This window comes from Ochotona princeps, chromosome 4, assembly GCF_030435755.1.
Source record: "Ochotona princeps isolate mOchPri1 chromosome 4, mOchPri1.hap1, whole genome shotgun sequence".
NCBI lineage: Eukaryota > Metazoa > Chordata > Mammalia > Lagomorpha > Ochotonidae > Ochotona > Ochotona princeps.
The window spans coordinates 108,741,075-108,812,812 of NC_080835.1; the positions used below are offsets into that span (position 1 = coordinate 108,741,075).

The window sequence follows — 71,738 nt, forward strand, 5'->3', positions numbered from 1 at the left end:
CAAACCCAAATGGCAAATAAACATATGAAAAAATGCTCAAATTCCCTGGCAATAAGGGAAATCCAAATTAAAACATCAATGAGGTACCACCTAACACCAGTAAGACTGGCCCACATGAATAAAAGCACCAACAACACTTGTTGGCGAGGTTGCGGGGAAAAGGGATCCCTACTCCACTGCTGGTGGGGCTGCAGGCTGGTACAGCCTCTATGGAAATCAGTATGGAGAATATTCAAACAACTCAAATTCAACATACCGTATGATCCAGCAATAGCACTCCTAGGAATATATCCAGAACACTTGTTTTATGAGAAACCAACATGCACTCCTATGCTCATAGCAGCACAATCAGTAATTGCAAAAACATGGAAGCAACCAAAATGCCCATCAACAGAGGATTGGATAAGAAAGCTATGATTCATCTACTCCATGGAATACTACGCAGCTATTAAAAAAAACAAAATGCAGTTCTTTGTGGCCAAATGGGCCAAACTGGAAACCATAATGCTAAGGGAAATGAGCCAATCACAAAAGGTTAAATACCACATGTTTGCCTTAATTTAAGATGATATGATGTTATGTATAACATGTTATGTTTTGAATGTTTTATGTTGTGTATAAACTAAAACTGAAGTATAGGTGAGGTGGTCACAGAAGGTGGCTGGGAACTCGCATTTACTTTTAACATATTGGTTACTCATTACTATGTCAATTAATTTCATAATGATGTAAATTTTTGCTGATGGTATGTTGGAGCTTTCAATTGACTGGGATGATACTCTGCTAGCTCTGTCTTCAAGCCAGAGAGGGTATACCTAAGAAGCCGTTGAACTTGACTGGACAATAAGATGCTTGACTCTATGTTTGGTATACGCTTGCAATGGGGGAATCTCAACTGAACTTGAGCTGTGGTTATGCAACAAGGTGGAGGAATCCACCATGGTGGGAGGGTATGGGGAGGGGTGGGGAGAACCCAGGTATCTATGTAACTGTGTCACATAATACAATGTAATTAATGAAATTAAATAATAAATAATTAAAAAAAACACTGCTCTAAAGGAAAGAGAGGGAGAACAAATTCCTGGAGATAATTGTAAGTCACATTATTCTATTAATTCACATAGAGTGTGAACCCTAGGGCTGAAAGAATTCTGTCTTTCATTTTTTTTCCATCAGAAAATCACCTGAAGTTATAAAAAAAATCTGATGGAGTAGAGTAAGCATCAGACACAACAGCTGAAAGGGATTGTGAGCTATTAAAAGAGTGATAGCTCTTCGGGTGGAACCAAGGGTACACATGGACACTTAGCAGGAAACTATAACTGTCTTCTCAGATCTGTAATTTCACAGTATCTTTCTGTCACAGTATCATTTACTGATGGGATACTGCAGGAAAGCCAGGTGTTTGTATCTAGCAGAGTAGATATGTAAGTGTGGCAGAGGACCATGCCAGCTTACGATGCCAAAGGAACAATGGTTAACAGATTGGCACAAACATAATAAGCACTTAGCAATGTATGATGGTATGATTGAATCTTAAAGACATAGAGCTCTTATTCCATATAATATTGTAAGTCTTAACTATAGCAGCAATCTAAGAGAAAACAAGAAGCAAATTATTATTGTAAATGATGTGATTTTATAAACAGAAAAACCTGAAGACCCCACTAAAAAAAAAAAAAGCAAAAAAGACAGAATTTACCAACAATCTCAATATGGTACAGGATGTAAAATCAACACTAAAATATATAGTACCTTTTTGATACAGCAATAATGAAATAGCTGAAAAACAAATCAAAAAAGCAATTCCATTCACAATAGCTCCAAAAAATAAATAAAAATATAACCTATGAATAAATTTAACTAAGGAAACAAATGCTTTCTAAAATGGAAATTGTAAAACATTGATGAAAAACTTGAAGAGAACACAAAAAAATGAGAGCACACTCTGTGTAAATGGATTGGGAGAATTAATATTGTTAAAATACCCAAAAGCAATCTACTGACTCCGTGTAATCTCTGCCAAAATACTGCGACATCCTTCAAACAAAGTTTATTTACCAACAGACAGAAACCAACAGATGTCTTCTTCAAACAAACTGTAAAAGTAACACAAACGGGACCATGAAAGACCCAAAGTACTTACAGCATCCCTGAGCCAAGAAAAAAAAATTGTGGTGGTATCACCTTACCTACCATATAAACTAAAACAGAATGGGACAAAATAGACATAGATACAGATGATCAGATGACCAGAATAGAGAACCAGAAACAAATCTATATATTGACAGCTAATTGATTTGCAACAAAGGCACTCAGAAGATAGCTTGGGGGCGGGGAAAGCTTTCTTCAGTAAAAGGTGCTGAGAAAATTGGCTAGTCATACAGAAAGGAAAGAAACTAGTCCCATATCATCATATTAAAAAATCACTTCAAACGGATCGAAGCTTTAAATGTATTTTCTGAAACCCTGAAACAATTGCAGAAAGTTCGGGGCTGGAAAACAAGCCTGGCTGGGCTAGTCCACCTAACACTCCCCCCTCCACACACACAAGAGTCAGGGTAGAGAGAGGGCCACAGCACTCCCCAGAATACAAGAAATGAATCTAGGTGCAGATTCTGTAGATGCTTGTGCTTGCTTCTGTGGGACTGCAATACCCACCAGTTTGCATAGAGAGCTAGGGATGGTGACAGGCTGAGCCAGGCTGGACCACACAGCTCACCTGCGGGAACCTACCTGACACTCGTGGGAGAAGACACAGAGAGGAGACCAGGTCGGGCCTGTTCATTCGCCACTTGCCAAAATGTTAGATTCGTCACTTACCAGGGAAAGAATAACTCAACCGAATATATGAAAAGAATTTAGATGGCCTTTATTTCAGGGATCCAGGGTCACGGGCTTTCCTTTCTGGGTGTATCAGAAAGACAGACGTGAAGGGAAAGGCTGCAGGAAAGAAGAGCTCGGAAGAGACAGGGAAGGACCTTTTTGAAGGAGGAGGTTTAGGGGGAGGGGAAAACAGCCTCAGGACGGCGGAACCTGTGAATAATTCTGCCCAACAGTTCCCCAGTTTGGTTGGAAGCAAACTCCACCCTGCCCTCTCTAGCAGCCATCAGGGCCAAGCTGTAGCACTCACTGGTACGTACAAGGGCCAGGCTTAAGGGCAGATCATGCCAAGCAGTGTTGCTGCCTCTACTGGCAGATCTGGAGCTGGGAGCAGACATAGTAGGGGAAATTGAGGAACTACCCTGATAGACACTAATAAGCACTGATAGAACTGCTGGTAAGCACAAGAGCTCAGGCTGGGTGCAGGCTACACTAGTTTGGGCTGCAGCACCCATTAGCATACATGTGAATAGGGTCTGGCATCAGTTCACACCACACACTTGCATAAGTGAGAGCCAGGACAGAGTGCAGGCCAGGCCCAACTGGACCACAATACTGCCAGTTTACATGAAGGCCTGGGGTCCAGGCTAGGCTAAGCTGCTGCAGTTGCTAGCAAGAGCTGAGACTGTGCGTAGGCCATGCTGAGCCAAGCTGAAGCAGCTGCCGGCAAATGCCGAGTCTGGGAAGGCCATCTCAGACTGGGTCACAACACCTGCTGGCACACAAGACCCGGGGCTGAGAACAGGACTGGTAGAGGAACTTTGGGAACTCAGTTCTTTGGTTGCTGCTTCCACTGGTAAGTGTAAGAGCTGGGACTGAGGGAGGGCCAGTCCAGGAGCAGGCCAGGCTGGGCGAGGTTGCTTTACCCACTGGTGTGCATGAGAGCCAGAATGGGTATGGGCCAGCCAAGCGGGGGTGCAGCATCACCTGGCAAGTGCCAAGACTGAGTGTGAATCATGTCAGACTACACCACAGTACTCCTGGCAAACACGAGATCCAGGGCTGGGAAAATGCCTGGCAGGACAATTGTGGGCACTTCCCTTTCTAGGCTCTACCAATTGCTGGTGAGCAACAAGAACCAAGGCTGCAGGTGGGCCAGGCTGGACAAAGCAAAAGCACCTGTTTTGCATAGGTAAAGGCCAGTTCTGGAGGCAGGGCGGGGTGAGCTCAGCCACAGTGCCTATGAATATTCATGATGGGATAGGCTGGGCTGGGCTAGGCAGATGAATGGGTAAAGAAAATGCATATATACATGATCAAATACTGTTCAACCAGAAAAAAAAAAAATTGAAAAACATTTTTAAAAAAACCTTGTAAATCGGATGAAAATTCTAAAACTGATGGGAGAAGCTCTAGTTACCTGCAGTCCGTGTTCAGCTCAGGGTTTTTCCAGTTCGTGCATCTGAGGAAGCACGTGTGGTATTTTCCAGTGTCTGGTTTGTTTCAATTCACGTGATGTCCTTCAGTTCCATTGACTTTAAACATTTCTTCAACTACAAATCCAAGAAACAGGCACATTGGGTTAGAAACACATGGCTTCCTGTAAGCTAGTTATCAGAAATTCCTGCAAATAGAACACAGATGTGCTGAGAGCGGACACATGGACAGGCACATACTGTGCTGACGTTCGTCACAATAAATATGAGCACACATTGTCCAAACAGCCAATTTGAGGACAATCAAAACCTTGGGGGATAACGGTGAGACACAATGTAGCACTTCTCAATTCATTCCACGAGGCCAGCATGAGTCCAACACCCAAACCAAAAGCAGTGCCAGAAAAATTAAAATACGATGTGCATGTCCTATGAACTTCCTGCTGACTGCCCACGTGCGTGTGCATGCGTTCGTATCTGTGTATTCCTCACGGACACTGACACAAAAAGAATTTTTAACTAAACTTTATTCCGTTAAATTCAATAATATAACAAAGGAGTATTGACCAAATAAGAATTTCCCAAAAAATCTACATCAATCAATGTAATTCTCCGTATTAATGGATAGTTTTATTATCTCAATAGATGTGGAAAATGTATTTGATGCTGTAGTGACTAATTTTAAGCACCAATTTGTCTGGGTTATAGCACTCAATTATCTAATCAAACCCTTGTTTATGTTTTACTGAGAACAAGTTTAGTGGGTGCAAGTGCCTCTATACTCAACTGACTAAATAAAGGAGCCTGGCTGAACGACACCAAAGAGTTCAATGACCTGAAGACACATGAGGGGCTTCTAGGATTTCACAGGGTCAAAAAAAAAATGCTGCCTCACAATAGCAGCATCAGTGTGTCTGAAGCCAGGATTACAGATGGTAAACTTGCAGCCCCTACAGTAGCAGGAGATAATTTCTTAAAGAATGCCTCTATGCATAAAATAGTATTCATAAATAAACTGTGATTTAATGTCATATATTTAGGAACATAGACTTTAGATAAAACAGTTTCTATTTTATATGTTATATATTATATTATAGATTCAGAAAAGTCCTCTTCATGGCCTTTGGCCACCCCAGCTCTCTCCTCTTGCCTACTTTATAATTCTCAAGAATATCTGAAGAATGTGTTGTTCGTGCAGTATCAGAGGATAATAAAGGACTCATCAGAAGAGCCCACATTCTATTCCTGTGCCTCCTTGAATAGAATGTCCTGCAATGCTCTAATTCAGCCACTCATGCGTAAACCACCCCTCTTCCACGTATAAATCCCAAGATAAAAAGCTTTCCAGGGTCCCTCAGCTCTGGTGCAAAGTTAGGCATGCATAGGCAAGACTTCATCTACCCTGCGTAGTTTTCCTACAGTTTCTACCACTCTTTGTGCTTTTCTCTGAATAATACATGGTTTTTGCTCAACTAAGTTTGTGAACGTTCTACCTCACCGAGTTTGTGCAAATAGTACAAGTTGTGTCCCAGGATGAATCAGAGTGAAATAACCACTGAATATACACTGAACGTGCCTCACCTATAAGACTGTCTCTCTACAGAATGCTGTCTGATGTAGCTGTCAGTATCAAGCGGCTCTGCAGGAACAAAATCTAATAGGTGAGCCTTCTGAATTGTTTAAGTTCCTGAAATTGGCTGTTTGATATGACTATATACACCAATAATTCTATTCCTCATAATATTAAAAGCACTGATAGCCCAAGGGTGTTGTGGATATGCAAAATATCACTGCTAAATACCTTAAATCTGAGTGATTTATGTGTGATCATTCAGACATTTTAATTAAACTAACCAGTATATGGAAATGAGATGGTTGTTCCTAAATGGAGCAAGTGTTGGAGAAGTTAGGAAAGAACAATCTTGATCTCACAGATTCAAACTCCCAGCTCCAGAAAGAAAAAAAAAAAAAAGCTCAGCTTTGTCTTACAGGAAGATAATATATACTGCCTGTAAGACAAAGCTGAGCTTACCGAGAGCCAAACTCTGAATTTCATCTACCAAGTGGATTAGTCACAATGCTTCCCAAATGTCTCAATTAACGTTGGGAAGGAATAGACTCCTGAACATGGGACTAGGGCCTTTCAAGCAGAGCCCGGTGTAGCTGGGAATACTGGACCCGTAAGTTCTGCTGGGCCTTCTTTGCCAAGAGAAGCATCCCTCCTAGCTCTGTATAAAAGTTCACCCTGCTTTCCACAAGGAAGCTGTAAGGGCCCTGCTGAGGTAGGTGCAAAGTGTAACCCATACGGGAATGTGCTACCTTCCAAATAAACTACATAATTTTAAATTTTTTTAATAATTTTTTAAAAAATTATATAAAGGGCACAAATTGCAAAGATTTCGCCGTGCAGATGGAGGAGCACAGTGATACTCCACACCTTTTCCTCCCTCCTGCCCTCATTCCCCCTCCTTCATTTTTCTTTTACTTATGCTAGTTTTTATAATAGCATACTTTCATTTCATTTCACAATCACAGGTTTAACAATTCATTAGGTAAAAGCAGCAAGTGGAAAATAATTATAACAACAACAACAAAAAAAACCCTACTACTCCTCAGGACTATAGACAAAGGCTGTACACAATAGTCAGATCCTACAATGCCACTCTCACGGTTGTCACAGATTAGGGAAAGCATGAGATATTTGTTTTTTGGGGACTGGCTCATTTCACTAAGCATAATGATTTCCAGTTGCATCTATTTAGTTGCAAAAGACAAGATTTCATTCTTTTTGATGGCTGAGTAGTATTATATGTATAAATACAGTCTTCCACTGATGGGCATCTAGGTTGATTCCATATCTAAGCCAGTGTGAACTAAGCTGTGTACAAGAAGGGCACAAATGTATTTTTTAAAGATAAGTTTTATTTATTGAAAAGGCAGGATTACAGAGAGGAGAGACAGCATCAGCTGATGTATTCCCCACGTGACCACAACAACCTAGGCTGGACCAGGCTGAAGCCAGGAGCTAAAGCGTCCAGGGTGTCCTACATGCATGCAGAGGCCCAGGCACTTGGGTCCTCTTTTGCTGCTTTCCCAGACACATTAGCAGGGAGCTGAATCAGAAGTGTAGCAGTCAGTTCATAAACCCATCAGGGATGTTAGTACTGGCAGCAGAAGCTTAGTTGCTAACTCCTGACTGGTCAAAGGTTTATCGACAGAAATCTGGGAACTGTGTGTAGGAAAGGATTTCAAGTTTGCAAGAAAAGGATGGAACAGATGCCAAGTTGCCTTGGACAACCTCTCTAAGCAGATTCTGACTTTAAAGAAGGGGTATATGGTGGAACTTAATCACCAAAGATGAGGTGGACGTGGCCACCCTAATGGACAGCAGAGTTAAGACAGCAATGAGAACAGTCAGCAAAATGGAGACCTGAGGCACTGAGAAATAATAAATCACAGTTCCTGACAAAGAAATACATGTGAAAAAAGCAGAAGATCCTATCCCCTTTGTCAGTTTTCAGACTCAAGCCAGTTTTTTCAGGGTGTCAGACTTCAAGGGAATTGTTGAACATTTGCTCAGAACTGTCAATATTTCCCAGAGACCCACAATGCCACTGTGTGGCCCAGCAGTCAGGATAAGGGCATATGTATGGAGACTGAGTACTCAATGAAGGATTTTTTTTTTGGCTCAGGTACATCTCAGAATGGGTCCAGACAGAGGCTCCCCTAACTCTGCAATGCAGATTTGTAATAGACATCCTGAACAACTGATTAAGTCTCCACAATTTCCCTCCCCAATGGAAGGAGGGTCATTAATTACCACTGGAAAGTGGGAATTTAGCATAGATAAAGCGGAAAGCACTTACAACCACCTATACCTAGGAAAATGCAAACATAAAACGATCTCATATTCCTGGAGACATTTCAGAGATGGGTAATAATTCAAGGGCCTGCAGGTTGGAGAGGTACTGATGCCAACCCGTATTCCCATTCAACCCTTTTATTTGGAAAGTTTAAACAGATGAATGTTGGAGAGTGCAGTATATTATTGCAAACTCCACCAGGTGGTGACTCCAATTATACCTGCTAGTCCAGATGTGATTTCATTGCTTGAACAAATTGACGTGTCCCCTGGCACCTGGTATGCAGTTACTGTGCTGGCAATTGCGTTCTCTTCCATATCTGTTACTAAAGACCACTAGAAATAATTTACTTTGAGCTGGCAATACACCTTCCATGTCTTATTTTAGCAGCGCATCACCTGACCAGCTCCAAGCTATAATTCTGTCCTCGGTGACGTGACCACCTCCCTCTTCCACAAGACATTCCTTGGACCTTTATACTAATGACAGTGTATTGATTAAAAACTGAGCATTAAGAGATAACTAACTACACTCAACGTATTGATAAGACATTTGCCTGTCAGAGGGTGGAAAGTGATTATGCCAATAATTCAGGTAGCTTCCAAATTCTTTAAATGTTCAGAGGTACAGTGGTGTGGCAATTTCAAGGTGTAATCCCTGACAATCCGGGACACAATGTCTAAGGCTCCTATGTGTTCGGAAGACAACATATTTTTTGTTCATTCCATCCTAACTGCCAAGACACCCAAACACCCAAAACTGTGAGCAGGGCCTAGAACAAGGATTTGTGAATGGTTGGTAGGCAAGCTGCTCTGATACTTGGCCTCAATGAGTTACCCTATCCAGTGGTGCTTGAAGAGCCTTTGGCAGTCACAGATATCGTTGAGAGCCTCTGATTAGCACTTCCAGGTGAGTCACAATACAGGCATAGGATTCTGGAGCAATTCCTCACTATCTTGTACAGACAACTATTCTTTTCAGAAACCACTTGGGTAGCTTTTGGGTCTCAGAGTCAGCCTGAATAATTAACCATGGTCCACCTGCCACCTCCACTGTCAATCATGAATGAGGTGATCAGGCCTGAACAGACCCTAATGACACATGGAGTGGCCCAAATCCCTATACTCACCTCCACCCTCCCAACCTGTACCTATGGGCTCATGGGGAGTTACCTACAAAGAATTGGTGAAGGAAAACATAGGCTTGGCTCCCAGTTCATCCTACACAATGTGCAGGCACCACCCAAAAATCAGTGGCCGTAGTTCTGTAGTCCCTTCCTGGTACACAGCTGAAGGAGGACGATGATAGAAAATCTTCCCGTAGGGTAGAAGTTAGACCCTTTCATCTTGCTTGAAAGGAGAATGGGCAGCCTGTGCTTAGACGTCGACGCACAGGCTGTAGGCAGACTTATCTGGATCACAGGTGACTTCAGCACATGTCGGGAAAGTTGAATTGCACTCCCTCAACATTAAAAAAAAAACTTTTGTCTTTCAAAAGGTACTGTGAAGTAACCTCTGGATGGGAGATATCTTCGACTATACGTTTATATCTGAAATGGAAAAAGAACTTGAAAGCCAACATTGTGGCAGAATGAGTGAAGCTGCTGCCTCTGATGCTAGCATCCCGTATACAGCACCAGCTGAAGCCCTAGCTGCTTTGCTTCCCATCCAGCTCTCCTCTGATTCACCTGGGAAAGCAGCAGAAGATGCCTTCAATATTTGTAGACAGGATGGCTGTCTGGGATTCTGCCTTCACCCTGGCCCAGTCTTAGTTGTTGTGGCCATTTGAGGTGTAAACAGTGGATAGAACTCTCTCTTTTCTCCGTGCTCCTTCATCCCTTCTCTCTTTGTCACTCAGCTTTTCACCATAAATAACCCTTTGGAAAAGACATTTAAGGGTCCGGCGCAGTGACTAGCGGCTAAGGTCCTCGCCTTGGATGCGCTGGGGTCCCATATGGGTGCTGGTTCTAATCCTAGCAGTCCTGCTTCCCATCCAGCTCTCTGCTTGTGGCCTGGGAGGGCAGTCAAGGTCGGCCCAAGGCCTTGGATACTACAACTGTGTGGAAAACCTGGAGGAGGTTCCTGGCTCCTGGCTTCAGATCGGCACAGCACCAGCCATTGCGGTCATTTTGGGAGTGAATTATTGGATGGAGGGTCTTCCTCTCTGTGTATCTGACTTTCTAATAAAAATAAAATAACTCTTTTTAAAAAGGACATTTAAAATCTAATAATAAAAAAATAAAATATTCAACAAGATAGGAAATGATTTTTAACATATTTTATGTAAAAAGATACATGGTAGCATTGCATAGAAAACAAGCACATTGTAAAAATATTCATTTTTCATTAGGAAAATGTATATGAACATTGCGATTTGATAATACTGCATACCAATTGTAATACCAAGCATGGGGGCACAGAGTAACGATCCAGTAGCTAAATCCTCACCTTGCATGCTCCGGGATCCTATATGGGATATGTCCCAGCTGATCCACTTCCCTTCCAGCTCCCTGCCTACTGCCTGAGGAAGCAGTAGAGGCTAGCCCAAAGCCTTGGGACCCTGCACCCATGTGGAAGACTCAGAAAAAGCTCCTGGCTCCTGGATGCAGATTGGCTCAGGTCCAGCCATGGCTGACACTTGGAGAGTGAACCAGTGGACAGAAAAAAAAAGAATATATATATATATATGATATATATATCATATATATAATATATATATTGAGTATGGAGAGAGAAGAACCATATCGAGCTTTAGTAAGGATAGGGAGAAGCCAGAATATTCACACACTCCTAGTGGGAGCATGAAGTGGTATAAACACTTCAAGAATGTCTCTTACCTGTTGCAACACGGGAAGTTATACCACTCCCTACAATGCAAATACCTCTGGGCACTGATTCAAGACCTGGCTGTGCCACTGTGACCAAGCTTCCGGCTAAAGCGCCTGGGAATGCGGGAGATGGCCCAGGTTCTTAGGCCCCTGACACCCACGTGAGAGACGCAGACGGAGCTCCTGGGTTCTGGGTTCGACCTAGCCAATACCCCACTGCCAGCTGGAGAACGAACTAGCAAATATTTGAGGAGCAAACAATGGATAGGAAAATTCTCTCTCTGTTTCTCAGTTTCTCTATCTGCATTTAAATAAAAAAATCTTTAAAACATTAGCAATTCTACATAAACTTTTTTTCAAAGATTTATTTATTTTTATTGGAAAGTCAAATATACAGAGAGGAGGAGAGACAGAGAGGAAGATCTTCCATCCAATGATTCACTCCCCAAACGACTGTAACGGCTGGAGCTGAGCCAATCCGAAGCCAGGAGCTTCTTCTTCTTCTCCACACGGGTGCAGAGTTCGAAGGCTTTGGGCCGTCCTCCACTGCTTTCCCAGGCCGCAAGCAGGGAGCTGGATGGGAAGCAGGGCTGCCAGGATTAGAACCAGCGCCCATATGGGATCCTGGGCATGCAAAGCGAGGACTTTAGCCACTACACTATCACACCAGACCCCTCTATATAAACTTTTAAAAATGCTATTTAACTTAGTAAATGGGTACATATTTATTCAAGCATCCTGTTTGTTCTTAATATGATTGTGAAATTTGTATTTTCCTGAAGTTTTTTTCCCATTTTATCTTGAAGTTCAAATTTGCTGTGAGAAGATTATATGTCTCTCTTCTCTCCTATACCTACAACCATTTCTCTTTACCAAACTTAATGTTCTTTATGGCATTTTCTCTGTCACTCTAAATTTCACTTGATTTTTTTTCTTTTTTTCAAAACAACCAATGTTTGGCTTTGTTGATCTATTTTATATTGTAAGTGTTGCCTCAATTTGTGATTCATGTTTTCATTCATTTTAGAAAAATGTTCTGCTTGATTCTTCATGTCCCTTATGAACCCTTGGAATCATTATAAAAGAAATGTGTCTTCTCTTTGGTCCCCAGTAGCTGTGCAGAGGAAGTGGGAGCGCCTGCCAGAGCCCTTGGCGCTCCAATCACCAGAGCTGAGCTGATGCTGAGAGCTCTTCAAGTTGAAGTGCTACTTCCACTTTGGTATGTGATGGCAATCAACACCAGGAGGTATCGAAGCTGTCACCCTCCATTTCAGTATCCTCATAATCAAAATATGACCGTGTGCACAACCCACAAATGAAATGGCACTGAATGGACAAAATCCTGTCCCTTCAAAACTCCCATGTTGAAGTCCTGACCCCTAGCACCGTAGAATGTGACTACATACGGAGGTTTGCGGGCACACAGACGCGTTGAAAGGGGTCATTAGGTTAGATATGGTCATGCAGATGAATGTTAATCTGGGGTGATTGTTGACTCTACTTGAAGAGGGAGGCACAGAGAGAAGATGCTGTGAGGACCCCACCACCAGGTCACCAGCTGCAAGCCGTGGAGAGGGGCCTAACACCAGCAGGGCTGCCTTCCTGATTGTGAACTTCCAGCCTCCAGAACCATGAGAAATAAATTTCCATTGTTTAGAGTCCCCAGCCTCCATGCTTCATTACTAATCCTCGCAAAAATAAAGGAGCTCACTCAATAATCCTCTCGTTTTCTTGTCTCCTAAAATGACCTGTTCCTCTTGTCTTCACGGGAATTTTTTAAAAGATATATTTCTATTTATCTATTTAGCATGCAGAGTGGGAGACAGAGGCAAAGAGAAAGATGTCTTCGATCCAATGGTTTACTCGCCAGAGGGCATCAAAGGCTAGTCCGGCTCATCTTCCCCTGCTTTTCCAGGCACAGTAGCAGGGAGCTGGAGTGAAAGTCGAGCAACTGGAACCTGAACCTGCACTCACACGGAATGAAAATTTCAAACCCAGTGGCATAGCCCTCCATGCCACCACTTCATGAGAAATTTAACCTATCCTTGAAGACCAGCACAAATGCCAACTCTAATGCACAGCCATTCCTAAGTCTTTGCATTCCTGTTATTTTGACATTATTATGAGTTTTCATATTGTGGCAATGCTTGTGTTGGCACCAGACTGTGAATTGCAGACAGTCCATCTTAGACTCACAGAACCTAGTTTAGTCCTTGCAAGGTGAATAACAAAAACGAGGGATGAATCAACCAAAGGAGATGCAATCACCAAGATCTTGTACTCTCTGCTGTCCTCTGGTGGCGACTTTTTCTCATCACTACTTCTAAGACGCCATGGGAAGCCCATGGCAAAACCCGATCTCTTCACCATCTCTTGCAGGTGACAAATTCTCCAATATATGCAAAGTTACCCTTCTGGTTTTGGCATTGATATACTTCAGCATTCACCCATCAACCTCCAGCATCATTGTCCTCTTCTGTATCCTAATGTTGGTGATTTTCTAGCCCAAGGACTTCATTCTGAAAACACAGACTCAAATTTTTATCTTTAACCCTAATAGATTACCCATATCCTAATTCAGGAACTCTCTGTTTGACAGTGTGTAGACTTCATCAACATCCCCAGAACACTTTATATCCCCAGACTGTTGGTCTTTGTCACCAAAACAATGCTCTCCACCAGCGAAGGTGGGGCGAGCCTTCTCCCCAGAACCTGCACACATGCTACCTTCACTGGCAAAAGAGCTTTCCCAGATATGATTAAAAGCATCTCAAGACGGGATGATTAACCTGGATTATCATAGAGGGTCAGTGGATTCACTGGGGTCTTTATAAAGACAGACACAAAGGAATGAGCAGAAGAAAGCAGTGAGAAAACAGAAGCTAGGGCAGAGTTACAGCCATGGGCTAGGGGGACGTGGGCTTGACCCCAGAAGCTTGAAATGGCAGAGACAGGGCTTCCAGAAGAAACAGACTGGCCAATCCGTTTCCGACTTCTGGCTTCCAGGGGCTAAAGAATACATTTGTAGGTTGTTAAGTTAGTGGCAACAGTAGGAAACTACTAAGGGTTTCTGGATCATTCCCTCTCTTCCCAGCACAACAGATCCCGTTCTCACAGCAGGTCATCTCTTTGTCTCGGATTTCTTGCCTTTATCAGGAAACCGGGCTCCGAGGTGTTGGGCTTTAGCAGTTTTCTTCCCATGATTTAAAGGTTTTAATCATATCTTCCTTATACTCCCAATGTGGCAACAGATCGCCACCTGTTTGCTTCTCTTTTCTATTGAGTGAAGCCTTCAGTAACCCCTTATTCTTCCAGCAACCTTCGTTCAGGTCTCACAGCAATGATTCCATGATGGTGTAGGCCAGTCAGCCAGGATGTCGTCCATGCAGTGAAAAGTGCCCAGCACTGAAACAAACCCTTTCGGTGAGCCTCAGGCATGGCCAGGGAAATACCAACCACGGGCATGGAAACACCCACTGCACCTGGTGAAGGAGTGAGCTTTGCATCTTAGCGCACTGTGCGACAGAGAATGGATGGTCCATCCTTTCCTTCTCCCTGCCTTGAGACCACACCCTGTATGAAAATGAGAGGGTGAAGGAAATACACATTCTTAATCAACAATCAAGTCTCCTAGCTATTACCAGGGTATTTTAAATGTGATTGATAAATTACACATACATCTGTAGTGTTCAAACCTGATTCAGTGCCTGTCCTCATGCTATAAGAAAAGTATAAAACCTGGAACCAAAGGCAACCGACTGGCTGCTTCCAGTTTTAAGACCCCAGTGAGGCCAAATAAACATCAGCTTTGAGTTTCCAACAACACTGCCTTCTCGATGACCACCATCACTTCTTCTCTGTCGCATTAACCATCATCTTGTCCTCCACGTTTGTGACACACTGGAGATGCGACATCGGCTGACCCAGGACGGCTTCTGCTTGCCACCTCCCAGCTCTCGTTATCCCTGCCCATTTCTTATACTTATGGGGATGCCTAAAAATCTGTCCCCTTTCCCTCCTGCCCTCCCCATCCTTTCTCTTCCTAAAATACACTGATTGACTTCTGTCTCCAAAAGTTCCAAGAGAAGCTTTTTCTCTAAGTCACTAATCTTCCAAGGTCCCCAATTTACTGCTAATACTTGCAAATAGTGCGACCCATCACATTCAACACATGATAATATTGAATTACTCTTTCTGCATCATTACACATGTACGTTTCTCTCCGTTCACTAGGCTAAGCATCCCTTGAGGTGAACTGCCTTCCTCTTTGTCTAACACATTCTCCCCAGCAATTCAGCCTGCAATGTTTTGAGAAATGGAAAGAAGGAAAGACTTTGAAAGCTGGTGAGTGGTGTGGCCAAAGAGGCACGATGTATCAGCCGTGCCTCGCACCTCCTGCCTGCGATTAATCTGCTTGGAGACCGTGGCCTGTCCCAGACCCCTGCGCAGAAGCTCACATCCATCCAAACGCACACTGCACTGGCATGCTCCTCAAATCCACTTCGGAATCTGGAAGGCACTCTTGGCTCCCTCTGTGCGCCGGACCATCTGGTCAGGTGGCACAGTGCCCACTTACAAGGTCAGTTCCTTTCTGCCCTCCACACTCCAGATCAGGCGGCAGAGTAAACTTTCTCTCCTAAGTGCAAGGGCAAACCTTCAGCAACACAGCAAGCCTCTGCATCATGTATACTTCTAGTTTAGTTCCCTCTGCTTGGCAGAGTCAGATCTCCAGGGCACCCCGTCAGCTTCTAGCCACTCCTGAGGGCAACAGAATGGCCTGGGAGAACAAACAGCAAGAGCATTCACTTCCCACAGTCCTTTCCTATGAAGTGGCAGGTGCCACGGAAACGTAGACTGGCATGCTGGCTTCTCAACAACTTGCTTAGTCGGCTTGCTGAACACTTGGGTCCTAAATCCCAGCATTGCTCTTTGGAATCCTTCATCATTAACCATGATAATGCATCCAAATGACAACTTATTTTGCCTACCACCCCAATTTTTTTTTTTTTGCATCAAGAGTAGGAATGGAGAGAAGAGGCCACCGGGCACTTCCTGTTGGCACAGTTCTGTTTTTATTTTTAATTGGCATTCACCTGAAACTTTCTTGACGCATCTTGGGAATAATGCTGTATGACAAAAGCCTGCTAACAGCATGGAGGCTGCTGAAGATGGGCGCGTACGCACAGCTTTGTACAGACGATGGACATCCTGTGCCGAAGCAGAAATGGACATCCTGTGCACCGCAGACAGAACCCTCGGGACCAAGGCAGGGAAGGAAGCTGGCCTCATACCAAATGGCCACAGACACTATTACAGGCAGTCAAGACTCCGGCCGGACATTCGGTCTTCCTGAGTAATTCCGTTCGTGTAGACAACTGAAGGCAGGCTTGCTAAAGTTGAAAGCAATGTAGACAAATAATAAAGCCAACATATTTGCAGACTGCCAGGAAATGCATCCTCATCTCTGCTTTGCCCCCACCCCCAGTATTTGGGGAGGGAGCTGGAGGGAGCTGGAGGTGGATAAAGGCTCCTCATCTGTGACGACAGTCCCCCCCCCCCCGTTACTGACTGAAACCCACAGCTTCGCTACAAAGCCTGTACCACTTCGCATCTTACTCTATCTCATATTGGCTTGCATTATCAGACAGGCATCCAAGCTTAAACAATCCATTTCCCCAGGGAGATGTCTTCATCAAGAACCACAAGGACCCACTCTGTCCCTTCAGGATGAGGCCTTGGACACAGCAAACACCACACACACTTGGGTTTTGCCCAAATGCCACTACCGGCTAACCCAAAGTCACAAGTCTGGCTTTGTGATGCAGTCCTTGACATTTAAGGAGTGAATTTATCCCTGTGTTGTGTTTTCTGCCCGACAATTCCCGAGAGCAAGTTAGGAGAGATACGTGTTGGAGATGAGGCAGAAGATTCTGGGGGAAGGGAGATGAATTTTTAAACCCATCAGGCCAGTGAAATATGCGCCCCCTGCACTACCCCCAAGAGATTAAAATAAACCGGATTCGTGAGAATTTGGCAAAGCAGTGAATGGCCTTTGCACACAACCTTTGCAAATCAGAAAGGGAACTCACTTTAAAACCTCTGGAACTCTGCGTCTTCCCGGTTCTCTGCCCAAGGCCGCTCTCTCTGGCGCCCTAAAGGAATTTTTTGCATTTTCGCTTGCGCTCCGGCGTGGTGGGGTTCTGAAGGGACGTCGGGGCGCCCCTGAGCACCAGGGGGCGCCGGCCTGCGCAGCTCCCGCGGGCGCGCGCTCTCCCGGCGTGCCTCGCGGACGCCGACGTCCACCCGGAAGGGCGGCCGGCTGGCCGGCAGCCCCGACAGACGCCGGCCGGCGGAGCGGCTGCAGCGGGCGAGGCCTGCAGCGGGCAAGGCCGGCCGAGAGGACCCCCGATGCGGCCGCTGCCGGCCGGGGCTCGGGGTGGGCGCGCAGCCCGCGGCGGCCTGGGAGCCGGGCGTGAGTGTTGCCGGGGCCGTGCCGCGCCATGATGAAAGCCGCGGGGCTCGCCAGGGCTGCGTCTGCGCCACAAGGGGCTGCGTCTGCGCCACAAGGGGCTGCGTCTGCGCCACAAGGGGCTGCGTCTGCGCCACAAGGGGCTGCCGCCGAGGCTCTGGGGACAAGGCGGGCTGCCGCGGGCGCCTTGCAGGGCGTGTAGGACTTGGAGGGCCCGGCACCCTGGCCCGCGTGTGTCCTCCTCAGCCCCTCGGACTTCGTAGTGCCACGCCAGGAGGGCTGTCCCCCCTTGGGAAGCCGTGAGCCATGAAGACAGAGGCCGTTTCCCGGTCCCCGGAGCCCCGCGGCAGCCTCCTGCTGAGCAGCCGGAAGCTGATGGCTTTCGGAGTCTTGCTCGGCTGGCTCCTGGTCATCCACCTTCTGGTCAACGTGTGGCTCCTGTGCCTCCTGTCTGCCTTGCTGGTGGTGCTGGGAGGGTGGCTGGGCGCCAGCGCCGTCGTGGGCGCCTCGGGTCAGCTGCATCTGGAGCGATTCATCCCCTTGGCCACCTGTCCTCCGTGCCCCGAGGCAGAGAAGCAGTTGGAACAGGAGATCAACTGTACCATCCAGATGATTATTAGGGATTTTGTGTTATCCTGGTATCGTTCCGTGAGCCAGGAGCCCGCCTTTGAGGAAGAGATGGAGGCGGCCATGAAGGGATTGGTCAGGGAGCTTCGGAGAAGGATGGGCCTGGTGGACAGCTGTGAGCTTGCTAAGAGAATCCTCATCCTCTCTGGTTGCCACCTGCAGAGCTACATTCAGGCAAAGGAAGCCACTGCAGGGCAGCAGAGCGGGCCGGTGGAGCCTGCCCAGCTCTGGGAAGCTTACTGCAGCGTTACAGCGACACATCCCGCAGCGCACTCCCCCAGTGCTGAGGTCTCCTACACGCGTGGCCTCGTGGACTTGCTGCTGCAAGGGCTGGTGCCCAAGCCACACCTGGAGACTAGGACGGGCCGCCATGTCATAGTGGAGCTCATTACGTGTAACGTTATCTTACCACTGGTCGGCAAGCTGTCAGATCCCGACTGGATCCACCTGGTCCTTGTGGCTGTCTTTTCCAAGGCCAGAAATGATCCAACACTGGAGGCTAGCCCACTCTGCCCAGCCAGCGTGCCGGAACAGACCACGGTGCCCACTTCTCTGCCACTGATTGCTGAAGTGGAGAGTCCTCCGGAAGGGCGAGCCCCATCGCCAATTGTTGTAGCTCCAGTGCTGGTAAACGCCACTGACTCAGGCCCCTCCCCAGAGGTTGAAGAAGGCCACGAAGCTGTGGAGACAGATTTCAACGAAATACTTGAAGAAAGAAAAGTGGGGAACAGCTCTCCTTTCCTACAGCCGGATCTTCGAGGCCCCCTGTTCTTATGTGAAGATTCAGAGCTGGAGTCGCCACTGTCGGAACTGAGCAAAGAAACCATCTTGCTCATGACGCCAGGCAACTTCCTCTCCAACCGGATCCAGGATGCCCTCAGTGCCCTGGAGGAGTCACACGTGCTGGAGCCGAAGGAAAGGGGGGGATCTGAAGGCGTCGAAGGAGCTGAGGCTGAGGAGGGGCCAGACAGGGAAGCAGACGCCGGCCTGCTGGTCCCCGTGCTGGGCACTTGCCCGGAGATCCAGATTGAAGCAGCAGACAAGGAGACGGAGCAGGGAGATGTGGCCTCTCTCACCGCTCTGCTGGAGGAGGAACGGGAGAAGGCGGGTCCCGCGCGACCCTCGTGCCTGGACAAGGAGCTCACCGAGGGAGCCCTGGATCCTGCTGTCTCCTCCTCTCCACCGGCTCCTCTCAGCTCTGCCCCTTTCAGCTTTGAGCCTCTCAGCAGCCCGGACGGCCCGGTTGTCATACAGAACCTTCGGATTAGTGGCACCATTACTGCCCGAGAGCACAGTGGCACTGGGTTCCACCCATATACGCTCTACACCGTGAAGGTAACAGAAGGAGAGCCGGGCACCTGTTCAGGGCGGAAGTGCATTCAGAAAGCAGTTAATGAGGTGGATGTTCTCGGGGGGCAGGGACGGGAGATGACTGCTATAGCGCTGTTTAACTCAACAAATGTACGTTTTCTTTCTTTTTTTTTTTTTTAATTTTTATTGGAAGGTCGGATTTACAGAGTGAAGGATAGACAAAGTGAAAGGCCTTCCATCTGCTGGTTCACTCCCCAAGTAGCCGCAACGGCCAGAGCTGAGCCGATCTGAAGCTGAGAGCCAGGGGCTTCTGCATCTCCCACATGAATGCAGTGTCCCAAGGCTTTGGGCCATCATCTACTGCTTTCCCAGGCCACAAACGGAGCTGGTTGGGAAGTGGAGCAGCTGGGATCCCAGTGTGCAAAGCGAGGACTTTAGCAAATAGGCTACCCTGCCAGGCCCAACAAATGTACATTTTCTAAAAGTTGGCCATTATAGTACTCACGCAAGTAAACGTAGACTCTCACGACTGTTAGAATATTGAAGGTTGTGGTTTTCAGTGATTTTCAAACCTGACTGTACCTTTAATTATTTGGGCTGCTTTTTCATTTTTCTTTGTTTGAAAGCCAAGATGTCAGATTTTAGCCTGCATTTCCCAACAACCAGGACTGGGGCAGGCTTGAGCCGATAGCCAGCGACTCCTTGCTGATCTCTCATGTGGTTTGCAAGGTCCTGCCATTGGAGTCATCACTCACTGCCTCCCCAGGCACCTTGGCAGGAAGCTGGATTGGAATCAGCGGGTGGGGCTCCAGCAGGGACTTCAGTATGGGCTGCTGCCATTGTAAACAGTGGCTTTATTGATTGCACCACAATGCTGGCCCTGACGTGCCTTTTTAATGTACAGATTTGGGCAGGTGCTGCATGAGAATTTACTTGGATGGGTTTTAGAATTCCATATTTCTTGAAATAGAACTCTCTGAGTCATACGGAAGCAACCTGTTGTAAGAGCGCTGTAGGGGAAGTGCTGCTCTGATCTAACCAGCCCTCTTCATATTGTTTATGCCCACTGTCTCCCGAATCTGTGCCAAAGTAACTACAGGAATACAGTACTTACTGTTAGGCAAATAATCTGCACTCCTAAAACAAACTACAAAAGATACTACCATTTATTTTTATTACAAAGTCAGATATAGAGCGTGGTGGAGAGACAGAGAGGAAGATCTTCCATCCGATGATTCACTCCCCAAGTGACCACAACAGCCGGTGCTGCGCTGATCCGAAGCCGGGAACCTCTTTCAGGTCTCTCATGTTAGTGCAGGGTCCCAAAGCTTTGGGCCGTCCTCGACTGCTTTCCTAGGCCACAAGCAGGGAGCTGGATGGGAAGTGGAGCTGCCGGGATTAGAACCGGCGCCCATATGGGATCCTGGCACGTTCAAGGCAAGGACTTTAGCTGCTAGGCCACGCCGCCGGGCCTGATACTATTATTTTTTGAAAGAAAGAAATTAATAGGGAAGAAGTTTGGAAAGTGTGTGTCAGTTGGATTTAATTTGCCTTCCCCTTAAATCAGTCTGATTCAGTCTCGGGCCTCATGCCACAGTCCTCCCTGTGAAGTGCCAGTCCATGTAAGAAGGGAAGGACTCTGTCTAACCTGCTGAAAACTGCTACAAAGTATCCCACAGAAATGGTGCTCGAACTCTGAGAGCCTCAGCCTGAATTCTGCCTCTGTTCTTATTTCATATTTATTCATTTATTTATTTGAAAAGCAGAGTTACAGAGAGAAGGAGGGAGAGAAAAGTCCTCCATCCACTAACTCATTCCCCAGAGAGCCTCCAGCGCTAGAGCTGGGCAAATCCAAAGCTAAGAGCCGGGAGTGTCTCCTGGGTGATTCACCACTGCTTTCTGAGGCGTATTAGCAGGGAGCTGGATCAGAAGTGGTGCAGCTGAGACCAAACAACACCAAGGTGAAACGTCAGCTTCGCAGGCGTTGGCTTTATCTACTATGCCACAGCACTGGACCCTGCCCATCATTCTTGATCTATTTATTTATAAGGCAGGCTTTAAAAAAAAAGTTAATTTTTTTTCCTGGAAAGGCAGATTTTTGTAGAGAGAAGAAGATACAGAGAGAAAGACTTTCCATCCACTGGTTCAGTCCCAAAGTGGTCACAACAGCCACAGCCGAGCTGATCCAAAGCCTTCCATGCGGGTGCAGGGTCCGAAGGCCTTGGGCCGTCTTCCATGGCACTCCCAGGCCACAAGCAGGGAGCTGGATGGGGAGGGAACAGCTGGGAAGTGAATCTACGCCCATGTGGGATCCCAGTGGTTGCAGGGCAAGGATTAAATCACTGGTCCGCACGGCCGGGCCCTATCCTTGACTTTTCATTACTAGCCTGAGGTGCTGCTTTGCTCACGTTTGCTCAGAATGACTGCTTTCCCTTCTGGCTAAGGCAATTTTAAAGCACCACCTGTGAGCCCTGCCAACAAGGAAGTATAGCCAAGCAATGGAAGGCCTTCCATCACTGGTCAAGGAGTATAACACCTAAGAGATGGCATCACTCTTAAGGAGTGTTTGTGCATGTGGGTGTGTGATCCTGTCCCCTGCTAGGCCTCCGGGAACATGAATGTGGCAGGTTTGGATGCCTGGCAGCACCAGTCCTCACTTGGCTTCTCACATTAGGGATGATACACACTTGGGGGAAAATGGGCTTCTGAGAACAATTAGAAACCTTAATATGCCAAAGGCAAACAGAAGCAAAAGTGTGTCCTTTGAAGTCATCTGAAACATGGAATTTTTTTTTTCATCTTGTGGTTGTGGTCAACCCCTCCCGCGTCTACGAACTACTGGTTGATTATAATGGCTACCTGGTTTTTCTCTTACATCAATGTCCAGCCCTGTAATTTTGGGGGTGAAAGAGGCAGTATCATTTGTTACGAACTGGGGGAATTTGAAAGTTTTCCGTAGCCATTTGTTATAAATGAAGAAAGTGTCTAGCAGAGGGAACTTTTGAATGGAAGTAATAGGCAGGAATGGTGGCTCTCATTTCTGACTTCCGGAATTCAGCCGCCCTGGATTTTGAGTTGTTCATTACCACTTAGGTGGCAGTCAGATATGGTATGTCCCGAAACAGACTAACCCTGCTCTTTGCTCCTACTCTGTTCTGTGTGGCCATTAAACATGATCGTTAGAATGGCTAGAAGGTGCTCTACACCTGACTGACTTGGCCAACAAATTTGTCCTTTCCACAGTACGAGACAGCTCTCGGTGGTGACAGCAGCAGTGGCCTGCAGCAGTTGGCGTACCACACCGTGAACCGCCGCTACCGGGAGTTCCTGAATCTGCAGACGCGGCTGGAGGAGAAGCCAGATCTGCGCAAGTTCATCAAAAGTCAGGCTGCCTGCATGCTTTTCACATCTGACTACCCCGATCTTGACAGTGGGGTTGACTGTCAGGTTGTGAGGAGGGGCGGGAGAGGAGAAGGACACATTGGAATCCTCTGCTTCCGGAGTCTGGTTGGGTTTTAGTGTAGGGCATCAGTAGCTCCATGTATTCCTAACGTCGCTGAGTGCTGCTTCCGGAGCCTCATTAGTTGTGGTTTGGAAAAGAAGCAGATACTTCTTTTACCTCCGCCTGTGTGAGAAGTTAAACTAAATCGATCCCAGATTGACACTTCGAAATATAAAATATTATCCAGAAACCCTTGAAACCTTAATTCCTTTAACAGTCGGGCTGTTTAAATACCCTGTTTGATGCATTCAAGGCACAGGGGAAACAAGAAACTGTAGTGATCAACTACTTTCATTTCTTAAAATGTGATTGCCCAAATAAGCATTTTAAAAAGTGAGATGTAAATTACATGTTTTTATTTCTTTATAAGAATAACTAATACTAAGGCAAGCTTGGAAGTATTTACCCAGTTTATATGTTTGGTCCTCATAAAAATCTCTGAGATAGTTGTTGTTACTATCTCTGTTTCTCAGAAAGGAAACAAGTTCCCAGCAAGATCATGCAACTTAACCTGAAGTCATTATTATGGTAGAAACTGGAGGCAGAATTGAACCTTTGGGTGTCAGAAGTCTCAGTCATGCAGAGCACGGCCTCTCGGTGTTAGCTATGAGAGCAGCCTGTGCGTGCCATCTGCAGAGTGTAGTTAAGATGCCTGCTTTTTTTTAATCTCCAGTAGGCTTTTTTTTTTTTAGAATATCCTTGGTATGTTTTGCTTTGGGTAGTTGTGTTAAATAAACTTTGTGCTGTTGTTGTTTGGAAGATGTGAAGGGCCCTAAAAAGCTGTTTCCTGATCTCCCGTTTGGCAATATGGATAGTGACAAAGTAGAAGCCCGGAAGAGCCTCCTGGAATCCTTCCTGAAGGTCAGTGTCCTTCTCTTTTGGCTTTGCTCTCATTCAACCTTGAGACATCCAAGTCAAGGGAGGAAGACTTGGGGACCGTGGTTTCTCTTTGAAATCCTGCTCTGTTCTTTTGCAGCAACTCTGTGCCATCCCTGAGATTGCCAACAGTGAGGAGGTACAGGAGTTCCTTGCTCTGAACACAGACGCTCGAATTGCCTTTGTCAAGAAGCCGTTCATGGTCTCTAGGATAGACAAGGTATCCGCAGAGCCACTGCTGGGCAGACAAGGAAGGCGGGGCTTGGGGGGCAGGCAACACACAGAGTGTTGTGTTACTCTTATAAGGTAGATATGTAACTCCATGGAGAGGCTGAGATTGGATGATCTCTTCTGGAAGGACAGGTCATTTCCAGGAAAGAGCCCTAATAGAGGACACTAGATGGGCTTAGTGATCCTCTGCTAGGGAGCAGGGTGTGGACAGAGTGATCCCTTCTTCAGAGGGCTGTCTCAGCACCTGTGGATGTCTGCATCACACATTGGAGCCTGTCGACTGTCATAGCCAGCTGGTGTCACTGGCACCTGCAGGACTGAAGCCCAGGGCTTCCGTGATTGGTGGGTCCGCTTTTTGGTAGACTCGAGGGAACGCAGTAAAAGGGAGTTTCATGTGGTAGGCTTGAGAGGGTCTGCTGCTATGTGGAACGGTAGCAGAAACTAGAAAAGGGCTCACTAAGCAGAATCCCCCGGTTTGCACAGAGATCTGTCCACTTGTTGGTTTCGTCAGCAGCTGCTCACCAGTTGCCTGTTTGGAGCTGCCAGCCTCATTAGGCTACAGCTCTGAGCCTGGAGAGCAAGTCGCGATTTCGAAGCCACATTATCTCCATTGGTGCCATACTGTGTTTTTCCGGGTTTGTTTTTCTCTAGTTTTCACTGTAGTCTTGTCGTCGACTTTTGCCATATCTGCCAGCTGTGCTGCTTGTACAATTTTACAGGAATGTGTCACAGAAGGCAAGGTTCTGCCCTGACCCAGGAGGATCAGTTTGCAAGAAGCACCAAAGGAAAAAAATGAATGGTTTCTTTCATTTCTTCGATAGGTTTTTAAAGATTTATTTAATTTTATTGGAAAGACAAATTTACAGAGAGAAGGAGAGACAGAAAGAAAGGTCTTCCATCTGCTGATTCGCTCCCAAAGTAGCCACAGTGACTGGAACTGAGCCAGTCTGAAGCCAGGAGCCAGGAGCTCTTCCAGGTCTCCCATGTGGGTGCAGGGTCCCAAGGCTTCAGACCAACCTCTGCTGCTCACCCAGGCCACAAACAGGAAGCTGGATGGGAAATGAAGCAGCCAGGACATAACCCAGCGCACATATAGGATCCCAGGCTTGAAAGGAGAGGATTAGCCTAATGAGCCGCTGCACCTGCTCTAGTTGTTTGATATTTTATTACTGTTTTTGGAACATTTTCATTTTGTAGCAAATATCTGTATATCATTTTTGTCAGTCTGAGAGAGATCAACTTAATTTCCAGTGAAGATGATTTTACTTGATTTTTGTAAGTAGAAAAGTGTATGTGAATTTCGATGCTTGCTTTTGACCTGACTGGTTTTGTTTGGATGTGCTGTGGACCGTATGCCTTTAGGCCATGTCTTCTTTTTGAATGTTTAGTCATCATTTTCTCTCTTCCTTGTCTGCTTGTACTGCTACCTCTTTACTTCTACCAAATGCATGTCTTGATGAGAGAATTATCACTTTAGAAACTGGAAATCACTTTTTTATAACAAGACAAACAAGACAAACCGGCCTGCAGAACCTGCGGGTTGTGCCCGTCCGTTTTGCTGCCTTTCCAGTGGTACTGTCTCCCTCTGTGAGTAGGAGGACCTGTTTCAGTGATACATCCGAAACAGGTTAGCTGTTAGCTGGCAGCTAACTCTGCTGATGAACATGGCTGTTCTAGAGGGATGGATATGGCTTTCATTTCTTGACTCACCGTGTTGTATCAAGCAGTGTGAGGCAGCTGTGTGGTGTTTGGAAGTCTGTCTGAATGGCCATGCTGACCTTGCACCCCTGACCCCTGCAGATGGTGATGAGCGCCATTGTGGACACGTTGAAGACAGCCTTTCCTCGCTCTGAACCCCAGAGCCCCACGGAGGAGCTGAGTGAGGCTGAGACCGACAACAAGCCCCAGGGAGAAGGCAAGAAGGCTAGCAAGTGAGAAGCCCTTCAGCCCCAGGGACCCTTCCTCGCTTCGCAGGTTGATCCCCAGCCCTCAGCCAAAGACCACCCCATTATCTAGCCTAGAAGGGCAAAGGTCAGGTATCCATACCAGGATTTAGACAAAGCCAGACCCAGGCTCCACTCAGGGCTCCACCCAGAGGAGCCTAGGGCTCCAGGAACTCGGCTGAAGGGTTTGTTCTTTGCTTGGAAACCACAGACCTCAACTGACCTGGAATGTTTGACTAGAAGAAAAACCCTAGACTATGAATATTCACCTGAGAAATCGAGATATTTCTTCCCTACTGATAGTGAAAATTGGGGTGCATAGCCTACTTGTTTTTGTGATCGTTTCTGGAAATTTTGCCTTGGAAAATTGCATTCTTTAGCACTAATCTGGGCAGGAGTAGTTGGAAACTTACCGGGTCTATTTTAGTCTCTGGCTGACTGCTTCTGCGCTCTCCTGCTCGGGGGTCCCAGCTGGTTCTTGGCAATTTGTCAAGCCCACATGTAGAAGGCAGGAACACCTACCCTGACTGGAAATTTCATCTTACGAAGGAGGGAGATGGCCTGATTGCCTGCTGTGTCTCTGTGCTCGCGTTTCGTGGGCCAGCAATAACAGACTCAATGACTTGGCCTTGGTCAAGCAGATTCATGGAGCCTGTGTGTATCACTCCTATATTCCTGGAATGTCGAATTATCGCTTGCAATGCTTCCTCTGTTTTTATTTTAAAAGCAAAGGGAATAAATGAATGTCCAGAAAGGGTAACACCAACAACAAAACCCTTGGTCCAAGCCAGTAACCTGTAGCATCTTGTGAATTTGTAATGAATGAGTGGGTCACACCAAACATTCTCTTAGCTTGTGGAGCTAGAATCATAACAAATTGGTCCCTGTTTGAACAAAAGCCCTGTCCCACACAGACGGTGGACATAGTCTGGCTTAGGCATTGGCAGAGTACAGGTTTGGGACATTTCAGGACCAGGACTTAGCTGACAGCTCTGACCCCAAGAACTGCTCAAGAACAAACAGGAGTGCTGTGCTCCTGGTGCGTCACTGTGCTTGCCGGCCCTTTGTCTAGGAATCAAGACCATGAATCGTCACCTGTTTCTACTCTGTTCCTGTGCCAGGTCCAGACTGAGATGCTCATCCAGTAAAATTGCTCCAGCACTGAGTGTAACCGAGGCACACGACAGGATCCTCTACTGTCTACGCAAAGGAAACGTGAGAAGCAAACCCCAGAGAGCGGCAGCAGTCAGGGTCTGGGATGTTGGATTGTCCTCCAGCTACAGCAGAGGAAGCTTTCTGTAAAGTCAAAGAAGGACTTGGTGTTCTGCTAATGGGCTGAAGTAACATCTGTGTCTCAAATTTTTATGCTGGAAGTATTATCTCAAATAGTTTGGAATTCTTAACAGTTATGAGTTGGCAAGTGGATTTCTCTGGGGTAGTGAGTTTATAGATGATCCAAAAATGTGTATAGAAGTGATAAACATTAGAAAAGGCTTGTTCTGCTTGCAGCTTAGTTTAAAAAATACATAAACTTGCCTAAGATGATCACAAAATCACTAGGGTCTGTGTGTATGGTAGTGTTGAAGGGGAGAGGTAGGGTGGCAAGAGTGCCGCATTTGTTTACTGTTTGCTGTCTCTGTGATGTCCCACTGGCTGTTTCTCTAGGAGTCTGAGACCCTGTCCATGTCTAGAATGGAATCCTTTATTGAACAACAGACAAAGTTACTGGAAATGCAGCCACCAGAAGCCCTAGATAAAGGTCCTAGAGGAACCCCCAAAGGCCTTGTGGATAGTGGCTCGTCAGGTGCAGCTGTGCCAGCCCAAGGTCTTAGTGCCAGGAATCCAGGTAGGTGTCAACCTCTCTGCTCCCCTAGAAAAAGAGCCAGGTTTCAGTCCACTTAGGACTACCGGTGGTTGGATTTTGCTGCCTTTGATTGCTGTTGCGCTTGGTAAAAGTGAGCTGCATGTTGAACCTCTGTGTCGAGATGCTTTGCTGAGTGCTGAGTACAAAGATGAATATGGGTGGTGCTCAGGGCCCCGTCACTCAGTGGAGCTGGACACACACATGAGGAGTTCTAACAAAGCAAAAGATATCATACTTATACCACGTATGTCCAGGTTTTGTCTGTGCCGCAATATCACCTTCAAGCAGAGATCCCATCTCCTGATCTCCTGAGTGTGTAACACCACTCTGCCGATTTTCTTTCTGCCTCTGTTGTGTCAACTTCTTGGTCCATCTTGTCGGCTCCCTTTTCAGCCTTCCTGACCCTTAGTTTTGACTCTGTCCTCCAGTTGTGCACACACTCCCTGGGTGATGCCATCTGTACTTGTAGCTTCCACTGTAACACATGTGCCAGTGTTGAATACATACTTCGTTGTGTATGTCCACATTGGAGTAGACCATACGGCAACTAAAATACAATGTGTCCAAAATGAAATTCACATCTTTGTCCTGTTCCTCCTGCCTTGTGTCCTGCCCTGACATGAAGCCACCTAACTGTTACGGTGGAGTCGTGGAGAAAGGTGTGAGAGCTCAGTTCCTCCTGCATAAGCACTTGAGGCAGGTCAGGTTTGCTTCCTGCAGAGAAGTGCAGAGCCCTTGCTGTTAATTAGTACATTTGCTGAACCAAACTATCCATTCCTTCAAAAAAAGACCTCTGAGAATGAAAAGCTCACAACCCCTGGACTCAGAAGGGTGAAGAAAAACCCCGTTTCACCATTTTCTCTTAAGTGAAGATAAGTGTGTCATCTGACCTCTGCGCTGTCTACCTCAGTTTAGCTGTGAAACATGTTTTGCCCCCCCAAACCTTCCCACATTTCTCGCTGCGATAGTAAATGAAGCTGTGTGACAGCAAAGGCGTCAGAGAATTTTAATGAATTGGAAATAAAAAGGGCCAAGTAAATCATTCTAAACAGAATCAAGCCTGTAAATTTAAATAGCGTATCTCCTAAATGATGGTTTGTATCCAAGCCCTGATATCCCTGAGAGACTCACAAAGCTCGCTTGATAGAAACTTGACCATTCTCTTCAGTAGAACTTAGTTTTACTGGTTTTTATTTTCCATTGCAATGACTAATTGTTACCACAGGGTGGCAGTTCTAGGCAAACACTAAACCAGAAACAATAAATAAATAAATAAATTGGAGAAAGATGAACTCTGCTTTGAGCAATGGCTGGAAGTAAAGCAGCACCTCAGATCACATGCTGCCTTACAGCACAGGACAGAAAAACGAAGTGTGCATGAGGCAGGGGTGTGAGGAAACCCTCACCGCAGCTGGCCACATCTCAGGTAAACCGTGTCCTGGACAACCCGCAAAGAAAGAGAACTGGCTGAGAATATGTTTTTGGTTCTAGACTAGCAAAGTTAGCGTTGATGATTGATGATAGTATTAATCACAGCAGTAACACCAGAGAAGTCCTATTCATTCTGAAATAGTTTCCTGGGAAGGCAAATCGGAAGCAACCTGGGACCCCTCAAAGGACATTGAGAGGACAGATGCTTCCCTCCAGAAATGACGTAGATCCAGTAAATGTCCGCTGAATGAGGGTTTAAGCTCATTGGTCCTTCCAGTCTTCGAAACAGGGAAAGACTGTCAGGGCATTTACCAGAGAGGCCTGGCACTCTCCCTAAAGCTACAGGTCCTTCGCGTCAGACTGAAGCCTCTGCACTCCCGAGGTTAGCTCTCTGTCAGAGCAAGATGCTGCAGGGTAATAAGAAAGGCCGATTCCCAGGCCTTTCCCCACGTCAGCCCATGGCCATTTCCATGATTCCCAGGCCTTTCCCCACATCAGCCCATGGCCATTTCCATGATTCCCAGGCCTTTCCCCACGTCAGCCCACGGCCATTTCCATGATTCCCAGGCCTTTCCCCACGTCAGCCCATGGCCATTTCCATGATTCCCAGGCCTTTCCCCACGTCAGCCCATGGCCATTTCCATGATTCCCAGGCCCTTCGCAGCCACTCTGTCTTTCAGCTGCTACTTGGAGCAGAATGAACTCAATATCCTAGAGTAATGTGGAAGCAACAGAGGCTGGGTAGACAAAATAATTGAATCTCAAATCTTTTACAAAGATAAAACCCCCTACTGAATGACAGACTACCAGAAACCTACATAGCAGACTATGAAGAAATACAAAGCCTTTCTGCATACGAAGAATCAACTTTTGATTAGAGTTCAGAATGAATGATTTAAAAGGTACCACCCAAGTGCAGTGAAAGATGCTCCATAAATTTGATTTTCTAACGAGTGACTTTTCCATCTTTTTGTCCGGCAGGAGCAGAGACAGAGTTAGCTGACACAGCCCTGGATCTGGTCCAGTTGCTGTTAATGGAACAGTGGAAATGGCTGTGTACCGAAAATATGCAGAAATGTCTTCGTCTTATCTTTGGGACACTAGTTCAGAGGTAAGATTGCCAGGTTCTCCTTTACAAGAAATCATCAAGCGGAAGAGAAGTTGATGTAAAACTGAATTCTACACAAGAAAGGCTCATTATAGCGTCAGGCAACTGTAGGCGTAAGAAAAGAAGGGATACAGGTTGAAGACTGCGTATCAGCTTCTCTTAGTCACCTTCTCTAATGTTCGAATATTCTGCAGGAATTTTGTCATAACACACTGAGATAAATCATACACTGCCTGTGATACTAACTATTTCAGTTGCACTCTTTCTGCTGTGGATCAATTCTCCATCCAGTTAGGTCCCCAAGCCCTATACCTCCCACCTGGTTAGTACAGACATCCCCTTTAACTGGCCGCAGGTAGTCACTGTGACGATAAACTCTTGGAAAAACAAGGAGAAAACAGAACGGTGTTCTTAAAATACTGCTTTCTCTTAAGAGAGCATATCTAGTCACAGCTATAGAAGGACTTTCTCCTAAGAGAGCATAACTAATCACAGCTGTAGAAGAACTTTCTGGACGGTAAAGAATAGAGGGAGACATGGATTTGCAACTTGGTTTTATAACCCAAGCTTGGTGATTCCAGTATGGCTTGAACTCCTGAAAGATCCATGCACAGATGGAGTTTTAGCCACTGAATTCTTTTTTTTTTTTTTAAGATTTATTCATTTTATTACAGCCAGATATACACAGAGGAGGAGAGACAGAGAGGAAGATCTTCCGTCCAATGATTCACTCCCCAAGTGAGCCGCAACGGGCCGATGCGTGCCGATCTGAAGCCGGGAACCTGGAACCTCTTCCGGGTCTCCCACGCGGGTGCAGGGTCCCAGTGCATTGGGCCGTCCTCAACTGCTTTCCCAGGCCACAAGCAGGGAGCTGGATGGGAAGTGGAGCTGCCGGGATTAGAACCGGCGCTCGTATGGGATCCCGGGGCTTTCAAGGCGAGGACTTTAGCTGCTAGGCCACGCCACCGGGCCCAGCCACTGAATTCTTAATCATGAAACTCAAGCAAGTTTTGTTTAGGCACAGAAGGCCAAAGACATTCATGAGCTAGACAGATGGGCTCTTGGTATGATTTCTCTTTTATAAGGCATTCTGGAAGATTCTCAAGTAAGAAGCAGGATGTGACCCTGTTAGCATGTGGATTATGCCAGCATGTCACGCAAAGACTACCTTCTTTTTAGAAATTCATTATCTGTTCTACAACAAGCAGAAAATCCATGAACAGCAAGCATTTATATCTCCACTCCCATATTCAACATTACGTAGGATCAAGGAAGAAAATAGACTTGAGTCATAAAGAGAATAAGTAGAAAAAGAGGTTGTGCATTTGTATCTGCTGGGTGCTTGTCTGTGCCAGCCAGGGAGGCCTGTCCACATATATTTTCATACAGCAACAAAGTGGAGTAAGGAGCCCATTTTATGCCGTAAGAACACAGAGCTCAGCATGGCCAGGAGCACAGTTAGGGACACACCTGGAGTTCTAAGCTTAATATGCATAGCTCCAAAACAAGTGTGCTTTTTTCCTACATATTGTAGCCTTAAGACTGTTCTCCAAGTGAAACCCAGACACAGAATGCTGACTGTTGACCAGGCAATGTTTCCCCCGTCGCTACTCCATACTCAGCTCTGCAACTAGAGTGCTTTTTCTGAAAAGCATGGCTGAGCATACATTCTGCAGCTAAAATCCTTCAGGTACCCTGACATGCAAAAGTGATTTTCGCAATATGTATCTCAGATTCCAGTAGTTCCAAGAGGTGCTTTACAAGTCAGCTTAGAGAGCCTGAGTGGATCAGATCCAACCAAAGCGATTCCTATTGGGGCAGTTTAGTGCGCCGAGGAGCCAGGCAGTTTTGCTTGCAAAATATAAATTTACTTCTTTATATTAGAATCCTGCCCCTGTTTGTCGTTGGCGTGATCTTTTGCCGACCCATCTCCATCCTCCCCTGTACACTCCCTTTCCTGGCCTGAGTTAGCTGTGACCTTTGACCTCCAGGCCTTTGTCATTTTTTTTCTCAATCTCCAGGTCTCTCCTGTGACAGCCTGTGACTAACCTCTTGTGTGTTAGGCCGGATGGTTTCCCACCCCTGTAAATGTTCTGTGACGCCTTGGCTGGCATCCTCTCCTGCTTTCCTCTGGAATGAAGTTTACCTTGAAAGTCTCGATGTTAGTGCTACCATGGCCTATTGTACAAATCATCTTTCCCTAAACTAGTGGTTCTCCTCTGAAGGGCCCTTTTGTCCCTTACTAGATATTTAGTGGTATCCAGAGGTTATCAGAACTGGAATGGAGTCAGGATGCCTCCTGACGCCGAAAGGCCAAAGGCAGCCTCTCCCTGACACCCCATCCAGTGCTACAGAGGATTATCTTTCCCCAAATAAGAAAGCAGTAATGACTTAAACTAGCAAAAGTGTCAGTAGTATTGTGAGAAATTGTGTGTCGTCTCTCAGTTCTTTTTATTCTTCCTGAGATTGATGTCTTTTGCAAGGCGGAGATGTAGACAAATGGCTACTTAGAGAGTGAACCAGCGGTGCAAGATCTGTGTCTGTCCGTCTGCCTCTCAAACACATGAAGTAATAAATACTTTAAACAGATGAAAACTATTAACATCTCAGATCCTTGATGAGCCTCATCCCCCCGAGATCACTTACCTGAGGCACTAGCTTCAAAATGCAAGACGTTGTTCAGTAGCAATGTATACATGATCCTGGACAGTTCCAAGGAGATTAGACTTGCATATTAAAGATCAGAAGAATTTAGCTGTCTCAGAATATTCCAGGGCGTGGGCCAGCCATGATAAGGAGATCACTGTGCTTTGGAGAGGAAGATCCCTGTGGAAGCAGCGTTTTATTTAGCTAAGGGCCTTGCACGTCTAAAGCAAGAAACTGAAGTCCTTGTAGGAAGGAAGCATGCTCCCAAGCGCAGTGGAGATGATAGGGTTCTTTGTAGGGCTCAGGGGATAGGCTCTGACATGCCATGCCTGGTGACATCACTTCCTGTTAGCTCCCTCGGAGTGTTGCTCAGTTCCCGTGCATCAGTCAGCTGTCTCTTAACTAGTTTGGTGGTGTGATTTTTAGTGAAGCACTGTCAAGGGATAAGGATGGAAAAAAAGGTGGTTTCCTTTCCCTCTTTTCATTTTTTTTTAATGGAGAAGCTTCATTATTTTGAAACATGGGGAAAAATAGAATTATGTGGTGAATTTGAATGACTCTAGTGTGGATGTTGCACAAGTACGAAGTGTTCTACCTAGTTACTTCTGCAAAACCCAGAACTCAGTATGCTTCTTCAGCCCAGACATTTCTGGGTGATGATATTTTTGCCCTTATCCAGTTATATCCCTTCCTGTCAAAAACTTTATCTAACCAAACTTAGTTCTATCTGTTCAGACTTAGCTGCAGTGAACTCAGGACCACACTGTTTGGCAGTTGCCTTGCACTAAGCGTCAACAGATCAGAATTAAGTGACTTACTGTAATCCTTCCCTTTCTAAAGCTTTTGCTCTTTCTCTACAAGTCATTATTCTTTTCTTTTTCATGATATTCTTGGCCCTCTTCTCAAGTATTTTGTCCTAATTTCAGTGCTCTTCAGATCTTTTTAAAATAGGAAGCAGGAAGTTATATATCTGAACAAAGAACCAGTGTCCCTTCCAGACATCACAAGAATCTTGTTGCTTGTGGCCCATGGCCTCGCACCAGCAAGTGCCCGCGAGAACCAAAAGCCAGGACTCACTTCACGATTGAGTGCAGCCATCACTAATCCCACGAGTTTCAGGGTATTCCAGCAGCAAATGCTTGCTAAGTGTTTAGAGCTCTGTTCGGAAGGTGTGGTGACCCACCAGCCCCCTCCCCCCATTCTAAAGATTAGGAAACTAAGGCTTATGCAGATTTTATCTTATTTACATCAAAATCACACAGCTAATAAACACCTCAAGCAGGTTTTGAGCACAGATTTTCCCAGTGTTCCGCTGTAATGAATGACCCTCTCACTTTTAGAACGAGACCCTTGTGCTCTAGCTCGGAAGGCTTGGGAAAAGGATCACTTCACGTTTGGCTCAGAGAAGTATGCACTCCAGAGAGGGAGTGGTGATTCAGTGTGCAGATCCGGACTCTCCTTCTCAGTGTGCTGATGAAGGACATTGCTAATTCCTCAGATCAGCTCATGATACTGTCCTCAGACAACTTGCTGCTTCTATTTTTATTGATTGATTTATTTACTTTTATTGAAAAGGCAGATTAGATTTATGGAGAGAAGAAGAAACGGAAGATTTTCTGTCCACTGGTTCACTCCCCCCAAGTGGCTGCAGTGGCCAGAGCTGAGCCAATCCAGAGCCAGAGGCGTCTTCTGGGTCGCCCATGCCAATGAAGGGTCCCAAAACTTCACTCTTTGTCTTCAGTTGCTCAAGTGAGCAAGTAAGCTAGAAACTTGGCATCTGCCTGGAATCTGAACAACCCACTGACCACCTGCCCCTTCCTCATAAAAGATGTTGTAGGAGACCCCAGTGCTCCCAGGCCCCCCGACTGTTGTCCCAGAGGCCACACGTTTGTTCTGAAACCACAGGTAGCTGAGTTTGTATCCTTTGGCACGGTACTTGGGAACTCCTCTTTTTAGTTGTGAGTTTAAAGTGCAGGATAGTTGGTAATAGTTGGTATTGGTTCCATGGGTGGCAGTTGCCTATCCTCTGTTTGTCTTGATGCATTTGGGTTGGGCATCAGGGATAGCACAGCCATCTGAAGCTAGATGCATTGCCTCCTTTAGTTGTCCTTACTTTCTGAACTCCAAAAGTACTACGTCTAGGCAGATGAGTTTAAGTTTTCTGTTTCCAGTTTTGTGTGCTTTTCCTTGTTTCCTTAAAAGACGTATATACGTAACTGCCTTGGAGTCCAGGGACTTAAGCCAGACTCAAAGCGCACTCTCTCTGGCCTGCAAAAGTGGGGTGGGTGGGGGATGAACACCAGAGTAAATTCAACCTCATGACCCCTCCTTCTAAGCCAACATTGGAAGAGTTCTGATCTGAGCCAGGCTTATAAATCTCTCTTGATGTTGGTGAGGAGAGAGTAGGGGAGGGGAGCTGAAGAAAAGTTAGATTCCCAAAAAAGGCATTGTTAAGTCAAAGAGAAGCTTCGCACGCATGCGCGCCTGCCCTCCTGTGTCAGTTTCTGTGCTGGGAACATCCAATTATGTAACAAGGAGCGCTCCTTATTCGGGAAGGGACACAAGGGGAGCAGTTTAAGCTTGTGTAAACTCTGCTCACTTCTGAAAACAATATCCGTGCGTGCATCGGGACTCGAGTTGAGGGACTCCAACAAGTATTCAGAGCTAAACTGGGTTTGGAGGGAAAAAGGAAAGATGTACTTTGCCCATTGATGGTAGAAGGTTTGGGGCAGGAAGATCCAGCCAAGGTAAGGGGTGAGATTATTTTGGAGTCCTGATGTAAAGTGAAGGAATGGGAAGAAGCTGGCCCGGCTCCCTGCCTGGATGCCCAGAGCATTGCCATGATAAAAATAGGAGCCAAGCCAGCGTAGAGTATGCAGATGCCACGTCCGTGGCTCTGCCCTCCCTGTGGCCCTGAAGATGGCATCAGACTGTGTGTCAAAAGGGCAGCAGACATTCCTGGCATCTGCGTCAGGATTTCTTAGTTAGAGAGCGAGTGACAGCGAGAGTGAACGAGCGAGCCTGAATACACTGGGGGCATGTGGGAACAGAATCAGCTTACCCAGAGGGGTGGGCAAGTAAAGAGAATGTTCTGTGATCTGTAGGCAGGGGAGAGTAAAAAGTAAATATCAAGTCTGGAAGTATACAGAGAGGAAGAAGCAAAAAGAATGGACAGGGTCGCAGAATCCAACAAGCAGTGGATCTGGGAGAAAATTAAATGGCAAGCCTGGAACTTAGGCTAAGCCATGGAGTTTTGTTTTAAGAAAAGATGTCATGCTACAGACTGACTCCAAGGAAATACCAGGAGAAAGCTCTGGCAAAATCTGTTGCCAGTGAAGGGTGTTATGCCATGGGTGGTGGGTGCCCACCTCCACTGAGGATGGTTGAGAACGGCTGGCCATGAACCCCGACAGGGTGTTCTCCAAGTGAAACATCCCTTCAGGGGTCTTTATGTCTAAGTCACGAGGGGACAATGGGTCATTGTGGCATTGCTGATTTCTCAAGGAATCTCTAGCCCTGCCACCTTTTGGAGACAAGTAATTGCAGGAAAGGGACTGATGTTTGTTGCGTACTAACTGCACTAGGTAAGCAGTGACGCACTTGCTGTGCGAATGTGCCGTTCTGTGAGCTAGACGTCATATTTGCACATTTTACAAGCCAGGAAAAATATATTCAGATTACGTAAACTTCCCAGAATCATAGAAGGAGTAAGAGCCACACCAAAGATTATACCTGAGTTACGTAACCTCGAGGCCCGTATGCCCTCTAGCACTCTGCGACACCTCCCCTCTGTGCAAGCTGTCTGCCCGAGCAGGGACCGCTGGAACCGGCCCTGCTGGGAAATCCCTGCGCTTCCTTCCCATCTCTGCTGCCTTGCTCTCCTCCTGGTCTCAGGAAGGCATGCGTCTGAAATGTGCGTGCACATCGTTTTCCAGCTACATACTGTGATTTTATTCTAAGCTGAGGTCTCCTGTAGGGTTCCCTATCCAATATTCTGTCACATTCACAACATTATCAGAGCTAAAATTCAGAATTCACCAAGAAACACAGATTGCAATTTTTCCTTTTCTCTCTGACTTCTCTTTCGGCTCACCTCTCACGTCTTGTTCTGTCATAGATCTGATCTCTTCCTATGAAGTGATTCTATAGAAAAATTCACACTGTCTCAAGAGTCCAAGACAGAAAGTTGGTTGTAAGCCTTCGGATTTCCCTGTGCAGTGATGGACTGGGGAAGGGACTGGCTCGTTTGTGAGCTCGTTTGTGATGTTCACATTCGATCGTGACGCCTTTACTCAGTTGTGTGTCTGTCCTTGGGGAAGAGGGCACTGCTTGCCCCTGCCTCCTCCATTAGACTGCGCCCCGGAACGTGTTTGACTTTTGTGGAGAGAGCCAGGATAGCCCCAGCAGTTTTTCATATCATACGCATGATCTGGCTGTCAGATTTCTTGAGTGTCACCTGTTCTACACCCATCTTACGATGAAGACATCATGCTTTTTCTGTCCGAGACTTGAACATGTCTGGGAGGCGGTTACAGGTACATAGCTAACTGCCCTACGCCTGTGCACTGTGTGCGCGTGTGTGCCTCTATGTAGGATTCATTTTCCTGAATTCCCATATAGAACTGATTATTGTGAAAGCTTAGGAAAACCCAAGGAGTACCATGAGGTATTTTAGCCTCAGAGCTTTCTTCTCGTCAAGCGACCGGTTCCCTTGCCCATCTGTAACTACAAATGGAACCAGAGCTTGGCATTCAGATAACAGCTTTAGACTGCATTTGCGTATGCTGAGTCCAGGGGCGAAGTATGACTCAAGATTGTATCTGAAGTATCTAGTGTGATGCTTAGAAGGAACTTGATGAAGTTGTGGCATATGACCACATGTGTCAGGTCACTTGGCCACCACACTTGAATCTGTCCCTTTGCTTATCTTTGCTTATAACCAGGGAGAATCTTGGATTCCGCCATTAAGCTAGGAGACGAAAAGTATAGGTGACCGCTGAATCTTTGTCTTCGTCCCACAGAGCTTCCGCTGCTCTTTAATTGGAAAATTCCAGGTCTCAGAGCCATGGCTGAACCTATGCAAAGAGATTTTGCATTTGGACCGTTCATCTGTCTTCCCTTGCAAAAGCATCCTTCTGTCTTAAAAAGCCTGCTGTCAGCCTGGCCCCCCTCACTGGCCCTCAGGAGGACCATCTCCTCATAGGCCTGCTAGCCCTCCTCCCTTCCATGTGGGAAGAAATAATAGAGGCTTTAATTCCAATTCTGCTTTGAGGCTTACTCCCTGTGTCACTTAACCTGCCTGTGGCTCAGTTGCTGTCCAAATGGAAAACATGCCTGGCTTATGGCGTGGTTTGGGAAATGAAAGACAATTTTGGCATGAATTTATAGAAGATGTGTGTTTGGAGTTAGATCTTATAAGGCGGCTGTCATTTAGACAGGCTTACGCTAAACTATATTCGAGGCATTGAAACGTTTTTTTAAATGGGAAGTGGTGCAATATTTCCACTTCTAAGTAAAAAATAATCTTTAAACATATTTAGAGTATTTTTTTAGCCTCACTCTTTTTGAAGGGCGTGTGTGTGTGTGTGTGTGTGTGTGTGTTGTTGTTGTTTTAGGTAGATTAGGAAAGGCAAACTGCAGGCTGTTTGCTGCAGTAGGAAATTAGTAAAGGAATTCTAGCCATGGGCACCAGGTGGCGCTACAAGTTAAGCAATCTCTGTTCACTTAGTGCGAACCCTATTTACTTTGCAATTGAAGGTCTTTGCCTTAGTAGTGATGGTTTAGAAGACATTTGTTTGTCTTGCTGCATGATTCAGAAGCCACTTATCTGCTTATTACGAAGCGCCAGTGACTTTTAGACAGACTTATTTTTTTCATCATCCATCTCCATGTTCCAGTGGCTTCAGCATACACTTGCTTTTCTGAGCAATGTGTGCTGCCAGAAGTTGCCTTTGAGTGGATTCCATGCTGTAAGAATTCTTTGCTGGACCTGATTTGTTCAGAACAGAGTGAACCAGAGAGTCTAGTGATACGACCAAGACATCTGAGAAGGAAGAATTCTGGCCGTGCTGTCTGTAGATGAGTTGGCCTTCTGCCTTTCAGGATCCCCAAATTCTACCTATTGTAGACCTCGCCGAGGCAGACTGCTGTTGCCAGATTGCCCGTTTGTTAGGAATCTCCTCAGCCTGTCACACGGGAGCTTCTTGCTGCTTTCAGCTGCGGTTGGAGAGCAGCTGGCTGCTTCCTAATAACTTGTCTTTGGAGAAGCAACCACCAAGTGGTCAGTTTGAACTTCTCTGCTTAGAAGCTATGCCGCATGCCCTAGCGAGGAGTAGCAGCGTCTGGTTCCGCAGCAGGGAGAGAAGGCAGGAGTTGTGCGGCCTGCGTTGCCATCTAACCCTGACACTCCTCCTTCAGAATCTGGCCCCTCCAGGAAGGAGGACTCGCTGTGTAAAAACAGCATCAAGACCAGCTCCATGCAACATCTTCCTCCCCTCTCTCCAGTGGTTTCTGTTTGCTTTCTTTAGCAGCTTTATTATTCCCCCATGTTTTATGACCACAGTTCTTGCCCTTATGTTCAAGATTCAAGAATCGCCCCTGCCCTGTTCTGTGCTTATTGCCAGGATGGACTGTCTTCCACTTGCCTCGTAGACAGGAAACCGGGAAAGCAAATCACTTTCAGTAACAGAGAATCCTGCTCATTACAATCATTTGTGCTTCTCCACTCTGCTCCCTTGCTGCTTCCCTGTCCCGGACGCCTGCTCTCCTGGAGCTCAGTAGCAGTGCCTGAACAACACGATATGGGACTGGAAAAGGTTGACCTGAAAGTCTTCAGAGACACTCTGGATCTGTGTAAGAAACTTGCAAGTTGGAATGTTGCAGGTGGCTGACACTGAGTAACCTGATGTGCGTTTCTGCTTTGTTCTTCTGCAGGCTCTTCCCCAGCCTTCTGCATCCAGTGTGATAGTGTAATTGTAGCCCTGCCATGCCTGCCTGTTTAAAGACTGTTCTGAATGATTCTTACCCACATCGTGCCTGAGCACTCTGAACAGGTTCTCTGCAGTATGATAGAAGTTGGGAGGTCAGGCTCTTCTAAGTAGAGAGCACTTAATTATCCCCTCTGCCTCTTCCAGCCTCCCCTTCCCACCCTTCTCTGCTTAGAAGAGCTCTCCCTGTGAGGTAAAGTCACCAGGAACAATAGTGGCTCTGGTTGTCAGGACAACCACTAAATTACTGCCTTCTTGGCTCCTTTGTATCCTGCCTTACTTCCTAGTGCTCCACTCAATGGTTTCACTCTGGGTCCCTGCCCTTTCCTCTCCACCTGACTCAATTTTCTGCTGAATGGGTGGCCACTTTAATTACCTTCCTCTTCCCCCCTGGGCGACCCTCTTGCCTTCACCCTGGGTACTGAGAAAAACCAGGCCAGGTTAGCTACCTGGGGACTGAGAAAAAGCCAGACTTGCTGTTCACACGGGGCCGAGAAACAGAGGAGCACATTTCAGATCCTGCCTCGGCACAGGTTTTGTCGTCTTGTATCTGGAAGTCTAGTTTTCAGAAAGATTCTGAAATATCGTTTTCATACTCCACAAAACCCTGTGGAATCTTCCAGTTCTCCCAGTCTCTTGGTACCAAGTACTTGATTATTCCAGAACTTATTTCTCTGAGCCTGCTGAGAAGAGACGAAGTGTTGCAACAAGGAAACAGGTACAGACTTCAGACTCCTACTGTCAAGTCGTTCCTTGAACCAAGCACAAGTTCCAGAGACTCTAAACCAGACTGTCTTTGTCACAAGCATAAACATACATCATTTGCAAAAATGCTTTCGTTTTTCTCATTTGATCTTGATGATGACTTTTTGAAGAAGGTGAGGTAAGAGTTAGCTTTATTTTGTAAAGAAAGGGGCCAGCACGTAAAGACTTCACTCAGCTTTTAAAAAGTCAATCTAGGTTCAAACCCTGTCAACCCTGAGTTTTTTTAGGAACTAGTACATTGATAGCCATGTGATACAGGGCAGGGCAGAGTTGACATGAAGGTCTTCAGAGGCACTCCAGATTTGTGCAATACATTTTCAACTTGGAACCGTACGTGTGTCGTGACACTCGAATCTGGAACAAACTGCAGTTGTTTTATACAGACCAAGAACACAGAGATGTCTCCATTTCATGCCACACATTGGGAAAGTAGCCTGATCTTTGCTTTTGGGCTTTTCTTTAATTACATTTTACCCATTCCATTCCTTTCCTTTTTTTTTTTTTTTCTTGTTGCTGTTTTTGTTCATGTCACATAATGAGTTGGAATCCATCTGGGCTGGTCCATCCATCAGACACACGTCCCAAAATGTAAGTGTGACTCGCAGTCTTCCTAACCCCGCTTTGCTTTTGTTTGACTTTGAGTTTCTTCTGGCCTTTGGGCCTGTTTTCCAAGAAAACCAACGAAACCTTAGGCTTCCGGCAGCTGTCTCTCCTCTAGAATTTGCAGTGTGCCAAATATGAGGCATTGCTGATCCACTCCCTTGCTTTCCACCCCTCCTCCCTTCCGGAGGAATGCATGGCCACGTGTGAGTTGTCCATCTCATTCTAGGTCAACTGACACTCAACATACTCCTGAAAATATATATATGCTTTATACTCATTGTATTGGCCCACCATTTATTTTTATGATTAGGAAAGTAAGCCTACCGAGTGTCTACCTATAAATACGTGTGAAATGCTAGATGGGAAGGATTTCTGTTTGCCCAGGATTTGAAGAATGTGCCATGAATCCAAAGAATAAATAATTAAGAGCTCTTTTTTTTTTTCCTGACTTATGGATTGTGACCTATGTAAGCCTTCTGTAAAGCTTAGTTTAACCTGCATGCCTTGCTTGTCCCATCTATCAGTTAAGTGATAAAAAATACAAGAAAAAAATCCAAAAATCCCTACCATAAGAATTTTTTTTGTCCAGTTGGAAGTGCAGATTTATAAAGACATAGCTGTAGTGTAAAATCAAACTGTTGGACATATCTAAACAATGGGACGCTGGACTGACATTGTCTGTAGCAGCGATGTTGGGGCACACTTAAGCAACAGACTGATGGAATTAGGACTCCCTATGAAGGACTATGCTATTGTAATAATATGGGGGAAAATTCAGGGAGTGGGAGTTGGGAGGGGGCATGAATCCCAGACCTTATGGAATTGTGCCATGAAAATCAAAATAATAGTAATAATAAATTTTTAAAAAATTAAAGGCTTCAAAAAAAATAGAAAATGTTTGTGATTTGGAAAAGGGACCAATCAGTCAATCATGAAGTTTTATGGAGAAAATGACATCAGAGATGGGATTTAAAGAATAAAAGGAATTGGCAGCGGACTCGGAGGCATGGGATCTTCAAAGAATGTGAAGTGATGAGGCAGATTTGCGGAGGAGTGACTGAAGATAGCTGACGTGTTTATCAGAAACCAGCTCACACAGAACCATGTTAGAATCATCCCAGAAAGAGCTTGGGATCTGACTCTTATATGGTAGGAACAGTTTGCAAAATGTAAGTAAGCAGTAACGTTATCAAACTTGCACTTTAGAAAAGTCGTTTAAATAGTATTATGAAGGATTCATCTAAGGATGCATGTTTGGAGCCAGGGGGAGACATCCAAAGGAGCTGTACTGATGGAGATGAGAGGGACTGAGGGACCTCGGCTCAGGTTATTGCTGCTGGAGTGGTAAAGGAGCCATGGAGTCCTGGGAGACCGAGGCGCAGGACCAACTCGATTCAGTAACTGTTTACAGGTTTATGAGGTATCGAGTAAGGGTCAGGGAAAAGTAAAAGTCAGGAGTGAGTCATGGCTTTCTACCTGATGAGTTAAAAAAGCTTATTAGGGTGATGTAGTACCCTTAGCCTAGGAGAATTAATTAATGTATCTGAGTTGTACTCCAAAATCTTTTATTGCTAATAAGGGCAATAGATTCCTTATTTTTGTAAATCATGACATCTGAAGAAGCAGGCATCTGTACTAAGTGTGAGACTTTTTGATAGAAAATTTGAATTCCATGTTACATTTTCACATTGTTTTCTGTAAGGTCTTTCTATATTTGGGAGGAAAGGAAAATTATAGAATGGAGAGCTAACTGTATATCTGGTACCAAGAGAAACTAAGTTTTCCATGCCATGATATGTGATAACTCAAGTGGGGTGGGCTCCTGGCTACAGACAGAGCACAGTGCAGGAATCAGAGAGAGCACACACTCGCCAGAAGGCTTAACAACCCAGCAAAGAGGGCAAAATTAAAGAAAATTCAAATAAAGACTGAATATTGTGGAAAACAGCTGATACACCAAAATTCAGAAGAGAGCGTAACAGAAAACAGGTCAATAGGAAGATTTTTATATGGTTCAATAGTGAATGGACTGAGACTTTTAACAGCAGAAGGTATCTGTGAAAGTTTAGAAATAGAATTGATCCAACATCTGATGGCTTATTGTGTGAACACCGCCACTGACAGCAAACACACAAGGTGATGTCAAAATGAGTCAAATCAGACTTCTGCCTTCAGAACCTTCGAATCTTATTCTTTGGAAGTTACCGGAAGTTCAACCAGAATGTGTTGAGAACGTGAACAGCAGGTGAACACATGATTCCAGTGGGGAAGGAAAATGAGCCATAAATAAAGCCAGAATGGTACATGGAACTCAGATTCTAAATGAAAAACCAGGGAAAGGCCTTAAGTTTACTAAGGTAGAAATAGTAGTAGTGCGAGTGGTAAGAATAATGTCCAGTAAGCTTAACCTCAAAAAGAACTGAAGTTGTAGATAAGTGTTAGGGGAAAATATGTTAGAAAAAAATGTTAAAAAAAATAAAAGGTAAATTATTTAAGATACAAGCCATAGTAGTCATTAATTTCATCGAGAAAGCATGTATTCATTTAACAACAAGTGTATAGGTCTGTTACTTGCTGGGTTATTTAATTTCTTTCTGTGTCAAGGATATAGTCTGACAGTAAAACTTAAACATGGCTAAAGTAAAATTGAAGACTAACATAGGAAAGAAAATAGTGAGAGGATTTAAGCTATGTTGAAGTTCACGCACCAGACCTAGGTAAATTCTATTTCTTGAAACTGCCAAGAACTTGTCTTTACCTCCGAAGACTCACACAGGTTAGAAGCCTTGCCCTAGCCAAGTGAATTGAAGACGGGCAAACGCCTTGCAATGGACAGTTATTAATGGCCATGACATGTATCTCTGAAAATATCTAAAACAGATTTTGAAATAGTTGTTTGTGAATACTCTAGAAGGAAAGTAATAGCCTTAGAAAGCAATATGGCTCAATGTAAGGTTGTCTTCTGCCTCACTAACGTGGTTTCCTGTCTTGGTAGGTATAAGAGATCATTAAATGAAAAAAATTCAGTGGCAGTTAGATCATATTTTACCATTGTATCCATACAGACCACATGGGTGTAGATGGCCTAGACCACAGGACTTGTAAGTAATTCATAGTTGAGTGTCCTTAGCTCAGGAGAACTAATAAATTGATTTCAACCTGAAGAGACATTTCTAGAACATTGTTCTTGATCTTATTCTTTTTAATTTTTTCAGCAGTTCATTTGCAAGTAATCTTACAGGAATAGTTAATATTCTGAATAACTATAATCAAAATTCAAAAATTTGGAAAGGTTAGTTGATGACATAACACCACCAAAATGTAATTTGAAATATTTAAACTAGAATTTAGCTCGTGTGTGTGTGACGTAGATGTTTACCCTGTGGTTAGAGCGGCTAAGATGCCTGTGTGCTACATTGGAGTATCTGGGTTTAGTTACTCTTTCTCACTCCAGCTTCCTGCCAGTGCAGACCCTGGGAGGATAATGGTTCCAGCAGTTGGATTCCCAACTCCTTTATGGGAGTTCTAGATTATGTTTCCAGCTTTTGCCTCAGCTTGGCCTGGCCGCTGTTGACATTTGGGGAACAAGCAGGATGGGAACTGTCAGTCTCGCTGTCTGCTTTTCCCATGAATTAATTAAAAAAAAAATCTTGTTCTTTAAATAAAACCAAGGCAATAGACAAATAGGCCTGGTCTCCCACATGAGTTGCAGAGGCCCCAGTACTTGGGCCATTGTCCACTGTCTTTCCAGATGCATTAGCAGGAAGCTGGATCAGAAATATAGGGACTGGGCCTTAAACTGATGTCCCAGTATGGAATTCTGGCATTGAAAGCCCCTGGACCACAACAGCAGCCCTAAGAATATCCTGTCTAGGTCAAGAAAGGCACTAATCCCCAGTACTAGATCAGTGCCGCTCAGATCACACCTGGCAGCTGTATGGTTCCAAGCTTTCTGTGTTAAGAGAGAGTAACAAATCATCACACACCACAGGAAGGAACCAGAATGGCAACAGCCCATGTCTCTCCTGGGGTCATCATTCCTGTGTTAGTGTCTTCCGGGCACAGGCTTTGAGGTTGACTGAGGTTAGATGATAACTCGTACACAAGAAGCTTAGGTGAGAAACAGTAGTTGAATTTAAAAATGTAAAATGTCTATTGGAAAATATTTGACTTTGTTTCTGATAACTACACAGGGTAAAAACAATGACCAATAACCAGGATTTGTAAGGGGACAGTCTTGGGTTTCCAGTGTTTCCAAAGCATCTCTAATGAATTATAATTACCCTTTTGGGTAATTAAGCAGCTTTGCCAAGGTTGCATTGCTGACAGATGACAGAACAGAGATAAAGACGTAGGTGTCTGGATTCATCAACTTGAGCCATTGTTTATGCCTTGATGTTGCAAAGATTTCTGCTTTGAAAAAAGACTGGATAAGGTAACCTCTGAGTTTCCTTTTAGCTCTCAGAGTTTGTTCTGTAGTCCATTCTGCTTTTTTGGTACTTAGTATTAGCCTGTATGGCAACAGCAAGGTGAGAAAGAATGTCCTCAAAGGCTCAACAGAGACTTCTTGCAGTTCCTTCATGAAGAAGTATCCAGTTTTTGTTGCATGTTAATTTTGTATCTGTAACTTGTACATTACTACTCAAAAACAAAAACAGATTGTTAGCAGATACATAAATATTGAAATCAGATTCTGAAATTGTGATGCCAGGCAAGTGGTCATCTTCCCTTAAAGCTCATGGTTTAAAGATTCCATATCATGAAAGCAAAAGTACAAGAAGAAACTGCATACTGTGAGCGCAGTTTCCCAATGGCCATGGGGGAGAAGAAGGTGCAATTCCTACCCCAGAGTTCATGTCCTCCTCCTTTTCCAACACAGGGCAAGAAAAGAGAGTGACCAGAACACACAGTCAGAGGACAGCAATGTTAAGCTTTCCCAAGCACCACTGGGTGATGGGCCTGGCTGGTTGCAGAACTGAGAGCCTAGAGCTGGTGGGGAGAAGCATCTGTGAACACCGCAATCAACTGTGACCAGAAGACAGAGGCAGTTGGTGGGCTGGGGCCTGTGGCATCGGGAAAGAGAAGTGTTCCTTTCATCTGGAGTGAAACAGCTTGTTTAATGGGAGATGCCCCAAGTCCACAGCATCACCCCAAGACTGTTTTTTCTCTCCTGCCTGCTAGATTAGGATGTTGATTGCACTGCTCCTGGGAATGTGGCCAAGAGTTTAGGACACGGTGTTCGTGGGTTCTGGCACTCGGAGTTCACAGTTGCACAGATGGGTAGAGGCAGACAGTGGCTCCAGGAAACTCAAACATGTGGCTGCAGCATTATCCCCAGTGGCTTGCAATTCCTTAAATCTTTATGTCAGCAAGTTTCTAACTTTTTTTAACACTTCAACCTTTGATAATATATTTTATGTGTATGTACACATATACACAGACCCAAGCATATATATGTAGGTATTTGTTTCATATATACGTATATATCCCAAAACATGAAATGCATTTTCACATTTTCATTTTATTTCTTTCTATATTTGTTTCAATGTTGTCATAAATGACAAATGGATTATATGACCTCTAATGTATACCACTCTTGATTTGAAAAATAGTGTGCTGTAACAACCAGTTTTTAAATTACTGTGAAAGTTAGTACTCTGATATGTTTTATACAGAAGACCCTCAGCCTAGAGGAATGATTCTCTAGAACAATTCTGTCCTCAAGGATGGGATGTGTGGCCATGTCTGAAGGCAGTGTTGATCATCACAGCTAGCAGCTAGGGTAGGGAATGGGAGAAGCCAGGGATACTGTGGAATATTTCACAAAGCACAGGGCAACCTCTGTGATCATCTGGAACATGATCTGACCAGCTCAGTACCAGCTTGAAAATCCTGCTGAAATAATCGGTACTTATGCTCCACCATAGGTCTGTCTGGAGAGCTACAGCATCAACACAGTTCTTCTTGCTCACTTGCTCTTTAAACTGCATTTATCTTTCGGTGAGATTGAAGCATAGTGCCCTTGGATTGGTTGCATTGGGGCAGCTCAGTGAAGAATGAGACTTTAAGGAGTGGACCTGTTCCTCCTTTTTGTTGTTCAGAACCAGACCTGGCTCTTCTGTTAGGATATTGTTACTGTCTTTATGAAGGTTTTCTTCTTTATGATTCCACTGTTGTCTTACCTCTCTCATTTCCCCATTAATTCCTGTTGACTAGGGGTCCTTTTCTGGGCCACGGGTAGATCAGGGAAGGGAATTCAGCTAACCAGATTAGACATGGTCCCTAAAGCCCTGTCCCCTGCCTTGTGAGAACTGATTGTGTTATTGGGATAGGGAGTGACCTTCTGACCTCTGAAGTGCCATCTTAAGCTATAGTATTAAACTGTCTCCTCTTGAGCCACTGTTTCAGTCCTCCGTGCGTGGCTGTCTCCAAGCAGATCACCCTGAACATGGCATACACCTGTGTCCAATGTGGAATACCAATCCCTAATCGCACTCTCCTTCCTTGCCTGGCAACTGGAAAACTCTTGAAGGTCTCAGTGTCAGTCTGTTGTTTTCTTGTCATTATGTTTCTGAGCCCCCTGGGGTGATCAGGCATCCGTGGGCTCCGAAACAGGCAAAGATGGGTTGCAGAACAGATCTGGCTTAGGGTTTTGTTCCTCCTTTCTATCTTTGGGATGAAGGTAGGATGCTTGAGAGACCTCACCAACTCAAATATCAAATATAACTGGAGTAGCAGTGAAAATAAAACTAGTGCTATTTGAGGCTCTCCTCTACCCTATTTATTTCAGCATATTTACCTCATGCATCTTGTATTACATAAACAATAGTATTTGTATTTAGTAAATGATTAATTATTTTTGTAACAAACAGTGGGAGGGTTGTGGGCATGTGTCTGACACTTAAGATTTCTGCTACTCACAATAGTTAAGTTGAACCAGCAGATTCTAGAACTTGATGCTGGCAGAGTTCCCACGATGTACTACAAACTCCAGACACATAAACTCTGTGCCTTTGGCTTCAGGGGAGCTGTTGGGACACAGATCTCTTTTTAACTTGCCTGCTGCTCTGTCAGGAAGAGAAAGGCAACGTGTGTAATAGATGAATGAGGGCAGTTGGTGCGGCTGGGTCTCGGGGTATTCAACGCTCCTGAACCTATATTCTTTCCTTGTCTCCAGATAACTTAGGGAGGAATGAGCTAGTAAAGTCAGATAGAAAAGTAGTGATGTGTATAGATAGTCCATGGAGGATGGAAAGGTAAGGCAGAGAGGGGTGGGGAGAAAGAGCAGTAGATGAGGAAACCCTCCCCTTCAGTTGGCATTTTGATCCAACTGTACCAAGAAAGGCATCCTGTGTAATAATAAAGCAGGTCTCAGAAGTTGGCTCACAGACCTCAGAGATCTGTGAAGGGCAACTGTTTGTCGATGGGAGTAGTGGTCTTGGGTTTGGCCTTTGTGTTTTTCCTTCCAGATTGGAGAGTTCATCCTTCAGGGTGAGATAACACATCTCAGCAGTACTGTGAACCTAAGATTTATTGTGCTATGACTTCAGTAGAGGTTGCCTGGAATGCGAGACACCAGGCTGAGCTTCAACATCCAGGAGAAAGCTGCTGTGTCCTGAGTGCAGTGTGGTAGGGAATGCCTGGGCCAGAGGAGAAGCCTAGCTAGAGAGCAGGTGTTTAAATCCCAAGTGGTTAAAATCCCCTGTGCTGCAAGCCTGTGGCCTGCACACTTCACCTCCAGGATGTGGGACAGAGCAAGGGATGCGGATGCTGTGCAGGTCCTGGGAAGTAGGCACTGCTTCCTGAGCATTCATCCCACCTCGTAAGCCTCAGGTTGGTCTCCTTTCTGCCCGTTTGGACAGGCTAATGATAGCTACGGCCTCCTTTGGACCAGCTTGGTGCCTCAGGTCTCAGTAGCTGACAGCATCTTTGTTCTGTCAGCAGTTCATACTTTACCTGGAAGTTTCAGCCTTTTGTGTCACGTGGGTTTGCGTATTAGCTCCCACAGATCTGTTTTACTGGCTGACTTGTCCTCAACATCAGGTATTTAGTTTCAGCTTTCATATTTTGATTCTTCCCAACATGCTTGTTTAGAGTTTAGTAAGATGTCACAGATTTGTATGAATTTATAAATTCAGATTTGACCACATGCGAAGATTCATTTTGCACCCAATATGTATGTAAGGCACCATAGAATAGAAGAGAACAAAACCATCCTTCCCATAATGCAGCATGAGGTCCTCTCCCTGCTGGATGGATTAGTGTTGTTTCAAAACAGGAGAACTTGTGTCTGCTAAGACATACCTGGGCAGAAGCAGAGGTAGCCACATTTGCCATTGAATAGCACACTTACTTTAGGAAGGATTCTGTTGCTGCTAAGATGGCTTTAAAGAGTGTGAATAATGGGCATGATTGGCTCCAGAGTACAGAAATAAGGGCATGGTGGCTTCTCACCTGCAGGTATGAGTGAGAGTCTGAGTTACAACTAGTTCTCCCTGAACATGCCTTATGCCGGGATCCTCCACAGTCCCTGGAGAACTTAGATTCGACTTGCAAGACCTTGCCTCTGTCCCTCACATCACGTCGATGAGATGCTGGCACCAACATTCACCTCACCCAAAGGTGCAGGAGTGTACATGCTGGAGATTGGGTCACTTGATCCCTTGCAGAGGGCCTGATGAGGTCATTGCAGCACCTGCCCCTGGTGACACACTTCTATAAACAGGAGGAGGAATTCTGCTGCTGGATCCCTCTCGACATGCAGCTTAGGCTCGCTGAATGAAAAGCCCTGTGAACAGGAGATGCAGCCCTAATAATAGCCAGCACAATCGGATGGCTATTTGGGGACAGCAAGGCTTTGTGCCGCTCTTGATCTCCAATGCTGCCTGTCATTCTTGCCCTGCTGTTACCTTTCAGGCTTCCTATTCTTAGAATCATTTTTGAGCCCTGGGCTTGAGGGGATACAGCCCCCAGGACCGGAATGCCCAGCTTGAGTGGAATGCAGACTGTCTGGCAGAGTGGAGGTTAAATAAAGTTTGCCTTGGCAGCCCCTCTGTTCTTGGATAGGCGACAAGCAACTTGGATACAGGAGTGATGGCGTGAACCACCGTGTGATGCGGTACAAACAGGATCTTCTGAGCATCTGTCTGTGTCTCCTACATCCGTACCAGTGCAGAACAAGGGCCCTTGACAGTCTTGAGCCCCAGCTGACCATTTGACTCTGACAGGATGCAAGGACAAATAAAGAATAATGTGAGAGTCCTGGGTCTTCTGGATGTATCTACCCCCTCTGAGATACATTTTTTTTGAAAGTAAGATGGAGTGGGAAATTTTCGTTTTAATAAGGACACGAACCGTTGCCAGTCAGTCCACAACTTTTCTTGAGCACTGTGGGAAATTTCATAAAGTATGAGACTCAGAACTTGTTCAGACTCTGTAATTTATTGGAGGAAATGGAGAAACAGAGCTGTAAACACAAGAGAAGTAATAACCCATATCCCAAAGTCAAATATGACATGGCTTCCAAATGTGTACTGTAGAACTAAGAGCCAGAGGAGCAGCAGGGAGGAACTTGCAGCTGGGGCAACCAGCAAGCACCTGATGGAGGAGATGGGATTGAAGCAGTTTGCTGGAAGGGCAGACTCGAGTTATTGGAGATAACCATGAGCAAAGAGCAGGTGGGAGACAGCCTCAAGACCAGACAGGGGAACCCAAAAACCAAAGAAATGCAGCAGAGGTGGTGAGGGAGAGAAATTTGTGTTTCAAAAATAATAATAATAATAAACAACCTTAACTACCAGGGCTGTATGTTCACAGTACTGAGAGAGCTGTGCTGCTGGATGGGAGCAGGAAGGTTATAGTACAACTTTTGGTGTTGGGTTCTACAAAACCTCTAGCGAATGCATGGTCGCTGTCAGTGAGTAATGCTGTAATGACTGTCACTCATTGTCAGATAATAGGATCCCGGTGGTTGGGTTGGCTTCATTTCAGCTGGGATCTGGTGCTGATCACTCACCTGATTCCTGTTGGCATAGCTTTGACAAGGTTCAAATACCAGGACTGCGTGGCATGAACTACGGGAATGTGCTTCTGACAGTTCTGAAGGCTGGCAAGTCCAGGATCTACCTGCTGGTAGACTTGATGTCTCGTGAGGGTCCGCTTGCGTCATGGATCTAGTCTGCTTGTCCTCAGCAGTAGAAAGGGGAGGGTCTTTCTCGCACCTCATTCATGAAGGCTCTGCCACCAGGACCCCCAGTTACCTCCAGGACTCCTCCCCATCACCTGCTCATCCTATCACCTTGAGGGTTAGAATTTCAACATAGGGAGCTGGATTATGGGGAACATGAAGCTTACAGTCCATTGCCTTCAGAGTTACCTGAGCTTTCTTATCTCTCCTGTCACAGGTGGCTGGAGGTGCAGGTGACTAATTTAACCTGCCCTCAGCACTGGGTGCAATACCTCCGACTGCTTCAGGAATCCATCTGGCCAGGCGGAGTTCTGCCCAAATCTTCCAGGCCTGTGAGGACCCAGGAGCAGAAAGTGGCTGCTGAGAGCCAGGCTTTGCAGACCCTGATGGAAATCCTGCCAGGTAATCAGGTGCACTGATGGGACTGACTGTGCTAACAGCACTGCCTCCCGGTCCTGCTTTGCCACTATTGCTCCACATTCTTTCCCGTCAATGAAAGATACACTTCTTGGTGAACTTCTCTAAAATCAAAACCTGCTAACTCACCATTTTTCTGGCAAATAGGAAAATGATGAGGACTGCAGTTCCCTTTTTAAGAATTTATTGATCGGGCCCGGCGGCGTGGCCTGGTGGCTAAAGTCCTTGCCTTGAACGCCCCGGGATCCCATGTGGGTGCCGGTTCTAATCCCAGCAGCTCCACTTCCCATCCGGCTCCCTGCTTGTGGCCTGGGAAGCAGTCAAGGACGGCCCAATGCATTGGGACCCTGCACCCACGTGGGAGACCCGGAAGAGGTTCCTGGTTCCTGGCTTCAGATCGGCACAGAACCGGCCGTTGCGGCTCACTTGGGGAGTGAATCATCGCACAGAAGATCTTCCTCTCTGTCTCTCCTCCTCTCTGTATATCAGACTTTGTAATATAAATAAATAAATCTTTAAAAAAAAAAGAATTTATTGATCTGTTCAAATGGCAGAGTGACAGTGAAGGGAGAGGAGGACAGAGAGAGAGAGAGAGAGAGAGAGAGAGAACCCACCTTTCTTTCACTGATTACGCCCCAGATGTCAGCAGCAGCCAGGGCGGGGCCAGGCCAAAGCCAGTAGCCAAGAAGCTCATCCAGGTCTCCCTTGTGGGTAACCAGCCACCTGACTCTGCCCGCACAGGCGCGTTATCAGGAAGCTGATTGGAAGCAGAGCAGCCGGGACTGACTTATGCTCCAGCGCAGGATGGCAGCTTAACTCACAGGCTCGTGCCATTCTGGGGCTTGATTCCTTGAGCCCTCACTCAAACGATGCGAGAACATGGAAGGAATTGCTGTGGCCACACCACGGCACAGGTTAGGGGAAGGTCTGGCAGACAGCTGGGCAGATCTGTGGAAGCAGGGCTTGATTATCCCTGCTCTGAAAAGACTTCAGGCTTTGTACCAACTCAGCTTGTCCTGGTATGAGGAAATAAAGTGGCGTGTCCTATGGAAGCTCAGCCGTAATAAATTGCGGCATTTGGCTCAGGCAGGTCTTCTGCAGTGAGTAAAACAGCTTGGAAATAAGAACCTTTGTTTTTTTCGCTGTGTTACTGAAGGCGGAAGGGAGGGCAGTTTGCTGCCCACTGTGGCGACCAGGGAGCAGTAGTGAGCTGGGCTCTGGACTAACTGGCCTTCCTCCACACTGCCTGCCTGCTTGCCTGCATATTAGCGGCAAGTTACCAAGTTACATCTTGAAGCCCATTTTCACCTAGACACTTAACTTAAGAAACCTTTTTCTTTGATTTTCCATGTTTAATTTTTAATTTCATTTGTGTACTTTGAAGGTTTGTATAAAGCTGGCAGAGATCCTGAAGAAACAGTATCCTTAGATGCAAAGACCTCAGTGGTAACACAAACATGTCATCCTTTTTCTCCCCATCAGAGTTTGTGGTAGAAATCCTTGGTGTGAGCAAATGCCGGCTGAGTTGGGGTCTGGTCTTGGAGTCACTGCAGCAACCCCTGATCAACAGGTAGGCTGAGACACCTGTTCCCAGCGTAGCATCGCCAAAGGCATCTCTGTTGTAAGAGGTATTTGGGGCAGTGCGTGAACACCCTGATTCATCTCAACTGGTCTGGGCCCCTGACTGCAGAGTCTGACATGTAGGGCCGCCACACACACCAAGTGAAAACCTGCTACTATTGGACCAGCTGTGTTTGGCGTTTGGAAGAACTCGGCATAAAAGGTCATGTGAGCTGCTAAAAATGCCATTAGCCTCCAGGCTTGTCCAATATCTGGCAGCCCCTAGGAACATGGGGAGCATGGCATGACCTATGTAGAACAGACCCCTTTCAGCAATGGCCTGTTGCTCCATAGCAAAGTATGGTTGATGTTAATATCATGAGTGGTTTTTGCTTAGTGTCGTAGATCAGGTAGTAAGATTTTAATTTGATAAAAGGATCAGAACTGCTGGATGAAGTAAATACTAAAGAATTAGTGCATCCTATCCCCTGACTGCAGTGCTTTTGGGAACATGTACTCCTCCCTCCAACTCTGTCCCAGAGGCTCTGTCCTTGTTTTATGCTGTTCCTCAAGGGTCCTGGCTTTGCCTTTTTGCCTGGAGGATAGCCTGTAACTCCGTGATGATGCAGTGGCGAGTCACAACGGTACTCAGGAGTTCCCTGGTGAGCAGGTGTCGCAGGGATTTTCTCTCACAATTCTTAGGAGCAGTGCTTACTGCTAATGTGGTAGTTTACCAGTGGAATGATAAATGGAATTTTATGAATTGTAAGTACTACTGCTAGGTTGTTTTTGTTTTGTTTTGTGTTGTGTTGAGATCATAGCCCCTGTTAGTTCAATAAGCATTGTGTTTTGGGCAGAGGTTTCGTCAAGCTGTTGAAGTTTAGACTATCAGTAGGGAATAAATGGAGAAGAGAAATCAAATGTGATGAACAAGTTCTAGCATGTGATGCAGCCTGAGCCCTCACTGTGTTGCCTTGTCCATTTGTTTCAGGCATTTGATTTACTGCCTTGGGGATATCATCCTGGAATTCTTGGACCTCAGTACCTCTGTTGAGGAGTCGGCCACAGCCACCTCTGCCTCACATACCCCAGGCAGCCCCCAGAAGATGGGTGTCCCTCTGTAGTCAGCGATCAGTCAGATGCTTTGAAGACCAAGGAAGGAGTTACTCAGTCACCAGAGATCAGCCAGGAAACCTGTGTCCTCCAGAACTCGGTTGTAACTCAGAGGGCCAAGGGTAGGGTCTCACTGGCTTAATTCTCTCTATGCCATTTGCAGTAGGGATGTACACACCAATTGCCTGCATATCCATTTCCGTGACTTGTTGGTGGTACATGGCCCGTTACTGGTGTGTAGACCTTGTTTCCTTTGGAAAAGGAACCCCTGAAGTAGAGGAATGAGCCCTCTTTGCCCTCCTTTCTAATATCATTTATCAAAAAGCTGGCCCTGGGCACATGTGAGCCGGATCCTCCAACACACAAGTTCTGGATAGAACAGGGAAAAAAACTATAGCCAGATTTCCGTGGAAGAGAAAACAATCAAAGTTCTCTGTTCCCACCCGGAAACTGCAGATTCATTCAGGCCACACTCTTAGAAACCAGAACCCTGGATCCTGTCTGAATTTCCAGCAGTCCCAGCAGACAAAGCAAGAAAAAAAATTTCTCAACAACTTTTTCTCCTTGGCTGTTTTCCATGACATCGGCCTGGTGGAGGATGTCACGAAGGCTGCTTTTCTGAATGGCTGCACTTTTCCTGTTCCTTCGAAACAGACTGCCAAACCTTCTGGTAAATCCACCCCACCCTCCACGCCCTTTCCTGCAAGGGAATTGCACCAGAGACTTTATTTATTGATTTTCCTCTCAAATCTCTGCCCAAGAGCAGTTGGATTTCTGAATTGTGGTCCTGCCTCTATCTTCAACAAAATCACATGGCAAACCACAAACTCACAGGTTCAGTGTTTCCAAAGACAAAGGTAAGCACTTGCCCTGGAGCTGACAATGCCAAAGCAGCAGGAAACTCAGAGGATGAGGGCTTCTCCATTAACAGGTATCTGGCTGGAAACTTCCTCGGAGCAGACACTAGCAAATCTGCAGGGAAGAGCTTCCACACTTGGTTCTTTCAGGATTGAGTAGAAGATCTTCAGGGACCCCAGCGTGCAGGCGGAGGTCTTCTATCTGGGTACAGTGTCTCTTAGTAACAGGGAACAATTTGGTGGGATTGCTGGTGGAAAGGGGGAAGGTGCAAGTCACACGAACAGTGTGTGTGGGAATGGCTAGCAAGAGAGGCTTCAAGGCTATTGCTGGACCACTTGGCTGATCCCCCAGCCCTATGGCTTCTCACTTGCCTCTTAGCCTCCAGCTCTTACTGAACCCAGATGCTCCCACCTGGGGCAAGGTCTTGAAGTTAGATGGATGAAAATGGGCTAGAGCTTTAAGAGCAAGTCCCAAGGTTCTCTTACACGCTGAAGTAGGCAACGAGCATACAATTAAAATGGTTTATAGAAGAAAAGTTGTGAAATCTTGTTTTCTCCCCAATGGAAGTTTTTGTTTTTTGGTTGTCTAGGGAAGGGGGGACGGGTATTTCTTTGTGTTTTATATTCCATAAATTGTGTTCTGCCGTCATTGGATGGCTTAGATATCTACTCTTGCTGAAGGCAAAGAAATTAATGAGGTAATGTCTCACGGTTCCTTCTCGTTTTGAGAGTTAATTGTGATCAACTGTTGGCTGTCTTTATAGTCGCAAAATTCTCAGAGCATCTCCTGCTTTCGACGTTCGTGGACAGATGTAACTTGGCGCCTCCACCCCCAGTGTGTGCCTGCAGGAGAGTAAAGTCCCTGGAGGGACATATCCAGGCTGATGCGTTAGCTCCTTAAGCAGGGGTGATTGCCTTCTGAGTAGGTGGAGGTGAAGTGAGTAGGCCTGCTTTCTACTAACCTTCTTCCAAAGCTTCCCCTCAACACAGATACCTGTGTTGCTTTGAATCTGCTAGGATTGTGGCTGAAGTCTGCTACCTGACACACTGCAATCTCTGTAACTATAAATTCTAAGGAGTCTTTTAACACCTCCTGCCCAAAGGACTTCTTGTTTTTCATGTTATAAAAGAGCCCCCACTCCAGTGTACCTGCTCCCAAAAGAACACTATACTCAGACCCTCCTTCAACCCGCATATCACCACGGAAATAAAGCTCACGTAGCTTTGAGAAGGACCTGCCGAGTTTGGATGGATGTAGGTCCGTACAAGAAGAGAGAGCAGCATCCGGGAGACGCCAGTGGGTAGCAGGGAAACGGCCCAGCTGAGCAGTGACGTGTGCAGTGAAGAATCAGACCTGCACTATGCCAGACTTTCTTCCTCTTTGTTTCCTTTTACTCTTGACCAACTTGTATTCATTTAAATCAGGACGTTAGTATTTTAAATAAGATCAGAGTCCTTTTCTTTATCCAGATAACACTCTATCAAAAAGACGGGCATATACTGTATTCTTTCTGTCACATACAAAATGTGTTCTTTTCCATTTTATATTTTGACTTCATTTTGACGTGTACTGAACCCATTACAGATAACCCATGTTTTTATTTTACTTTTGTAGATTTGTAAGCTTAACCAAACCTAAAAGAAAATATCTTCTGAGATCAAAGTCTAGGAGCATTCTAAAGTTTACACAAGATGCCTGCATTTCCAGCTTAAAAACTTCCAGTTTACCAAGTGATCTTACTGTTTTTTATTCACTGTAAAGAAACCCATTCTATACAGTCTGCCATTTCCACGATTTCCGTGTGTGTTGCGACTGACCGTCGACTGCACAGTGCTGCCCATCTAGGCAGTGGAACCCAGCCTTCCCTCTGGCCTAACTACAGTGTCACGCCCATTCGCACCCATTCCCATGCCCTCCGCCCTCCAGTGGCTGGTCATGGTGGATTAGAGAGCCACCATCCTGTCCTCTGCTTCCGATGGCGTGCCTGGACCTCACAGCAGTAGAATTGTCCTTCTGTGTTTGGCTTATTTCACTTAGCATAATGTCCTCCAAGTTCATCTGTGTTGTCACTTGTCAGGATTTCCTCCTTTCTAACAGCTTCGTAATATTCCATGTGTGTATACACCACAATGCTTCATCTGTTACATAGTTAGGCTGCTTCCACTGTTTGGTTATTCTGAATAATGCCACGTGAGCATGGCAGGACAGCTGTCTCTCTGAGACGCTGCTTCCCATTCCTTTAGAGATGGACCCAGCATAGGACTGGTGGATCACGTGGTCGTCACCACTGTTATTTGTGGATTCGCCAGAGCACTTTGTTAAGTAGCCATGCTAGTTCACACTCCCTGCATCATTATGAGAGGGCTTCAGTTCTCCGTGTATTCACCAACACTTGTTCTGTTTGGTGTTTTAAATACTGATGATTCTGAGGTGATATTACACCAGTGTGGTTTTGATTTGCATGACTCGGGGTGTTTTTGAGTCTCCACAGGCCCGCTGATTTCCAGTTGCCACTCTTCCTTGGCTCAGAGCACCCGACAACAGCTGTTGGGTCCTGACTGGAATGAAAATGGGCATCTCCCTGATTCCTGACTCTACGAGGTTGCCTGGTACGGAAATGAAGTGAGTAGGAAAGCTGCTCTTCTCCCCTGGGTTCAGTACATGATCGGGTGGTCCCCAGAACTCCGAGACCTCATCCGAGCCCACGTTCCTGCCGGCTCTCTGCTCTGCCATTCCAGAGGGGGCTGCTGTGTCCTCCCCCACCTGCCTTCTGGCAGCTGTATGCCTGAGCACCACCACTAGACCCAAGCTTCTTGAAGCATCAAGGCAGCTCTCCCATGCTTTCTTTTGAAGAATGAACCATTTCCCATAAGCTGTTGAAGAGTTTTTCTTTTACTTAAGCTCCAGAGGTGCCCACCCATGGGCTGGCTTACTGATACTGAGAATGCCATCACTGTGATGGGTTGGCAGTAGTATCTCTGAGGTGCCCTCACCCCTTCTCCCATAAAAGACAACTGAAACATGTTATTGGGCCGGGCACAGTGACTGCAGCTGAATCCTCGCCTTGCCCATGACGGATCCCATATGGGCGCCTGTTCTAGTCCCGGTGGCCCTTCTTCCCATCCAGCTCCCTGCTTGTGGCCTGGGAAAGCAGTTGAGGATGGGCCAAAGCCTTGGGACCCTGCACCCGCGTGGGAGACCTGGAAGAGGCTCTGGGCTCCTGGCTTAGAATCAGTGCAGCTCTGGCCCTTGGGCTTGCTTGGGGAGTGAATCATCGGACAGAAGATCTTCCTCTCTCTATAACTTTCCAATAAAAATTTAAAAAGTCACGTTATTAAGGGAGCCACAGAAAATGGGTACCAATAGTCACTGCCTGCCACAGGACCATTCAGCAAACATCCCGTGGTACAATGAAAACACCTGTTACCTGCTAGCCCTTAACCTTTGCTGGCGCTGCTCCAAGCATTTCACAGGACTTAAATAGCCCACACGTCAACCCTGGAAGGGAGGTTCACTGTGCATCCCCATTGTATAGACGAAGATGAGACCCAAATGTTGTGACTCACCGTGTTCACTTGCAAGTAAATACCACAACAGAAGCAGGATCCTGTCTGCCCCTGTACTCACCCGCCTTGCGGTCTCACAGAGCAAGTACAAGTTCTTTCCATTTAACAAGTCTGTACTTCAGCATAAAAACTGGCTTGTTTTCTCCCGTAGGAAGCCATCAGATGAATACTTGCAGCGTATCAGCTGTGTGAGCTCTGTGTTAACTGTTCAGTTCTCCCCCCATCAGAGCCTGAAAACAGCCCTGGTCAGTTCATGAGGAAGTGTGACACCATGCCACTGAAACACAAGCAGGCGGCTGACCAGAATTGGCCCGTATGTTGTCCTTTGTGGGCCCCGGGCCTAGTGAATGAGAATAATGCTTAGGAGACATTGTGTCTGCAATTCACCTGGAATCTCGGAAAACAAAAATCGGGGCTATTTTGACTCAGTGGGTCTTGTGTCAGATCTAGTAGAAGCACGCGTGCGATGACATGAATATGTCCCTGGCATGACTGGCCAGCTCTCCTGCTGGTGCAGGGAACCGTTGGAGAGGCAGGCTGGCCCTCCTCGGCTTGCCCAGCCCCGGGACTGCTGCCGATCCCTACTGCCTTCACATTGGAGCAGGATGTGTCTTCCCAGGATGAGGAGAGGAAAGAGCCAGCCTTGCTGGGGAGGAAACGAGGTGGGAACTGGGGGATGAAGGAAACCCTGATGGCTGGCTGGAAGGGCCAGCTGGGCAGCTCTGCCTACCCTCCGTTTCCTTCCCATTGGCATAGCAGAGATCGCAGGGCAGTAGGCACCCCTGTGACCTTTGCGGACAATGAAAGCATCGAAGGGCGAGCTTCGGTTGCAAGTGGCCACCACTTGGCAGCGTAATGGATAAGAGGATCCACCCCATACAAAGCTGGGTTTCTCGGGAGAGGCAGTAAGGGAGGCACGGTCCCAAGTATTTCCACTGCCCCTGAAGGCTTAGCTGACATTTCCAGTTACACAGAGATGCTGGTTGGTTTAAAAGGGGGGAATGTCAGTGTCAAGCAAGAAACAAGTGAAAATCACGTGACTCGGTAGCAGGTGTGTGGAGCGGAGAGCAGCCAATGTTAGAGGAAGTCCCGCCTCCTGCAACCACCGTGGCAGATCCACTGAGCTGTTCTTCCATTTGCTGAGCCGTCTTCACCCTGTTATGTCTCCCCTGTCTTAGGCTGAAAGTCCATTTTAAACTGCTTTCTTGGCAATAGGGACAAGTATGTGACAGGGTACCTTGGATGTCCATTCACCAGCGTGGCAAAATCTGATTTCTCCACTTCTCAAACCCTGCCTGCAGTCGCCTCTGTCAAAGCCTTCTACCCATCCACTGTCCCTGGGGGTTATGAGGCAAGAATGAAAGCAGGAAATAACCGAATCACGATCCAAACTTAAAAAACAGTTCTTAAAATGATGGTATCCTCTTCTGGGTCTGGCACAGTGGCTTAGTGGCTAAAGTCCTCGCCTTGCATGCACCAGGATCCCATATGGGTGCAGGTTCTAATCCCGGCAGCCCCGCTTCCCATCCAGCTCCCTGCTTGTGGCCTGGGAAAGCAGTTGAGGACGGCCCAAAGCTTTGGGACCCTGTACCATGTGGGAGACCCAGAAGAAGCTCCTGGCTCAACTCTGGCTGTTGCAGCCACTTGGGGAGTGAATCACTCTCTGTCTCTCCTCCTCTCTGTATATCTTTTTTTTCTGATGAAATAACTAAATCTTTAAAAAAATTTTATCCTGTTCTAACCGAAAATCACTTGTTAAAGTGCTGCCGTTCTGTTACGGCAAGCAGGGGAGAGTCGGCTGTGATTCCTGCCGGAAGCTTGGACCAGCCAGTGAGAGCAGAGCACATACCAGATCAATACAACAGTCTGGCTGTCGATGTGGGGACTGTGGTGTCTGTAGCAGTTGTGGCTTCAAGTGTGCTCAGTGACCTGGGAGCCCGCCTCTACTCCTTGTTGAAGAATCAACCTGCTCATAAGTCTATCAACAGGACTGACCATCAGTGCTAACCTGAAGCGTCTGCCTTTCCTCCCTTGCGTCTGGAGAAAACAGACCTTCCAGGTTGGGCTCTCTGTCCGGGGAGCCAGGGTTCAGGGAGGGTAATGGCAGGTCCATTTCCTTCCGGTTTCCCGTGACTGTGTTGGAAGTTCTCTCTCTTCTGTCTTTGAAGGCAAATGTTCTTTGTGGAAGAGTGGAAATACCTTTTCCCTGTGGCTCTGATTCTTCGGACTCACTCTGACTTGCTTGGCAGTGACGAAAAGCTACTTGGAAAAGGATTAGGCAAAAGATCAGGGGAAAAAAATCCCACAGAAATCTCGGGATTTTTCCTCCTGCTGCCAAACCATCGTGCTATTTCCAGCTTTCCTTCTGTGGCCCAAGACTATCTTTCCTCCAGTTCAGTTCTGGCTGAGCAGGAAAAACCAGATGGCTCCACCATCTCCATGAAGCACCATCTGATGGCAGCCGTCCAAACTCTCCCTCTTCCCCTGGGGTCACACTGCCTCTCAGGTCAGCCTGCGTGTGTGAGATCCCATGTGGAAGTTGCCATCCTCCAGTGGACTTCTCTGTATCTGCTCACTTTGGGACAGATAAAGAAGTTCACTTGCAGATCATGCTTAAGAACTGTAAGAGGTAAAACACACAAATCCTGTAAAAGACTTAAGGACAGAAGACAGACAAGGAGGGAGCTGTGGTGGGGTATAAAAGTCACCTCTGGGACTTGATATTATTATTCAGTAGCAAATATCAGATGAACTAAATTTGTTCTTTGATTTCCTGTGACAGAACACACACAGGTTTATTTATAATAGTACTGTTTGAGCTCTAAGTATGTGTTTCCGAACCTATAAGGTTTTCAAAGAAAACACATCCTGATTCAAAACGACTTTTAAAAGCATCCAACTCTGGGCCTGGCGGCGTGGCCTAGTGGCTAAAGTCCTCGCCTTGAAAGCCCCGGGATCCCATATGGGCGCCGGTTCTAATCCCAGCAGCTACACTTCCCATCCAGCTCCCTGCTTGTGGCCTGGGAAAGCAGTTGAGGACGGCCCAAAGCATTTGGGATCCTGTACCCGTGTGGGAGACCCGGAAGAGGTTCCAGGTTCCTGGCTTCGGATCGGCTCAGAACCGGCCGTTGTGCTCAGTTGGGGAGTGAATTATCGGACGGAAGATCTTCCTCTCTGTCTCTCCTCCTCTCTGTATATCTGACTTTGTGATAAGAATAAATAAATCTTTTTAAAAAATAAAAGCATCCAACTCTTAAAAGTGGCTGATATTCTGCTGACTCCACAGTCCACCCAACATGAGCTACTCATGTCACTGTGATCAGTAAGAAAACAATGTGTGCCTAAGGAAAAGATTCTCAACTCCTCCTGTCCCAGATGTAAGTTTGTAAGGAATATAGTTAAAAGACAATGAAGGTTTTCTACTTATTTGGGTTCTCTAGAGTTATGCTCGACATTCTTAAAGATTTCTTGTTTTTCTTTGAAAGGCAGATTTTACAGAGAGAGGGGTCTTCTCTCTGGTGCTGCCAATTCACTCCCCAAATGGACACAATGGCTGAAGCTGAGCCATTCCAAAGCCAAGAGCCAGGAGCTTCTTTCCAGATCTCCCATGTGGGCACCGGGACTCAAAACCTTGGACCATGCTCCACTATTTTCCCAGGACCTAAGCAGGGAGCTAGATCCTAAGTGGAGCAGCCAGAATTCAAACCAGCACCCATAGAGGATGCCAGCATGAGAGGTAGAGAATTAGCCTGTTATGTCACCACACCAGCCCCATCCTTGAATTCCTACAGCTGTAGACTTAAAAGTCTTACTTCAGACCTCAATTAGCAAGACATATATATTTAAGATATGATGAAGAAAAAAGTAGTAATATTGGAGAACAGAAAGAATAGCACAGATTCTTCTCTGGCACAGAATACTGCCATCTCTCCCTTCGCGCTCCTCTTGCCCCCAGCTTTTGTTACTGCGGGTTACACAAACCCAAAAATCCAACGTAGGTGGCTGCCATCAGAGTCTTCGTGGCAGATCTAACCCAGGTGGCTACCATGAGCATCTAAGTGGCTCACCCTGGGCCTGAGGGGCCAAAGTCACGTGTGATTCCTGCTCCTGAAGAGCAAGCCTCTGCAGAGCGCAGGGGTGGCAGTTCCATCTGAGAATCAACAATGACGCATCTCATCAGCTGAAGGAGACGGGAAGACGGTGCCTGGGTCACAATCAGTTTAGAGTAGGCCTGTGCAAGACAGATCCCAGCTGTTGTGGAACGCGGTCGGCTCCCCATGCCAGTGCACATTTGCACAACACATGATGTGGAATAGTCTCTGGAGCCAAGAGTGGTTCTGTATCCACCCCAGGGAAGATTGGTCAGTCTCCAGTGTAAACCTCCTTGGGATTAACCACTTATTCCAGTGGAGAGCACTGGGTAATTACTACCAGATCTGTCCCAGGCAGCTTTGTACATCTTGCCTATCGGTGAAGACCCCGAAGCATTGCCCTCTTCAGGGGATCTGTTTGGACGACAGAGAAATCAGTTGCTATGACATTGGGAATGGGAGATGTCCCCAAGTAGAGGCATGCACCCTGAATTGTGTGTGGCATTCACAGGCGACACCCAGTCTGCAGGGATCAGAGGCTGAGCGTGCGTGGCGGACTCAGCAATCGTGTCTGCATCTCTTGTGCCCGCACAGACAGAACTGCAGCCCTGCTTTGGCAGGCTGGAGAGGGGCACGGCCAAGCCCTGTGCCAGCAGGTTCTACCTGCTGAGATTTGGCCATGGAAGTAAGAACATCTGCCACCTGTAGAGTGGGATGACCCAAGTCCTTTATACGATTAGGACTTCTGTCGATTTTTGTTCCCCCACGTGATAGAAATTTTCCTGCTCTGATCTCCATAGCAGGGAGCCTGCCTCAGTCACTTGCATCTCTATGTTCATTTTCTGAAACCCCTTTCTTAAAAAACAAAACTGAATAGCAACAGAGCTTGAGGGAGTTGATAAATGCTTTTTAAGAAACTCCATATCTGTCCTTCCTCCTCTCCTTTTCAGCCTTCAAATCTCTTTATCCCTGATTTGGCCCCTCCTTTACCAGCCTGAGAACATTTTGTAGGTGCTAAACCCTCTGCAAAGTTCATATAACTCGCAGTCACAGCCGTGCAACCATCTTGCCCTGATTTTTCGGTCCACATTTTGGGACTTGGAGAGCTTAGTAACTTGTTGAGCTTTCCATGGAAAGTCTGTTGTAAAAACACTTCAGACTTTGGAAAATGTAGAAGAGCCTATAGAGACTCACACGGCTCCCTCCGCCCGATCCACCTCCGTGAGGTCAGCCCCCGAGAGGAACTTCTGAAAACCGCTGGGAAAAAGCTGGACACTTACTATTCCAGTAGGAAAGATAATGTGTGCAAGCCAAAAGTAGATCGTTAGTTGCATCTGCGTGTAGTTCTGTATGCTTCTACTTCCCTGCACTGATAGGCAGGCACACCCCAAAGACACTCCTTTCAGGAGAACAGTTAAAAGTGGGTCGTAAATCAGCTGACAGTAGCACAGGTGTCTTGGGAGAGACACAGTTGTCTTCGTTGAGCAGCCGGTAGAATGGTTGATCTGTGATCCTGCCTCCTCACCCCTAGGGCGGCCTATTTGTCTGTGTGCTCCCCTTGAATGCAAACCCCACGAGCCTGCTGTGTCTCATTCACCCCTGCATTCAGTACAATTCTAGGTGTGGCTTTGTACTCTATCATGCGTATTGTATGGGATGCAGCAATGTACTGTAGTTGCTCCAGCATTCACCACCACCATCTTGGATGAACCATTTTCTCCTGAAATATTCTCTTCTTCCAAATTCCCAGTGGCCCTGGAGAGTCCCTCTGCCCTCCCTACCTGGGTCAATGAGAAGCATAGGAAAGATGTTGCCTGCACGCAGTTACTCAATCCCGAAACAAAACTGGCAAGCTTCTTGGGACCATGAGTAACGTTTCTCTTTCCTTCTCGGGAGGCTGGGACTCCTCATCGCCATCTGGCAATTTTCTTTCCATCTTCCTGCATTCACAATAGGACCCACACCCCTTGACCAAACCAGATTGTCATCCCAGGTGCCAAGCAAGCCCAGGGGAAGCCTTGGGCTTTGGTTTCCCGCAGTCCCTCCCCTCTGCTGTGAAAATGTAGACAAGCCGTGGTGCTCAATCCCCAGCCTCCCACTGAGGGCTGTTGCCACAGCAACCAATTGGCTCCTGGCTCTCATGCCTGGGAGATTGTCTGTCTACACTAAGGTGAAAATGTTTCCAAAAGCAGGCCCCATGAGGCAGCTCTTCACAACAACCCATCTCGTAAGCACATATCCAGCTGTAGGCTCTTGGTTGCTGGGGCAAAAAGGCCAGTTTATCACCCCAGGGGGGAGTGGATGAATCTGTCCCGCCCCCAGGGGTGTTGCTCTGGGCTCCAGCCCAGCCTGCATGGGAGGGCTTCCTTGTTCTGACTGCTAGTTGTTTGGTGGCTGAGTTGAAGGGGGCAGGGAGTAGGGGCACTAGCGGGTGCGACTTCTCTTCCTCTCAGTAGAGGGGATGGCTGGCACCTGTGTGTGAAGACACAGGCTAGAAGCCCTAGGCAGTAAACCTCCTGGTGGACTTGTTGGCATGGGAGGCAGCCCTCAGCCGCTTTAGCTCACAGGAAGCAGGTGCCAACTGCAAGGAAGTACTCCCTTGGCACGGGAGAACAGGTGATGATGCTGTGCCCACGAAGAGCAGACACCCAGGTGTTTCAGAGATGAACCCAGAAGAATAAACAAGAAACCCAACTTCTTCATTCTTCATGCTAATGAACACACGGCCACTTGGACAAATTCCCACTTACGCAGAAGAGAAGCGGTAAGGGTTGGATCCGTGTCCACCTGGCATCTGAGCAATGGACTTGTTGCCCAAGCCAGGACACTCCAGTGGTAGGATGCTGGAGGACACTCTGGCTGAGGCCTGGCTCTATCACTCCCATTGGAGAGCAGCAGAGGATTCAAGTCACAACTAGTTTCTGGGGGAGAGCTGACACTCTTTGCTACATGTCCTGAAAAGAAAAAACGGATGGTTTCTTTTCATTTTGACTTTTAGAGAGAGGTGTGGAGAAATTTTTCATCTGTTGGTTCATTGCCCAAATGGCCAGAATGGCCAGGGTTGGGCCAGGCTGAAACCAGGAGCCTGCAGTTCCATCCTGATATCCCACACTGGGGAGAGAACCCCAGATGGTTGGCCCATCTCCCACTGCCTGTGCAGGTGCATTGTAAGAGAGCTGGACAGGGAGCCAGAATTGAAACCAGTGCTCCAGTGTGGGATGCTGCTATCCCAAGTGGCAGCTCAACCCACTAAACCTGCCCAGTCCACGACACTATAAATGACAGTTTTTCATCTCCAATATCTTAGATATCAAGCGCTTCTGGCGGTTATGTCAGGGGTGATATGAAATGCCTGGAACAGAAACGCCAAGTTTAGCCATATTCAAGGTCGCTCTGATTTACTGCAAAATGCACAAGTATTAGGAACACAGCTCGGCCCGTGGTTAGCTCTGTGTCCTTGGCTGAGTGATTCAAACTCCCTGTGCCTTGTTTTCCTCATCTGTGAAATGGGAATGCCATGACACTCTCCTCACAGAGAGCGGTTGTGGTGGCGGGGAGCTGGAAGTAAGCAGTACATCTCAGAATCACGTCTCACACGATGCATAGAAAATGTGTGGCCTCCTTACTGGCAAAGCCTCTGTTGCCTCTCACTGATATCACGCCCAGGACGGAGATCTGAGCCTGCAGCCTTCCAATGAAGAGCTGGTGCAAGGGCTTTCTGCTCTGCGGGCCCAGCCACCCAGGTCTCCTGACGCCTCCATTCAGAGCCCTGGCCATGCAGCCTCCTTGGCTTTGTGGCTTGGGGCAGAGTGCCAATCCTGTTAGGATGCTGAGCTTTACATGCCAGGCTCTCCCATGCAATAACCATGGGCTGCCAAGGACAGAAGCACCTGCTGCTGTGGGAGCGGGAGCCTCCAAATTGTAGGACCGGAGATGAAGGGCCCGAGTAGGGCGGGAGGGTCTGTGCTGTGAATACAGCTCTCATGCTGCCCTGGGGCCACCTCCCAGGCCTCAGGTCCAGCAGCTTTGGCGCGTGTGACCACCTGTTGAGGGCCCCCTGACCACACGTCTTCAGACCACACTCTGTGTCAGTCCTGGCTCAGTACTACACGTGGCAACATGCTCAGCAAATCAGAGATGGGTAAATACTCCCTAGCTCACGAATGCATTGACTGTTTGCAGGACCAAGAATGAGTGACAAGGCCCCCTGTCTGCTTGGGGCAGGTGCAGGACAATCAGGGGACTTGTCCCAATGCATGTAGCACCACAGCACTTGAACAAGGGCACAAGCTTTGGGATGTGTCAGTCTGCATTTTCTACCACACCATGGACCACAAAGCCTCAGGGCCCCCATGTGCCTCGTCGCCCTCTGCTGCTGTGTGTCTCAGCCCCAGCCCACGGCTTCTCCTCTCGTTCAAGCCTGCCCAACAGGCACTCCACCTCAACTGCACATGACCTGGTTCCACAGTGAAAAACAAGTGAGAGCCCAAGCCCCACGCCAGAAGGGGCTCTGCGCAAAGGGCAGCTAAAATCCAGGCATTAAAATAACCCAAATGGTGTTGTTTTCTGCTCAGATTCCTCTCCCTGTGGGCTTTGTGATTTCTGAGCTGGAGAGTGCCTCTCGTGGTTCAGGTTTCTCTGCTGTCACACTGATCTCAGGCCTGGAATGTGAGCGCTGGCCACTGAGGTCCGATGTGGCGATGTCACCATCCCAGAATGGAGAGACATTATCTCATAGATGGTGGCAGCAGGCACGCCGCTGTGTGCCGCGGGCGGGCGTGGCACAGAACCCCATCCTAAGAGTGGTGCACAGTGGGCAGACGGGCCTTCTGCAGTGCAGGTTCCCACAGGGAGAGGGGGAGCTCACACTTGCTTACAGCTAGGAGCCGGGACATGGATCTACTGCTTGCAGTTGGGTGGAGCTACTTGCTGGGAGGGTGATGTTCAGTCGCACCTGTGCAGGGCTGGGGCTGATCCACCAGCAGCCACTCACATGACAACAGGCATGCCCTGCCTCGGCTGGGCCCCTGGGAGCAGGATTGCTTTACCAAGGGCAGATGGGGCCTGGTGGCCTATGAGGTAACTGTCCCTTTCAGCACTGGGAGGACCTGAGATCTCCCAGGGGACCCACGCGCCTTCTCCAAGCCCATTTGCCTTCTCACGATTTGGGTCATCAAGAATCACATGCAGTAAAGGAGGCATCAGGCTGCTGCATCGTGCCTTGGCCTGCCCGTTCCATCATTCTGCCAGGAGGCACTTCATGCCAACGAAGCCAGCCCATGCTACCAAGCCAAGGAGGTGCACCCCACCCCTCACTGCCTTCTCCCCTGCCCGCCGTTGCTTCACTGAACAACCTCTCGGGCTGCCAGGCCCTGTCTTCCAGCTCCAGCTCTCACTCCTCCTGCCAAGTCAGGCCACTCCAAATGCCCCCCTCACAACTGGGGTCTGCACCGGGTATGTGATGCGCCTTCCACTCCTAGTCCCACTGTAGGTGTCAGACGCAAGCAGCTCCATAAGAAGTGCAGGAAGCACTACACTGGCTCTTACCAACAGCGTGCAAAGCCGGAACTGCGTTGGCTTTGCAGAATCCAAACCCAAGACTGCATGGGGCCTCCAGACAGTCTGTCCGGCTCTTTCTGGGCCCTGAGCCTTCTCTGGGGCCCAGAGCACAGGCCTGGGTCGGGCCTCTCACTCGCTGCCCCCAGCCTGGCAGAGGCTCCTCCACAGTCTCCACCAGAGACTGCCTTCCTGACCCTCCATCTGGAGTCGTCACTCACCCGGCGATCCCATCCCTCCTGAATGATTCACACGATGCTGGATTGTGCTTTATTACATTGCATGATATCAAAATATTTGATTTGACAGTTAAAGACAGCTAATGACCTTGTGTGTGGCTTCAGCCTGGACGTGTGTGTGTCAGAGCAATTCCCAATAAATCTTTTTAATCTTTGTGGAGTACAGTATGATATGATGACAGACGTGGGAACTTCAAAAAGTTTGTGGAAATAGCACTGGAGCTATGAATTTATTTTGGTGCAAAAAAGAAATTAAGCCTTTTGAAATGTATTCAGAGTTTTTTCATAGCACGCATTTTCCAAATATTCTAAAAATAATTTTTGTACCAAAGTAAATGCATACTTTTAATTCCAATTTTCCATGATCTTGTTGGAGGGGGTATCCATATAAGGAATGGCTAAAGCAAGCTGTTTAACATATGGGTCAGGGCCTGTAGTGTGGTGTAGTGGGCTAACCTACCGCCTGTGACGCCAGAATCCCACTGGAGCGCTGGTGTGAGTCTTGGCTGTTCCACTTCTGATGCAGCTCCCTGTTTATGGGAGGGAAAACAGTGGCCCTTGCGACCCTGCGGGAGACCCAGATGAAGCTCCTGGCTCCTGGCTCCTGGCTGTGTCTGGCCCAACCCTAGCTGTTGCAGCTGTTTGAGCCACGAATCAATGGATGGAAGATCTACTTCTGTGTGTGTGTGTGTGTCTTTATCTGTAACTGGGACTTTCAATATATCTTTTTAAAAATACAGTATGCATCACCTCACATACTTATTTCTTTTTGTGTATTCACAATACTTAAAATCTATTCCCTCAGTAACTTTCAAATATGTTTACTTAAGTCTACGATGGCATTCACTAGATCTCTAACTCCCTCCTCCTCCTCCTGAAAGTCTGTGTCCTTTGCCCCGTGTCCCTCTCATCCCAGCCCCTCAGCCTTGGCCAACCATGTAGCTGCTTCTGCAAGTTCCATGTTAGCAGATCCTCATCTGCGGCAGACCAGGGAGAGCAGCCTTCGGGTGCCGGCCTTGATGCTTTACTGCACATCACGTCCCCAGCTTCTACCAAACACTGGCGTGTGTTCTGTTCTTCTTGACCCCTACTGGAATGCAAGCCTCCTGAGGGCCCAAGTCCTGCTGAATTTGCACCTGCCCTCCAGCTCTGTCCACAGCTGGAGGGATCCCCAAGGCACACGATCTGTTGAGTGAATGGCTCGCCACCTGGAGGGAGGGCAGAAGGAAGCAGCAAGGGACATCTGTCACGAGGAAGGCACTGCTATCCAGACGTGGTTTCTTCATTCTTCCCATCCTTTGTGCGCCAGGGCCTGGCAGGGCTGTATACATCAGGAATCAAGAGCAAACAGGAGCACAGGCACAGAACCAGGCTGTGGTTGACAGAGGGGGCCACAGGTCTTCCTTGGCCTCCTCTGGGCACATGGGACATGGGGGTATTGTCCACCTAGACCCAGCTGGTGCAGTCTTGGCAGCGGCTCAGCCACACTCGGGCATGGGCAGCCATCAGACACCAGCCTTCTAGATGCTTCTGTGGTTTTTTTTTTTTTTTTCATTCCCAAGGGTGCCAGGAAAGCTTCACCCATTCAAAAGCCCTGTTTCCCATGTGGTCCTACAGGGCGGTTGCCTCCTGTGCCCCTGGTAAGATTGCATTTGACAGCAATGAAAACCAGCAGCTTAATAGCAGCCCGTTCTTGGCAGGACAGCTTGGTAGACTCGTCCCAAGACAAAATCAGCCTTTCGGGGCAGCGTGCTTCAACTTGAGCTCATGTTCCCAAGACACAGAGTCTTCGAGGGCTGACACAGGCGCCCAGGCCAGGCACATCTAATGATTGCCAATAGTCCCATGGGGCCCAGCGAAAGTTCAGGGGACCAGCAAGTCAGCGATTGGCTGAGATGTGGAGGCCAAAATACCACGGCTCCCTTTTCCCCCAGTCTCTGCTTAAATGACCTTGTGTGTGGCTTCAGCCTGGACGTGTGTGTCAGAGCAATCGCCAATGGCCCCTCTTTCTCCTCCACCTACTTATTTTTCTTCTTCGTGTCCCTCATGCACCACATTCTTCTCTTCACCACCAGTCACCACTTGCCCTTATAGGAACCTTCTATACAGTTTGTCACTTGGGCCTGACAACTCATTCCACCCGGTGCCTCTGATCCCTGGCACATAAGTGGTTCTAGAACCTGGCTTTGCTAAGGTTTGGTGTCCTTGGCTAGGACTCGGGCATATGCAAGTCACTTGTGCGTGTCATCTTCTGAAAGTCCACTAGGGGGTGCCCGAGATTGCCCCCAAAAGGTCAAAACCAACTGCACCAAGGCCAGCAGGTGGCGCTGTTGCTTCAACCATCAAAAAGGACGGCGCATTGTGCACACCCAGACAGCGTTCCTGTGCGCACAGGTTGTTGCTTGCACAAGATGTTGTGCCCATCTGGACCGGGAGTGAAAACTCCAGTGAGGAAGCCGAGGGCTGCGGCTCTCCGTTCCCCACGTCTGTTGCTGTGGTGGGTGACCTTCTGTCCTCTCCCGACCTTCCTCCTGTTCACGTGTGGCCAACACAGACGAAGGACAGTGTCTTTCATACCTGGAAGACCTGGGCTTTCTCCTGGATCTTATGCCGTGGATCAGGGTCGATGCTGGAGCAGAAGATCTGGAAGGGAGAGCCTGGGCCAAGGTCTCACCAAAGCCTGGGCAGGGGCAGGACTGGAGGCTGGGAATATTGGTGATCTGTGAGCAGTCAGGTGTAAGAAGCAGGACTGGGGGGTTGCGGGGCTCCGGGCAGGCACCCGTGACAGCTCCAGGCTCAGCACATTTCCTGACTGACAAAGAGCACTAGTGTCGCCCCCAC

The 71,738-nt window shown here is 46.9% G+C and overlaps 1 protein-coding gene across 1 annotated transcript; it reads left to right on the top strand.

Moving 5' to 3' along the window:
* Positions 1-17,724: 17,724 nt before the first annotated feature.
* SNX19 (sorting nexin 19) lies at positions 17,725-55,980 on the top strand. Its single transcript, XM_004593305.4, has 11 exons — positions 17,725-19,380; positions 22,600-22,738; positions 23,619-23,719; positions 23,835-23,954; positions 25,766-25,896; positions 27,030-27,123; positions 27,574-27,754; positions 30,185-30,314; positions 51,715-51,899; positions 53,397-53,484; positions 54,466-55,980. Exons 1-11 carry the CDS (start codon positions 17,725-17,727, stop codon positions 54,596-54,598), a joined length of 2,958 nt encoding a protein of 985 aa, XP_004593362.4. The 3' UTR covers positions 54,599-55,980.
* Positions 55,981-71,738: the final 15,758 nt, after the last annotated feature.

Coding starts and splice junctions, on each gene's coding strand:
- SNX19 (XM_004593305.4), top strand. CDS start 17,725: ATGAAGACAGAGGCCGTTTCCCGGTCCCCGGAGCCCCGCGGCAGCCTC. Junction 19,381..22,599: donor ATACGCTCTACACCGTGAAG/GTAACAGAAGGA, acceptor TCCTTTCCACAG/TACGAGACAGCTCTCGGTGG. Junction 30,315..51,714: donor TTTGGGACACTAGTTCAGAG/GTAAGATTGCCA, acceptor CTCCTGTCACAG/GTGGCTGGAGGTGCAGGTGA.